The sequence below is a fragment of the Saccostrea cucullata genome, unplaced genomic scaffold, assembly GCF_032062105.1.
Source record: "Saccostrea cucullata isolate Sc308-1 unplaced genomic scaffold, CSIRO_AGI_Scuc_v1 ctg3069, whole genome shotgun sequence".
NCBI lineage: Eukaryota > Metazoa > Mollusca > Bivalvia > Ostreida > Ostreidae > Saccostrea > Saccostrea cuccullata.
Genome location: NW_026933752.1, coordinates 1 through 58,480, shown reverse-complemented (window position 1 = coordinate 58,480; position 58,480 = coordinate 1). Strand labels below are relative to the sequence as shown.

At 32.8% G+C, this 58,480-nt stretch overlaps 3 protein-coding genes and 1 long non-coding RNA gene across 6 annotated transcripts; 3 read left to right on the top strand and 1 right to left on the bottom strand.

Annotated features, from left to right (window-relative positions):
- Positions 1-18,429: 18,429 nt before the first annotated feature.
- LOC134239246 (uncharacterized) lies at positions 18,430-58,455 on the top strand. 2 transcript variants are annotated; one of them, XR_009986188.1, is made up of 2 exons: positions 18,430-18,684; positions 58,370-58,455. XR_009986188.1 is itself a non-coding variant. In XM_062721410.1 (2 exons), exons 1-2 carry the CDS (start codon positions 18,465-18,467, stop codon positions 19,086-19,088), a joined length of 438 nt encoding a protein of 145 aa, XP_062577394.1. In that variant the 5' UTR covers positions 18,430-18,464; the 3' UTR covers positions 19,089-19,107. The 2 variants fall into 2 exon arrangements, 1 of the variants encoding a protein (XP_062577394.1); XM_062721410.1 differs by lacking the exon at positions 58,370-58,455 and adding an exon at positions 18,871-19,107.
- Positions 21,160-24,497, top strand: LOC134239245 (uncharacterized). Of its 2 annotated transcripts, XR_009986187.1 has the most exons (3): positions 21,160-21,221; positions 23,789-24,010; positions 24,210-24,497. XR_009986187.1 is itself a non-coding variant. In XM_062721409.1 (2 exons), the coding sequence occupies exons 1-2, from the start codon at positions 23,791-23,793 to the stop codon at positions 24,419-24,421; spliced, it is 432 nt and encodes a 143-aa protein (XP_062577393.1). In that variant the 5' UTR covers positions 23,672-23,790; the 3' UTR covers positions 24,422-24,497. The 2 variants fall into 2 exon arrangements, 1 of the variants encoding a protein (XP_062577393.1); XM_062721409.1 differs by lacking the exon at positions 21,160-21,221 and having other exon boundaries at positions 23,672-24,010.
- LOC134239244 (uncharacterized) lies at positions 26,535-27,850 on the bottom strand. Its single transcript, XM_062721408.1, has 3 exons — positions 27,787-27,850; positions 27,504-27,567; positions 26,535-27,375 (listed from the first exon to the last, which is right to left on the bottom strand). Exons 2-3 carry the CDS (start codon positions 27,543-27,545, stop codon positions 27,070-27,072), a joined length of 348 nt encoding a protein of 115 aa, XP_062577392.1. The 5' UTR covers positions 27,546-27,567; positions 27,787-27,850; the 3' UTR covers positions 26,535-27,069.
- On the top strand, positions 45,120-46,976 carry LOC134239247 (uncharacterized). Its single transcript, XR_009986189.1, has 3 exons — positions 45,120-45,159; positions 46,579-46,754; positions 46,806-46,976. It is a non-coding gene; the product is annotated as an uncharacterized LOC134239247 (long non-coding RNA).
- Positions 58,456-58,480: the final 25 nt, after the last annotated feature.

Here is a 58,480-nt window from a genome sequence, read left to right as displayed (position 1 = left end):
ATTTGGGTAATTGTTAATTTTAATTTGTTGTAACTGATGCCAAACCATGGTGCAGAAAATTTCTTTAAAAGATAGGTTTATGTATATTTTAAACCTTTGATGTATTTACCACATACTAATTTACGGGATTTGCAAATCATTTTCACGGATAAATTAAAGTATAAGAGTAAGTAAAGTTTTTAATGAAATTATCTGACAGGTAAATGCATGTTTTCTTTATTTTTCTCCTCAACAGAGTTGGAAGGCCCGCAAACAACTTTTACAGTGGTAAAACTGTGAAAACGTAATGCGTTTATTCACAAAACATTTTACATAGCAATTTTTTTCTACAGGCAAGACCCCCCTCCCAGTCCTACATAAGAGTAAAAAAGGACTCAAAGTCACAATTTGGAATTATAATTGGAGTACCTTCCTTTAAATGAAACAAGGAGAGTGGGATTAGTTTTAGTCTTTAGAAAATATTTATTGATTTCCATTCCGATTAACAGCTTAAGGTCACATGCATGAAATAATTTTTTTCTCATATTTAACTTTGATTCACTGCACGTAAGTAGTACTTAAAAAACATTTTGTTTCAAAAAGTGGAATTTCGAGTTCGTCAACTCAATAATATTTGAATATCTCTTCAACTTTAAATAAGCTGTAAAATCCAGTCTTTATATGCACAAATCTTTAAAAATGGAAACATGTCAGTGGTGTAAATAAAACAAATTATAAAAATGAATTAGATCCTACAGGGGAATTTAATTTGATACATATGTAGCCCAACAGTGCAGTTTATCTCTTATTTGAACCAAACCCATTGACTTCGAAGGGTTTATTTTGAGTCCCTCGAAGTTTCCGTATTTGATTCGTATACAGTAGTATGTAAAACAATTCGTGAATATATGTGGCATCTTTGATGTCTGGATATAGTTAATGCTGATTCCAGACATGGTTAAAAATACCATGAAACAGCTGCTACTTGGGTACAACATAAGCTGCCACTTTTCAGTTGCAGTATCACACTTATGCAGTGTTATCCCCTATTTGTTTTTTTGTTCAATAAAGGAAAGGAAAGGAATTGTATATTTTGAAATACATCTCGAGGTTGTATTTAAACATGTACACAAGTCTTTGGACAGATATTTTGGACATTTTCATTCTAGACAGAAATTTCATAATAACCGTAATCACTTCCATGTTAACTTAAATAATGAAAATGGAGGATGTTTGTTTTTAGAAAGAGTTTTATGTGATCAAAGAGTTTGATAGAGTACATGGAAAACATGGAATGGTTCCAGCAGACAAGGCTTGTAACAATATCGTGTTTGCTTATAAGACTTATTATAGTTCTAAACGAGTTGCTGTATAGTGCAAAAACTTGGTTTTGATTTTACGTTTTGATTTTCTTTAATGGATTCTAAAATTTCACAAAAATCTTTTAAAGACGCATTGCTGGGTCAAGTTAATGCTCCACCAAGCCCACATCTTTAATTCTTGAAAAATATGAACTGCTGTGAAGGAGAAACTTCAGACGTATTGTGCTACAGGATATTCTAGAAGTAATGTAAACCAGATGTGGATCGCCTAAAAGAATGTTTAGGCACTTTAAAATCACCAATTTTTACTTAAGTCTATACCATCAAAACGAATTTTCTAGACTTGATACAACAATTCTTCACGATAAATTAAAATATGGACTTTTTAATATCATAGGCAACTGCCTCTTAAAAAAAATGGTACTTTCACATCTTGAGATTAGATATCAGAGAGATAACATCGTTTAAAAACTACTCTGATTGTAGATACAAGTGCTCTGAAGTGGATTTTAAAGATGCCGAAGTTCATCTTCGACAACATTTATATAAAATCTCCGGAGAATAAATTTTCAAAACAAACTGTTGGAATTATAATGAGCACTAATTGTGCTCCTTTGTTAACTGACATTTTTATATTCCTATAAATAAAGCATTCTATATGTAGGTGCTGTTTCTATATACATATTAATAGTTCACCTTTCTATTTTAATGTTTTTTTTAAGTTTCCGTGTCAATATATGGAATAGTCAAGCATTTCTGCAACAACCTTTTTTTACTTTTTCAGTATTTTTTTTTCTTTTATTAATCAGGAAATCTACCTTTTACAAATTATTATTATTTGTCCAGCTTTTTAAATCTTATTCAATTTCAATATTATATTAATTTCTTAATCATATTAAATAGTTTTTGGATAAAGGGGAAATGACACTCTTGAAATTTGTATGGCCTCTCAGATGAAAACTACACTACATGATTCAATATACGCTGGACAGTTCCTTGTTTTCGTGAGTTTTAGCTTCAGACTAATAATGGAGATTGTCATGGGCGTACTTTGCACTTTTCCATCTTGGTGCAGAGAATGCTCTTATGTTGTCCTCGATGATGCCTTTATTGTAACAAAAGTAGACTGGGAACATTGTACTAAAACAGAAAATTATAATATGTCTGTGATAAATAGCAACTCGAAGACTCTTCTGTATGAAAACACGACTTCCTGCTGTGAGGGACACGTAAATATCACATACATGAAAGGTAACATATGTTTCATAAAATTTTGATATCAAATAGATATAAATGGCAAGTTATTTATTTATGCCATATTTTATTTGAAAAAAAGATGTAAACATTTACATACGTCTGTATTTTGACACTTAAATATATATGCCATTGTACAAAATTATTAAACATCCAGTAGAACTAATGTCATAATTTAGTGTACATGTAATACTAATACTGACCCCACTTTTGTTAGGGAACATGACGACAAGAAATGACTTCACAACAAGCATCACTGAAGGAATTGTGATCAATTCGACAAGTACTAACACCAGTTTTCTGACCATATCAAAATCCAGTACGTCTGTTGAAAATGATAGACAAAAAAGGAAATGTAGAAGCAGATCAAAAAGCAAAAACAGCTTCATAATTCCTACTGGTATTGTGTCATGCCTTGCATTTTTCATCATTGTCACTTTTCTTGTATTGTCTTGTGTCAACAGAAGAAAATAAAACATGCAAATTCAAAGAATTATGATCCCGAGTTTTTTGTGTCTTATTTGATGGGATGCCATTAATTATGGCATATTGTGTCCAATATACGCCCTATGATATGTCATGCAAAAATAATCACCAAAGTTAAATGTTTAGAAATAAGGTAAAGTATGTAGGTCAAGGGGCAAGAATTTAAAGCATTTTTTTTGCAGGAAATGCACATGTCAGAAATTTAAACGATTTTTGATGCCTAGAAATACAACAGTTACCTCCAATATGATATGGATTGTAAGCGATTTTCATTTTTAGTTATTTCAACACACATACTGAAATCGCCAAAATAAATCTTGGCAAAAATGGGGGTGCTTGAAAAGTTTCACTGTCTTCATTTTGAATAAGCTCTTGATATATCTACAACGCAATACTTTCAGTTTCATAACACTTTTTATTCTTTGAAAAATCAATGTCATATATCCAGTTGCTGCTATTGCCTACTGTAAGCAAAACTAATTGTGCAGGAAATGTTGAACTTTGAACTCTATATAAACCGAAAACCATTTTTGAGTTTTCCTGCTATCAGAATTTATATATAAATGTTTTGACAATGAGACTTTCCAATCATTTTTACGGAAATATTCTACTGCATATCAGATATCAATAAAAAGACATCTAAGTCATGGAGTCATGGAATTTTTTCTGCATTTGATATGCTGTTTTCCAAATTGGTGTCGAAAATGTTCCCATGTAATTATTGATAAAGCTACCAACGTACGTGATGTCATCTGGGATCAGTTTAATAAAAGACAACAGTATGAGATGACGGTAAATAACTTCTCAGGAGCTCTGCTTCACGAGAGTAGCATTTCTTGTTGTGAAGGAAGCATCAAAATACGGTACTTACAAGATAATTAGGCATAATTATTTACGCAGTTAAACATTTGATGTTATTTATCCCCTACTTCAATTTTGTTTGTTTGTTTTGTTTGTTCATTTTTTTTATTTATTCTTTTTTTTTGTTTGATTTATTCATTTTTTTGTTATTAGTGTAATTTTATGCTTACATTTTTATCATATAGATTTTCTTTATCATAACTAGAGAAAGTTGATATTCCAACATGACCCACAAGACGCGGAAGTGTTTTGCATGATCCGACTGAACCTTTGCACAACATGACAACCTACACAAACCGGAAACATGCCGAGGAACCAATCTGACCACAGTCCACCATAGTTATCGCTTCTGTCGCAATTTCGGCGATCCTAGTCATAAAAGTTCTCGTTTTTGTCATTGTGATTGTAGAAAGAAAAATGAATAAACCAATTAAAATTTCTGATTATGTAAATATCTCTGTGATTTCATTGATTGAAGTAATTGAGTTACAAATTTAGCAATTAAGGACAGATGATACAAACAAACTTTTGTCAAAATTTTTGAGAATAACAACTTGGGTCATATTTTAATGAATAAAATGAATAGGTTTCACCGCGTAGTTTTTAATTTTTTATTCAAAATTGCACAAGAATGGAATTTCAAGTTAAAAATATTTGTATAGAATGTAAAGGATGGTTTTAGAAAGGTAGAACTTTGAACATCACAGAAGGTTTACAATTTCTTAATATTCTAGAAATTTATTATTTGCATCATTTGCATTGAAATAACGTCAAAAAATAAATACCAATCCAGGCATCCGTTTTTTTGTTTGTATCATCTGTCCTTAATTTGTGTTTTGAATCTGATTCCAAGTAATCAAATTTAATAATTTAAACCGAGAAATAGTTGATTTTTAAAGAAATAAAATAAATATATGTACATCCATTTGAAATTGAAAATGTATGAAATGTTTGATAAAGATGTCACTGCTAAATATCCCTGAGTGCTGAGTAAAGGTCAACATTTGTAGCCCTTCACCGGTATAGAGCGATGTCTCTATATGATTAAAAAATTCTCGAATAGGACGTTAAACAACATACAATCAATCAATCAATCAGTCAATCAATATTACAAGCTAAAATTACTGACTTCTTTATAACGATAATCAATACAACATTCAATATATAACGTATGTACTGTATTGAATCAAATTTTTTTGTGTTATATTTTATGTTAAACACAGATTTCCTTTTGGTAGAAATATGAATCATCAATATGGTAAGAAAAATAAAGCAAAAAGGCCAGAGAAAATGACAAACGCATATATCATTCAGTTTAACAGCCTCTTCCTTGTCTATTGATACTCAAATCTGTATTTCCTTATTGATAAACGTACATGATTGTGTTTAAGTGACTCTAGAAAATGTGCTAGGTAGTGACAGTGCCGTGTCAGCAGTGTATAACAATAACCCATATTCAACCAACGTCAAGGAATATGGGATTTTATCTCAGTGATTCATGTGCATTGCCCATTTTAGATTGAGTATGTACTTCGCTGAATAATGCGGGTTGCGCACACCAGTTTTTTTTTGTTAGAAACGCCACAGTGACTATATATACGAGCGTTGTCCGGTAAAATCGTGGACAAGTTGTTTAGTTCGAAAAATAATCACTGCGTTCTGAAATTTTAACTACTCTTTAGTAAATATATTATGAATATACATAGCAAATTTCAAATAGATATAAATTGAGATTTCAAATGATTTAATGATGCCTTACGGCGCACGTGTCGAAAACAGCGTCACATTTCATCTTTGCTAAAATAAAGTTGGACAATTCCCTCTTATCTTTAGGAATTTAATTGATGCACATACTTGAGTCTCCATAAACAGTAGAGGAACCAATCTGGGGCACATATGCGATCTTCTGAAGATTTATTAATAAGTTACGGACAGTATTCTCACCATCATTCAGCTAATAGACAATCATATCGACGGTCGAAAGTGACTTTTTTTTTGTCCGTATGTTTTGTACTACCTGGGTACTCTATCAAATCAAAGTACTGAAAGCACTCATAGGAGTTTAACATGGTGTAAAATGAAATCTTTGATCGGGAGGTTAAGTGAGTGAACAATATTATCATTTCAAATAAAGACAACGGTTTCAGATTTTTTGTGTTGCAACAATCTTGAGAAAGACAATCAGGGACATTGAATAGCAAAAAAAAAAAAAAAAAAAAATGCATGGGCCATAATGCTTGCCTGCCTACATTAGTCCTTTTTTATACCCCTGCTTGGAAACATGGACACTGCCATTATATTCATATTAGAGGCGGTTGATCATTTATATAATTCACTGCTCAGAGTACCTCTAGTTTATCTTCAAATTTGTAATAATATTTTTCCTTGGCACCTTTACCCATGTGTTATAAAAAATTTCAGTTTCACAGGAATAATACCAATGTTGATAAAATGTGGATTTTCACACACATCCTTTTAAGGGCTAACAGATTTGTTATATAAAACTTCTCTGTGAATATAAATTGTATTTCAATTACACGAACATTATACAAGCATAGAGTACATGTACGTCAGAACTTAATTTTAATATTGTGAAGAAAAAAGCAATACCAAGTTAAAAACAAATATTTAATGACAAAACATAAAAACAGTGGTATATGTGAGAGTTTGTGTGCGTACAAATTATCTGGTATGTAAATGAGGTTTTCCTTCTATTAAAAAAGATATACTTCATTTTGTTGTTTTTAATCGCACTTCTACGAAAACATCGGTGCCCGTTTTTGGTTTTAACATTTACAACAGAGTACTAGATTTACCGCTTTTTGGAAGGTGATACTGCTGATTGAGTAATATAATACGCATGTTTCCTAAGGTTTTTATGCATTAATGAGTTCATTTAAACCAAGAAAATGTTCATGAAAAGTTTGAATAAATTCTGTGCACCGGTAAAAAAGAAATTGCTAAAAATCCAAAATCCGGGAACCGTCGGGCGTCGGGAAGACCAGATTTACCGCTTGTCGTCAGTATGTAGAGTTATCGTTCGTTTCTCTTTCAGTGTTTACAGATGACGCTACACTAAAAATGAGTTCCATTACGAAAAACTTTTGAGGTTCTTTATAATTTAGTTTTACTTTGAACGAAATCTAATATTCAAAATAAAATTACTTTATCATTACATTTACTTACATTTCAAATTATAAAATTAAATCAGTTCAGGAGAAAATGACCTGAACTATCTGTGGCGGATGTTTATGCATGTTTTCTGTTGAATGTCATCGGAGTAAATTGGTCGACACAGTAGCCTCGCTTTCGGCTCTATATAATCAACACAAATTACTGCGCATGTTAAATGCGTGATGACCAAGGGAGATAGAACATAGTTCAACTCCCAAAAAAACTGCGCTCAGAAGACTCCCATTTCATTTGTAAACTAAAGATCTGGTGATATTTTTATATTTTTTTTCTTATGTATTCATTTAAAGTATCTTAAGGTGTCATTACAACATCTTAATCAAACTGCTCTCCAGTGCACTGTAACGTCATCAAACATTTTTCGTGTGTTGTGTTTACCACTTTCCCATTTCGAATGTTCGGGAAACTGCCAAGAATTAACCAAATGACTTGAAATTTTTAAAAAGACGACAAAATTGATTGTGGAATCGAATTAAGATAATTTTCATTTCAGTCTTATGTATTTAAAACTTTTATTTTGAATAAATACTTGTGTATTCTTTAATGTAACCTTGGTTTTTGACCATGCGCCGTAGGACCGTACCAACTTCAATATGGTCAACAAACATTTACTAAAAATTTCAGCTTAGTGCCCTCATTTCTTTTCGAGAAAAAGCACTTTGTCAACGATTTTACCGGACAACCCTCGTACATGGTACGTGACGTAATTTCCTCCTTTCTAAGATAACAAACGTGCACATGGGTAGGTTGGTTCAGGCGATAGAAAAATTTCCATTTTGGATTGAGATTTTAAAAAGAAAATACGTTTAAGCCTGGCAGTGTCTTCTCAAATAAAGCATGTTTGATAATTTCCACTTAAATGTTAAATCCGATTGCGCATAATTTCATCGGATTGAAGGTTAACTATTGTCTAAGCCTAGTGGTATAATTTTCAGATGATACCCATTGCATATTTACAATATTGATATGAATTAAAAGCGGCTTTTTACAAATGTATTCTCACAAAAAAAATTATCGTTATGTCGGTGCCCAGAATAACAAACTTAACTTGATTGAATAATGAAGCCAGGGATCTGGGAATGTCGACCATTGACCGGAGGTCATTTCTCTACGTAGAAATTGGACCTCCTGGTCAATATTCTACATAGAAAAATGACCCACTTGTTTGTAGAAATTATGGTCTTGGGGTCGTTTTCCTCCGTGTGCGTTGTAGAAAAATGATCCCGTAGAATTATGACCCCTTGACAATTTTTGATGCAAAAACTTTCGTTTTGCGAGGAATATTCTTGTTAGGCGAATGTATACGGGTAAGCTTATGATATGAAGTGTTCATTTCTGAAAGCTTTTAAGCTTAAGGAATTAAGATCTGGTTTTAATTTTACACACCAATTAAATTCTGATTATTAGTATCACTTTGTCGATTGGTATAAAATAACTTTGGTTGATTGAAAATAATTGAGCAAGTATACATTTGTTTATTATAGTGTCATTGTTTATATAATAAAACTCGTTTAGTACGAACACGGATATTGCGAATTCACGGATATAGCGAAGTCATCTTGGATCCCCAGCTATATATAAATATAATAAATTTCTTTCACAGTTATAACGAGTTACGGATATAATAAAAATTTAAATAGGTCCTACTGACTTCGTTATAATCGAGTTTTGCTGTACAAAGCATTAAATATATACTGAAAGGAAAAAGAAACGCAGGGTAAACTTTACTGGAGAATTAGATTTATTTTTTCCTTTAATTTTTTTTTCAGTATTGCTAACTAACTTTTAAAATCATCTTTTAAAAAGTTATAACTAAAATCCCATTTGATTTCGTCCAAAAATTGATGAGTTATTGAAGCTCATATGACGATACCCCCAAAAAGTGAAAATCGAAAACTCTTATTATCTTTAATGGCTCTCCCGCGCATCTGTCATGAGACTTATTTCTCCTTTGCATGGAATTCATCAGGGTATTTATCTTTCAAACCCTGGCTATATTGGGCACGGGTAACCACGCCAAAAAATTAGTCATATTACGCGCGCATGCGCCAGTGAGAGAAACACAACAATAAGTTGACCGGCTCAAAAAACCAAATTGCGGAATTGTTTTCTTTTATTTTACGTGTGAATGTAATGATTATAATAGTCTACTAAATAAAAGCACAGGTACTTGTGGGCTTATAGTACCTATGTTTTCTGCAGTATATTATTTAATATATACTAATATTAATTATTCCTATGCCACGTTAGATAAATGAAAAGAAGTTAAGCTTCTTTAACAAAGCAGCTAGATATACACAGTCAAGACCAGAAACAAACTCCGAGGCTGTAGTTACTAGTTAGGACAATAAACGAGAGAATGTCAGGATGAAAAGTTCGATTTTCATTTATTTTTAAGAAACGACTCATAAAAACCTGAAATTCTTTGGCAAATGAGAAACATTGTATAAGATTATTAAATTAATGATATCGGAATTATTGTAGAGTGGGGGTGGGGGTTACATATCTTTAAATGTCTACATGCGATTTTTAATACGCTGTATGGTATCAGTGATAAATCCTCTAAAGAGAATACTAATATTGATGCTTTATTTATTTTGAAAATCTGCAGCAAAATTTTAAATTCTAATGAATCAATTTCGACTTCTTGTATCAAAATTTTCCCGAACTTTTTCGTAGTCCTCTGACTTTTCCCTTTATTCTATGACACTCCTAACTCGAAAGTTACCCGCTAGGTGTCGTTTTTGGATCACTTCCGTAATTTCTGGTTTGACATTTCCAAATTTTTCACGTTTGACGCTGAATACTCGGACAATTGGGGAATGTCTGGACAATTAAATGGCACAATTAAAGACAAAAATATCTATGGACACAAGATATCATGACACATTTTGGTGACATGTTGTAGGTATATGATATATAAGGCCCGATATTCAAGAGGGGTCCGAATTAACAAACCGAAGTGACTTACCTTCTCTATTTTATAATGCCAGGGTATGACTTTTTTAGTAAATCGTTAAATCTATGTTATTTTCTGGATATTTCATATGGAATACGTTGTAAATAAGTACTAGAAACATAATTCATGACAAAAAAAAAGAAAAGAAATATTTTGACCAGGGGTGTATATGGGGGGGGGGTGTCCTGTCCACAAGTACCTGTGTTTCGGAACAAAATCTTTGAATGAGAAAAAACACTAAAAATATAGTCACAAATTTATGCTCCTCAATAAGTTATTATTCATTGACATTCTGCAACCCCCCCCCCCCCCCCCCCAAAAAAAATCTCCATACCAGGTGCATTGAATACGATGCTATTTTTAAGTAATGCAATAAAATATGTTGAAAGGAGTAAAGTACATCCCTCCTCCTTACATTTGAAAGTATCAGAAGACACAGATATAAGGTTTTATTTCATAAAAAAGGAGGGGGTCAAATTTCTATGGGGGTCATTTTTCAACATGTGTGTAGTCGTAGAATTACTGGTCTGGAATGGTTTTCTACGGTTGAAAAATGACCCCACTTGTCGTAGAATATTGACCCTGGGTCATGTTTCTACGTAGAAAAATGAACCCCTGGCCAATATTCTACGGGGGTCATTTTTCGTCGTTACACCGGCCATGGGGAAATAATGCTTAAATCACTTCGATGAAAAACCATACATTTACATAATTTATCCAATCACTGCCTCGTGTTGTTAAATATACAAGCCGTTCTTTAAAAGTTATGATAAAATATAAAAATTCATAAATTCCATTAACTTTAAACAAATTGTTATAAATAGGTACAATGTACAAGTTTTTGTAACATAATTTTGAATCAAAATTTTGGACACGTAAAAACAAAGACAACGGACATAATGCAAAAGGCTAACTTTAAGTACGAATAAGTGGCCCTCTTAGGGTTAAATAATAAATGAATGCATTGAAATTTTGTGCATTAAAGGTAACATATAAGAAATAATATATAATAATACATATGATTGATATCAAGTAGATTTTTAAAAAAAAATACTAGAACTTTGTTTATGCTTTTTTTTTATTTTTTTAAATATGTAGTTATCATATAATTATATCTGTATCCAGACCTTTAAATATATACATGTATGTATTAGCCATTGTTCAAAGTCATTTAACGCTCTATATGCCTAATATTATCATTATGTATGTGTGATAATCATAGCTGGCCTCACTTCTGTTAGGGAATGAGACAATAAGAAATAACATTACAAGAAATGTCACTGAAGGAAATTTAAATAATTCGACAAATCCAACCACCAGTTTTCTGACCAGTCAGACGCCATGATGTCCACCCAGATAGCAGGGTGTTATTGGACCTTTGTTGGGCCAACAACGCTCCTTATGTTGGGCCACTGTTTGAATTCAACATTGGGCCATCGGTAATTTGCTCATCGGCCCTTAATCAAACCAACTTGTTGGCTTATTGTTGGGCCAATGTAACAGTTAATATTGGGCCACTGTTGGGCCAATGTATTATTTCAATATTGGGCAAACGTCATTTTTGTACAATTGGGCCATTGTAAGCAACTAATGTTGGGCCAACGGTAATTTGCTCATCGGCCCTTAATCAAACCAACTTGTTGGCTTATTGTTGGGCCAATGTAACAGTTAATATTGGGCCACTGTTGGGCCAATGTATTTTTTCAATGTTGGGTAAACGTCATTTTTGTACAGTTGGACCATTGTAAGCAATTAATGTTGGGCCAACGGTAATTTGCTCATCGGCCCTTAATCAGACCAACTTGTTGGCTTATTGTTGGACCAACGAACGGATATCATTGAGCCATTGTTGGGCCACTTATTCTTTCAATATTAGGAAAACATCATTTTTGGGCCAACGTTGGTTTGTATCTTATTGGCTCTCCATCATGACTACTCATTTGCTCTTCACTGGTTGGCCATTTGTCCTCAAAATTGACAAACATATATACAATAAGGTTATACTAGTTTTGTAGTACAGTTTAATGGTAAAAGCCCTTTAATACTATCTTGTATGCTATATATGCTTGATTAATAGTTTAATACATATTCTCAATATCTCATACAATTGCCATCAACAAGTATTGCATTGTAAGTAGCTCTACATTAATTAAATAACTGAGGAAAAAGAAATCAAAATATAAAATTAAGTTATAACATACTTTAATTTTATTGCTCAGTGCATGAAGAAAACATTAATAAAGAATTAAAAGTCGATGCTCACTTCAAGCGATACATGTAGGGTTACATGACTGTATACTCCCTCTCTGATGTAAATTATGCACAAGTTCAGTAAATTACAGGTATCAATAAGCACGTCTAAGAAATAAACAAAGCCCTCCTGTTCTTAAAATAATACTAAAATGAATCCCGTCATTTTGTTTACTTACACAAAAAATGTTTCTGGCATCTGCATCGTGTTTATAACCGACAAACGGACACAAAAAAGGGTAGAACTACAGGTATGTCACACTATATTACAGAAAAAAAGTTAGGCACTGCCACTTTCCATCTGATCCCTCTCCTAAGTCTCCATTTCCTCTTCCCGAGTCTCCTCCTCCCCCTTCTTTTCTTCTCTGTCCGTTTCTTCCTCCCCCATCCCTGCCCTTGGCATACCTTAGCCATTCTTTGATTGTGTTCTCCATGTCTTTTTAGAATCTCCAGTAACACTAAAATTGTAATATTTGGTTTTAAATACATTTGTTACTTTTCTCAGTAAAGAGTAAACATACGATTAAATTTACAAGTATATCACTATATGTTTAAGCTGTCAATTAAGGAACAACCGTCTTTTTTGTTTCATGATGTGATTAAGTGATTAGCTTGCGTGATGAAGGCATTTATGCATGATATTTATACGCTTGATAATCATCATCACAACAATTTTGATTCAATGTTGCCCCATATAAAATACATGTATTGAAAATTTGTCGTTACAATGAACAAATTTTAAATGAAAGAACCCAATTTATTTTTAGTACTGAATAAATTTTGTTTTAACTTCAGCAAGTTCATCATTTTTAAAATGTTTGATCATGTACTCGACGTTAAGTGTATATAAGTAAATTAAGTTAGACTTCGGAAATGTATTCTACTATAAACACAAATTTCAATTTAAATAAGGAGCAAATTATTTATTGTTTTAACTGTATCAAAACACATTTCTATACTTTCATTTATTTTTCTTGTATAGAAACAAAAAATTTAATCACTGATAATTTATTTTGTTTTGATAAATTATAAGAATTTTAAATTTATTTTAGCTAGCTTGATTTTTCAAGAAGGATTGGTTGTAGATTTATTTCTGATCGTAGAGACGATCAGATTTGTTAATATACAGATTTGTAACAATTAAATGTTTATACACATTGGCCCAATGTTGGTCCAATATATCGGGCTAACATTGGGCAAAGGAGCAAAATGACACTGGGCTAACGTCATTTGCCAACATCGGCCCAATGTTCTTGTTGACGTTTCGCCATCAGTGTCGCATTCATTGGGCCAATGTTGGCCTAATATCTGTAGAAATAACACTCTACATTGGGCCAACGTTGGCCCAACATATTGGGCCAACATTGGGCCGATGAGCAAACTTAAATTGGGTCAATGCCATTTTCCAACATTGGCCCGATGTAACCGATTACATTGGCCCAACGTTGGCCCAATGTTAGCATGCTATCTGTACAGTGTTGACCCAACAGCACCTGGCTTTGCACTTCCCCGTGTCTGATTTACACAGATTTGTACATGATATCGTTTAAAAACTAAACGTTAATTCAGCTATGCCGAGGCAAACATATTATAATACTTACAAAGTGGATGCAGATATGCAAGGTATCAGTCTCATTACGCTCGCTCGTGTCAGATTAAAAATGGCGCGGATATTACAAGTAGCCCGGTTGTTGTCTACCCATGATCCTCAGTCAGATTCATGGTATATTGGACCAACGTAGGGCCGATGCCAATTCCCAAACAAATATTTTCTCTCATGATTATAGTTTTATGATATAATGCCAACAGTTAGCCCAACATTAGCGCACTATTATACATAACCAGCTATCAATATTCCATGTTGGGCCATTGTTGGCCCAATCAAGGTAACCCAACATAGATAATAGAACCATAATGTAAGATTAGGCCAACGGTGTTCCGCTATCTGGGTTATTACAAATAAATAAGCATATACACAATTCAAAAAATAGAATAAAACACTCTTTGGTGCTTGATCACTTAAGTGCAAAGTTAAAACGTTGAAAATATCATATCTAAACAAAAGCAGTCAACCAATGATAAGCATAGACATAGAAAGTCCTTTTAATTATTTCAGAATGTGCCAACCTTGTCTCAACGTAAAGCTCAGCAACTAATTATAAAATTAGCACCATCAATTAGTTGGAAGTATAATAATTGGGCCAACGTTGGCCTAATATAAATATCCCATCTTTGAAAGACCTAAACAAAATAACACTTGTGTGTATTACAAACAATGGGCCAACGTTGGGCCAACATAGTGAACATACTACTACCAACTTGATAAGGCACTTTCTTTAAGGGTGTATTACAAACAACGGGCCAACGTTGGGCCAACATACTACTACCAACTTGATAGGACACGTTCTTTAAGGGTGTATTACAAACAATGGGCCAACGTTGGGCCAACATAATACTACCAACTTGATAGGACACGTTCTTTAAGGGTGTATTACAAACAATTGGCCAACGTTGGGCCTACATACTACTACCAACTTGATAAGGCACTTTCTTTAAGGATGTATTACAAACATTGTGCCAACGTTGGGCCAACATACTACTACCAACTTGATAGGACACGTTCTTTAAGGGTGTATTACAAAAAATGGGCCAAAGTTGGGCCAACATACTACTACCAACTTGTAAATACACTTTCTTTAAGGGTGTATTATAAACATTGGTCCAACATTGGGCCAACGCCATGATCCTTCCTTCTTTGGAAACTAAAGTGAATGGATGTTGCTTACGTTGGACCAAAGTTGGGCCAACATAGGAATTCCGTCATGGTCGAGAAGGTTGGCTTGGTAACATTGGTCCAACGTTGGCCCAACGTTGTTCCCCCAACGCCAACCATACAACCTTTAACAAATGTTGGCCCAACATAGTCATGCTATCTGGGCAGTGAGGATGATCGACAAAATGGAAAGTGTAGAGGCAGATCAAAAAACTAAAAACAACATCATAATTCCTACTGGCAAGTTGTCATGCCTTGCTGTTATCTTTATTGTTATTCTTCTTGTATTGTCTTATGTCGAAAGAAGAAAATGAAAATAAATAATCAAAATTCTTTTAATATATGAGGGATCATAATCATTGGAGTGCAGTTCTCACATGAGCCGTGCAGGAAGTCATGCTACAGGTAGTTTACAATTCATTCACAACAATTCATTGTCAGACACACAAAGTTCTTTCTGTAAATTTGATTTATAAAAATTTTATAAAAATGTCCAAGGAAATTCAGTGACTAATACGCAAATATATAACCCGCCAATGCAGTTTAAAAATCTTAATATGTAAACCAAGTCCATTGACTTCAATTGATTTATTTGGGTCGGTCCCGGGTTCCACCTTCTTTTCTTATTCCAGTAGCATGCATGTAGGACAATTCATGAATATATGTTTTGTATCTTGGATGTTAGAAACGTATGTGAAACTGATTCCAGTCATGGTTTAAATATAATGAAACAAATCCAACGTGGACACAGCACCAGCTCCTAACCTGCATTTGCAGTACAAACCAGAAACAGAGTTATCCCCTGTTTGTTCTTCTTCAACGAAGCAATGGTATTTTTTTTTTTAGATGCATGATGAAATTGACCATCGTGTTCTTAAACACATTAGTTTAGAAAAGTAATTTATAGTAAATATTTGTTAGTGTTCTTCATATCAGAGTTTGCGGCTTTGGCCCTGTCTAAGTCTTAACTGTCTGTTACAGAAGAAGAAATCTGAACGTGAAACATACCAACTTTTGTTTGACATACTCCTCATTTATTTTTTTTCTACTCTTCAAAAAGGTGAACGTTATTCTCGAAATTCATTAAAATTCTTCTTTTTAAGTTTTTACGTCAATTGTTACTCAGAGTTTTATCAGTTTTCTTTCTTTTATTAAACAGAAAATGCCTTTTTTATTTCTCTGGCATTCTGTTTAGTTACTAGTAATATAAACCTCAATTATATTAATTCCATTATCATATCTAAAATCTATGGATAAAAAGGAAACGACACTTTTGAAATCTGTATAGTCTCTCTGAAAAGGAAATAAAATCATTTAATATACATTGTATATTTTCATGTTTCGTGAATTTTAGGCTATAGATCCAAATGGAAGTTGTTCTGACGCTATTTTGTTCTTTTCCTAATTGGTGCAGTCACTGTTCAATGGTTGTCATCGACGATGCCGTTATGGTAGCAAAAGTAGAATGGGAGCAATGTACCACTGCCATGAAGTATGATATGACTGTGAAAAATAGCAACTCGAAGACTCTTCTGTATGAAAACACAACTTCTTGCTGTGAGGGACGCATTGAAATTTTGTACATTAAAGGTAACATATAAAAAATAATATATATGTTGGACAAGAGAAGTTAAGGATCATCAAATTAAATATGTTTTACAGATACTTGTATCATAGAAAATAGAATGCAGTTTCAATTTTAGTATCATATTTTATATTTTAAAAGTGAAAATTAAACATTGGATGTGTTAAATTTGATTGAACACACGCTACAAATTGTTCATTACGGTCACTTTAGAATTGGCATGTTGGGGGTAGACCTGAAAATGAGATTTTTTCCAGGAGAGTCAAATTACGTCACTAAAATGATTGCCAGGATTTTGTATAACCTCCCCGCTAGGCCCTGCAAACGATTGATATGAAGTAGATTTTAAAAATAGACTTTCTTCATGCCATTTTTATTTTTTAAAAATTTAGTTATCATATAATGTATCCAAACATTTAAATACATATGTATTAGCCATTATTCAAATTATTCAACGCTCTATATGCCTAATATGATCATTACATACATTGGATAATCTCAGCTGATCTCACTTTTTTAGGGAACTAGACAACAAGAAATAACATTACAACAAATGTTGCTGAAGAAAATTTGAATAATTCGACAAATCCAACCACCAGTTTTCTGACCCTGTCAGAAGCAATGATGTCCCGTGAAAATGATGGACAAAATGAAAAATGTAGAAACAGATCAGAGGGCAATATAACCATAATAATTCCTACTGGTATAGTTTCATGCCTTGCAGTTATCTTTATTGTTTCTTATCTTGTTTTGTCTTGTGTCAAAAGGAGAAAAAAAAATTATCAAAATTCTTTTAATATATGAGGGATAATAATTATTTGACAGCAGTTCTCACATGAGGCTTGCAGAAAAGTCATGCTACAGATAGTTTACAATACATTCACAACCATTCGTTGTCAGACATAACATAGTTTTTTTCTGTAAAAACTTATGTTGTCAAGGAAATAGAAGAATTCTGTTCTCTTTGCCGCTTGCATGGAATCATGCCATTTCAACTAACACATGTATATAGTTCCAAGTTAATTTTACATATTTTTTTTTCTACATCTACATATCTTAAAATATGTATAGTATATCAATCTAAAAAAATATTTACTTAGACTGTGAGCGATACAGAACTTGCATTTGAAATAAAGGTAAAAAAAGCAAGCATGCATTTCAAATTAAATGTATCTGCATTTTGCTATTAAATGCATCATTGTAGCACTCTGCCCTATATCAAATATACTGAAATTATTATTCTGTATCTGAACTGTTCTATAGTACAAGATTTGAATGTCATTTATCATGGAAACGCGAATTTTTGTCTCTTCTTTAAAAAAATAAATAAAATTAGCGTTTAAAATTTAAGGTGATTTTTTTTGGTCTAAAGAGATAACAGTAACCTTCAAAGCGATGTAAATTTTTAGCGATGTTCAATTTTAGCTATCTCACTACCCTAACTAAAATTGCTTAAATAAACTCTTGCTAAATTTTTTTTGCGAGGGGAATTTAAAATTTTCCACTTATTTTCAAATAAGCTTTGTATATATAAGGTAAGAGCAATATTTTTCAATTAGACAAAACACTTAATCGTAATTTATATCATTTATCCAGTTGCTGCTATGACGTACTTATCTGAACAAAACAAGATATTCAGGAAGTATTAATGATAATGATCTTTGAACAACTACACTCTATAAAAACCGAAAACCTTTTTATTTTTCCTGTTATCAGAATTTATATATATTTTGGACAATGTGTCTTCCCATTTACGGAAATATTCTACTGCATATCAGATACCAATACAAAGGTTAAAGAATCATGGAATTTTTTCTGACTTTGCTTTGCTCTTTTCCAAATTGGTGTCGAAAATGTTCCCATGTAATTATTGAAAAAGCTACCAACGTACGTGATGTCATCTGGGATCAGTGTAATAAAAGACAACAGTATGAGATGACTGTCAAAAACTTCTCAGGAGCTCTGCTCCACGAGAGTAACATTTCTTGTTGTGAAGGAAACATCAAAATACGATACTTTCAAGGTAAGGCATAATTATTGAAGCAATTTAACATTTGATGTGATTTACTCCTACTCCAATTTTTTTTGTTTGTTTTGTTTTATTTTTTTTTTATTTAATAACCTTTTTGTTTGTTTATTATTTTTTTGTCATTGATGTAATGTTATGCTAATATTTTTTTATCATATTGATTTTCTTTATCTTAACTAGAGAAAGTTATTCTTCCAACATTGTCCACAAGAGGCGAAAATGTTTTGCATGGTCTGACTGAACCCTTGCACAACATGACAACTTACACAAATCGGACACACGCCGAGGAACCAATCTCACCACAGTCCACCATAGTCATCGCTTCTGTCGCGATATCGGGGATCCTAGTCATAATTGTTCTCGTTTTTGTCATTGTAATATGTAGAAAGAAAAAATAATTAAACCAATTAAAATTTCTGATTATGTTAACTTTTTTGATTTCATTAATTGAAGTGATTGTTTTTTTTTATTGTTTTCCCCCAATTTTTAGCATAGTTTTAAATCTGATTTCAAAAAATCAATTTAAAAAAATTAAAACAGGTCATAGTTGATTTTTGAAAAATATAATAAATATATGTACATCAATTTTCAATTGAAAATGTATATTTCAAGTGACCATGACAAATCTGGTCGTGATGGTCACAACAAGAGGTGTAGCTCCTTGAGAAAATGTAATTTTTTTCCCTTTATTTTCATCGTTTATTAAACAAAAAAAGCCATTGCATTGACCATGTATTTTTTTGGTTTGTTCTTTATCAAACGTCCCTCTCGAGAATTTTTTTCTCTTTTTTAACTTGTGTGAAGTTAAAATTCATCACAGTAATAAGCCATCAAAATATAACATTAGTACAGTAGTTTTCAAAATATTACCTGTTATTAATGCATTGTTAAAAAGATTTTGATATGAAAGGTCCTCGAAATCAGATGGATCAAAAATATGTTTTTAGTTATTACATTCACTGTGAAAATAAAATATGAAGATTATGAACAGTTGTTAAGCTTTACAGTCCAGTCAAACAATGTACATTTCTATACATTTTCAAAATTGTTACAAAGACCTAAAATGAATAAAAGGACTCTTTGTTAAAATTATGTCAGCTTTCGTCTATGGTATCTCTGCTTCTAAAATATTTAGAGCGCTCGCTCTGTGATCGGAAGGTCGTTAATTTGAATCTCGAAAGCGACTGACCTAAGTCGATAAAAATATATGTAGCAACTGTTCCTTCGCCTTGCGCTCGGCACTTTGAAATGAAAGTTGTGGGTCCTTCGGATAAGACCTTAAAAACCGAGGTCCCGAGTCACGACAGGTGTTGGCCCGATGAAAGATATCACTGCTCAATTGCTCTGAATGTCGAGTAAAGGTCAACTTTTGTAGCCCTTCACCGGTATTTGGCGAGGTGTCTATATGAGTAAAGAATTCTCGACTGGGATGTAAAACAACATACAATCAATCAATCAATACTTCGAGCTCAAATTACTGACTTCTTTATAACGATAATCAATGCAACATTAAATATATAACGTATGAATCATATTTTCATTGTAAGATATTTTATGTCAAACACAGTTTTCCTTTGAAACATTAATATATATATATATATATATATATATATATATATATATATATATATATATATATATATATATATATATATATATATATATATATATATATATATATATATATATATATATATATATATATATATATATATATATATATATATATATATATATATATATATATAAAAGAAAATAAAGCAAAAAGGCCAGAGAAAACGACAAACGCACATATCATTAAGTTTAACAGCCCTTTTCTGTTTATTGATACTCAAATCTGTATTTCCTTTTTGGTAAATATACATGTAATGAGGCAGTCATGTGTTTAAGTGACTCTAGAAAATGCGCTAGGCAGTGCAAGTGACGTATCAGCAGTGTTCAACATACATATTTATTTATTTCCCCTGTACTGTATAAAACATTAGAACCACTAGCAATTACTGGTCATAAAGATGCACCTTGCATTATTCAATTCCCACGGGAAATCAAATAAATGTTAACTTTTGCATTTATTTATTCTGAATTTTACTAATGTAGAAAATATTGGTGATGAAATTCAATAAAAAAAAGTGTCTTGGTACACATCTAAATATTACATTCAGTTTAAAAAGATGCATGCTAAAGAAGCTATCTGAGAACTTATCTTAGTCTTAAGGGAGGTTAAGAAAAGTTTTCCGCCACCATAGAAGACTATCAATCAAGAAGATCTCTCTTACTACATATCTAAATTGATTTTAGAAGTGCGTGTGAAATTAGAAAAAAACTTAAAAGTAAAAGCTAATTTTTGACATTAAATCGTTAGAAAAATCGTTAATAAAATGTTTATAATTGACAATAATAAGGCACTAGATACTGATAGTGTAAATATACTCCAATCTAAGAGTTTCTACTAGAAATCTCAACAAAAATGTGTTTAACTGCAGACCAAAATTTTGGAGGAATAAGAAATTTTTATCTACATTCCAAACAAAGTCTTTAGATAATACTCTGTCACATGCCGATAAAAGCAATATTAGATCATCACAAACCCTGCTGTTTGTTATTAAACAATTCCTTCACAATCGAGTGAAGCACGATATTAGAATAAAGAAATCAATACCATATAAAAAACTCAATGAAATCAAATGTTTCACTCCGAAATGTTTGGTCTATATACCATGGAGTATTTTACATGTAAAACTTATAACATTTTGCTTTCTTTTTAGACTTTGCATATCGACCATAGAGCTTTCGGAATGAAGACTTAAAAAGAGACGGCTGATATTCTTGTTTCATCAACTTGTTTGTCAGTACCTTAAGTCGTTTTTGGAATAGTTCATATATATACATGCTCTTGTATATCGAATCAGCTGAGAAATAAAAACCCTGTAATCAGGTGAAAAAGGTATTTATTGCTGCATAAGTAAGGGGAGATGACAATTGAAAAAAAAATTCACTTGGTTTATCAGAAAGCTTTGTTGTTAGGTTACCATTTACGTCTTATTCTAGCAAATATATCCAAATATAAAAAAAGATGTGTCAGATTCTGTGGTATCTTAAATCATCGTGGTATACATCGAATGCGAATGGAAATAAGATTTAAGATTGAGATTAATTTATTAATTAAAAACCAAAAAAAAAAAATCATCCTGAAAAAAAAAAACAAGATTTGATCTGCAATTGTAAATTATTGACAAGAGCACTACAAATTGCAATTGTGATTGTATTTTTCTAAATCTGAAACATGTTTATAAACTTTAATACAATTAACTGTGTTTAAATACCAAAGTATTGATATAGAAAAATCAAACACACAGAATCAATTGACTAATGTATAGTTAACTCAATCTAAGTGTACTGAGTCTGCAAATGAATGAAACATTCTCCCGTGGGACGTTCAACAACAACTAATCAATCATAATTGTCAGTGTATATGTACTGTAAGCTCCCTGGGAATGGCCAAGCTTAAGTCAGGGATGCTACAAAATAAATACTGGTAGTACTCATGTACTAAATCCTTGTTCCTCTGGTTATAGGGAAAACATAAGATTCTTCTGGGTCTCAACAATATTTATTAATCATCAATCAGCACTCATTTCAAAAAGGTACAAAAATAAATTTTAGTGGCGTCTACCGTACAGGCTACTATTATAAAAAGAGGGGGGTGTACAATGGCTTAACTAGGATGATCTCCACAGTTAATTTCAATTAAATAGGTGTCCAGTGTGTTGGGAGATAATTGTCGATCATTTTCTCACCTGAAATCACAATTATAATGCTGTAAAAGGCTACGGTGAAAATATGGGCGGATCTTGGAATTGTCTCTTTGAAATATACGCGCCTGACAACTCGGCAAATTATCTGTTTACATAATGAAATCGGCCCATATATATAACCTTCGGAAAAGGGTCACATGACTAGATTCAACCAATAAAAATGCTGTACGGCGACGTTCCACCAATCACGACAATGTACGACATCGTACAAAATGAAAATCGTGTCGTACTGTCGGACAAAATTGTCGTACAACTTGGATTATAAACAAACCCTTGAACTAACATGTAAAAAGACAACATAATCAATAAATGTGGATAACAAGAGATGTGTCTGTAATAAGTAAGTAAACAATTTATATCATAAACCTATAAATTTCACATAAATAACTTTGCTGAGTATGCAGACGATATCGCGGATGGATAAAAACATAGTGCAAGTTGTAGACACGTGTAATCAGGAATAATAATGGCTAAAATGAATAACATAACCCACAATAACAATTAACATAATAAATAGCAAGTAATTATGCCCGTAATATAGCACGGATAATAAGTTAGGTAAAATACGAAACAATGTAGATAGCATGCACCGATATAAAGATGGCGGACAGAGTGTAAACAAGTGGCAGCAGATAACTCAAACTATTACAGCTAATCCAGACACGTAGAACTGCTAAAATAATGACGATTAACTCTAGAAATACATGCAGATTTAAGATGAAAGGTAATTAATTCATGACATGTAAAAATAAATACAAAATCTAACATTCTCGGCCAATGTTGTCACAACGTTTTGACACACGTGAAATATCATTACAAGTAAAGTCCACCCACCCAATAACTATAACATAGTATAACAAGTTAAATTATAGACAGCTGACAGATCCTTACAGTACAATAAACTACTTTACCAGGGGTTTCATCCAAACCCCCCAATTTAGAGTCATCATTTTCGTAATATACTAGTATGTTGCTATTTGAGTAAACTGATGGTTTGTATTGCCCAAAGTTATATTCTGAATAAACAATAATACATTACAAAATAACTACAAAATTAAACACATGTTAATTAGGAAGGCAATTCTGTACCCTCAATTTAAAAAAAGGCGGAATGGGAAGTCGGGTTTCTAAAATACATATCTGGACCTTGTACAATTTTCCTGCATTCAAATAAGTCACGTTGCTTATTTTAAGCAAAGGTTTCAAATGCAAAAGCAAATTCCGACAAAGCCTGAAAAACTGAGACAACTTGTAGATAAAATCAAAAATAACACTGTCACCAGGAATGGAACTTCTGATGCCATTGTTTTGCACTTTTCCAAATTGGTGTAGGGCATGTTCACATGTGGTCATCGAGAAAGCCATCAGTTTAATGAAAGTGCAATGGGAACAATGTACAGCAAAAGAAAAGTATAATATGACTGTGAAAAACTCAGCTATGTCTTTGTTGTATGAAGGCGAAGAATCCTGTTGTGATGGAAGCATTGTCATACGATATGTCAAAAGTAGGTACATGTATCATATTACATATATAAAAAGCCTTTTACATTTTACTAGAAATTTTTATTTTGTTGTCGAATTTGAAAAAAAAAACATTCAAAGAGAATTAGTTAAATGGCCATGATTTAAGAGTTGAAGCATTAAAATAAATACATTTAACAATTTAATCGTTATTACTAGAATATTATATTATATATTTCATAGATAAAGACAACACAGATGAATTCATATCTTTGATGACAAACGGAACTGGAACAGAGAACAACATGACTAATTTCAGAACCAAGGAGGAAGACACAACAAAATTAACTTTCATAATTATTTTTGTTACTGTTGCATCTATCTTTGCCCTCATGATTTTGGGTTTCCTGTTGATAAAACCAATAAAGAAAAAGTCAAGTCAAAATCGGAAGTAACTAATTTTTAAATGACGTTAACAGTGCAAACATTTGGATATGATTGTTCCGTGTTATAAATATAGCTAAGAGGAAGTTAGGCTAAATTTTCCTTCATTCTGAAAGGGATCCCGTGGGGATCCGGGTTAGAATAGGTCCTCAGTACCCCCTTGCTTGTCGTAAAAGGCTACTAAATGAGGCGGTCCTTCGGATGAGACTGTATAAACCGAGGCCCCGTGTCACAGCAGGTGTGGCACGATAAAGATCCCTTCCTGCTCAATGGCCCTGAGTGCCGAGCATAGGCCCAAATTTGCAGCCCTTCACCAGCAATGGTGACGTCTCCATATCAGTGAAATATTCTGGAGAGGGACGTTAAACAGTATACAATCAATCAATCATTCTGAAAGGGAAGTTCAAGTTGACTCTATGTATACAATGTAGTTTAAATCGGATTTTTTCCTTTGTAGCTTAATAGAAGTAAATTAATTTAACAATATAAAGACATTGACTGAAATGAGTGTCTACATTTCTTTCCATGATTTTTTGTCAGGACTGTAAAGATGATTATTGTATATTTCTTGTTGTACTTTAGTTTTCAAGTGCTGCGCACTTGTACATACTTTTACTAATTTTAGAAGAAGAGAGCAAAAATTACATTATACATTTTACACATTTACCTTTCAAATTATGTTTTTTTTTTAATTATGTTTTGTGTGAAGAAAAACTGTATGTACATGTCTTTCTACAGTACCTCTGCGGCAAACAGTAAAAAAGTACCTTTTTGGCAAACATAAGTTAAAAAAAAAATTAATGATATGTTCATACGTGAATGTAATAAATATTTTATGTGTCTCAAGAACAATTATTGATATTTGCTGAAGTTCTACATATTGATATTAGCTACAATTTTGTTTATTGATCAAAACCTCTATTTTTTTATATTTAAACACGATTTTAGTTCATCTGCTCCCCTTTCGGCACTTTTAAGTAGATGATGGTCATTTGAGCCAACCATTACCAGTTTTAAAAGATGTGAGCAAAAAGTTGATTGCGATCAATATCTATCTTTTAAATTATTGTTTTGTTTTTGTTCTGTTTGAGGAAGTGTTGCAAAATATTTTAAAATTTCTTTTCTCCTCAAGGATCAGGCTTATACAAAAAACGATACTCTCTTGGCCAATGAAATCAGAGGAAAGTGCAAAAGCCGTATACTGATAAAAAGAAAATGAAATGCGAGGCATACCATTGAAAACGAAACGAAAGTCGTTATTAATTAGTTTACTACATATATGCATTCATGTTCCTCAGTTCCTTGCCAAGAAGAAATTTCAAATAAAAAATATTTAATATTTTCAAAAATGAAGCCATACTTTGCTCGTATGCATATGCTATTACATAACTTCTTTTTTATATTTCTCCGTTGTTTGGAAAAGCAAGAGCATGTACCTATGTATGAAAAATTTCTATTTCGAGGTAAATGATTGAGAAACAAGTTGCTGAAACAAGAATATCAGCAGTCTCGTTTTAAGTCCTTATTTTGTAAATTCTGTGGTGAATACAATGACCCTGTCAGCAAACACAATTCATGATTAAATCATATGCTGACAGGCATTTTTTCATACTAATTGATAGGCCATTGTCGGATATTTCCCGATCATGACAAGGAGGGCACCGAGGGTGTGACGGGCGGCAGGAAATGCTCACTCCTTCATGCTCACTCCTCCATGGCACATGATCCTACCTCTGTTTTGGAGGTCCTTGTTTGCTATGCTCCAATTTTAGAATGTTTAATGAACTTTTGAGCTTGAATACTGGACTTTTGTGAGGAGTGCTGACATTTACAGTTGACAGCTTACTTTTACACTAGGACAATGCACGGAAGCTCTTTAACGATGTTAATATTTAGGTCAGTATCAATTTAATGAATTTAATGAAAATAGCGGGTTATGTCAAAGCACAAATGAGTTGTCCTTGAAGAAAAAGACAACCACCATACCCTCAACTCCTAGTACTATTCGTTATCTTTATATATTTCATTCTTAAATGAACGTGACTTATAGATAAAAAATGTCAGAACAATAATTCCTGAAAGCTTATCACTATGCTTTACAATAGATTCTTAAAGTAAGCACCATTAAAACCTTTTCAATTGAGCGTTTAGCGTTTCACATTTTGGAAAGTCATTGTACATGTACTAAGTATATAAAATATATTTATAAATGGTTCATGTTTTGCATAACAATCGGATTTTATTATAAATCAGCACTAGATATAACAAACTCAGGCAATACTTCATTAAATTATTAAAACAAATGTTTTTTTTTTAAATCTTAATTTTATCACTGAGCACCAGCACGGACTGATAATATTGGTGAGTTGGATTTGCCATCTCACATTTATATACTGGATTATAGTTTTAATATTTTCATCAATACACAACAAAATTTCTAATTTATTTAAGTATTACGAATAAAGTTGTCTTTGTGAAAGTGCAAGAATGTTTCAATTAAACCGAAATTTGTGTTTTCAAAAATTTCTATACAAAATAATTGTTTATCATATTTTCGTGTGAAATGCTTTAAATAGCAACATAAAGTGTCTCAGCACCTTTAGTACTACAACAGAAGATTGTCTTTATTCCTTAACCAGTGCATGCATTCTTCAAATATTCAACGGTGAATTGTGCCGCTGTAAACACTCTCATTACAGTCGCTGAAGTGACTATAAACACTCTCCTCTACTTCCGTAGACTGTCTTTCTTTCTCATGAAGCCTGTTATAAATATCCTCTTCAGTAGGAGAAATATGTTTTGCCTTGTTCGTCTTTTCACAAGTATTTGATGATGCCTCAAGTTTTTCAAGAATGAAATAATTGTTTTGTTCATTTTCCGACCCTCTAGATTTTGTTTTGGTGTTGATCAGGGATTTCACAATAGTTGCTGTCTCTTGCACTGTTGAATATTCCGCAACTCCATCCTGCAATAGATTAAATCAACCATGAAATCGTATTCAAAAAGTGAAGACAATGTTTTGCAACCATTCAAATTTTTATTATCAATAACACTGATATTAGTGAATAAAATTCAGATAAGCGTTTCCCTTACGCTGTATATTTCATTTTCAACAGGGCGTTGCAGGTTGTACATTCCATGGATGGTTTTCGATTTCCTAGAAAAAAGGCAAAATAAACGGTTTGAAAAAGATTTTTCCAGGACTAAATAATGAGAAAGATAAAATATTGATAAAACTTTTTTCACTTAAATGTAGTTTTTATGGATAAAAAAGATAGGGAGAAATCCTTTCGTGTGTTTGACTGCATGGGTCTCAGTTTAGTTCAATTATACTCTAAATGAATAAAGTCTTTAAGTTTAATCTTTGAAAACTCACCTTTTAAATTTTACGACTATGACACACGAAAGTATTATTACAAAGAGAACTACAACTCCAACAATTCCGGTGTAAAGACGAATAATGACCTCCATCGAATAATGACCGGGGGGTCATTTTTCAACGACAACAAATGACCCTCCACCCGTAGAAAAAAAATCATTTTTTGTAGAAAAAGAGTCCTAGGAGTCATTATTTTATATGTAAGTCCTATAAAAAATTGACCCCATTGAAAAATGACCCCCTTTAAAGTGATACAAAATTTATAATAAGTGAAAGGGAATTCACTTGTCTTGATTATTGTGAAGTCTACATTTTGGATGATCTTCTTGTCATCATTTGAACTACCGGTATAAAAGGGCAAATTGCAGAGAGAGAGAGAGAGAGAGAGAGAGAGAGAGAGAGAGAGAGAGAGAGAGAGAGAGAGAGAGAGAGAGAGAGAGAGACCTTTTCCATAATTTTAAATGTATGAATAAACTGTAACCAGAAAAATGCAAAAAGTCGTATGAAATAATTAAGAGATTCACGTAGTCTTTCAATGATAAAATTGTGTTTGAAAAGAGATTCTTTAATTGTCAAGTAAATAAAATTTCTTTTAATATTCTTCCTTATAATGTTTGCTTAAAGAATGATATTCCCCTTGTTTTTAGAAATCAGACCATGCAACAATCAGGTTTAAATACTCTTTAATAGGAAAAATTAATTTTTCCTTCATTTCAACGTTTAGCTTGTATAAATTTGGCAACTCCTATTTGACAATGAAAGAGGAGGAAATTTTAATCCCCCCCCCAAAAAAAACATTACGTTAAATCAAAACAAAAAAAAAAAAATAAAAACTAGGAGACTTATTGTTAAAAAAACAATAAGGGGTGTTTCCGGCTTCTTTGTATTTCAATTTTGTTTTATATCTGACTCCTTGAAATTAAATTCCATGAATAAGAAAACAAAATTGTCTTTAAAGGATAAATAAAAAAAATGAAAATTTAAAAAAAAATGAAATGACCTTGACCTTTCACCTTGAAAAAAATCTTCAAGGTCAAAGGTCAAGGGTCACAATTCATTAACCCCATGCTTCTACAACTTAAAGTTTTCAAGTTATGAGGTTTAATAGTAAGTACAAAGACATTAAAGGGCAATAACTTATTTAAGGGGTCATCAGATCCTTTCAAACTTATATAGTGAAGTTATGACTAAAGATCCTTAAGACATTAGTGAAAGTTTGGAGTCTCTACAGTCAGCAGTTTCTGAGGAGTAGCGATTACAAGGTATTTTGCACAAGGGGCAATAACTTTTGAAAGGGTTAATCCAAGGGGACAAGAATGAAATATTTGAAATAGTTTTAAGACTACATATTAATGGTGCAAAGACATTAAGTATATGTTAAAAGACAAAAGAGATATAAATAAGAGCTTAATTTATCATTTTTGAAATGACCTTGACCTTTGACTTTTGCATAAATTTCATGGCCAAAGGTCAATGAATCTTATGCAGTTGGTCACATATCTCTACAACTTTTCGTTTTTAAAATTTTTAATTATTTGTAAAATTCAGAAAGTTTCAGGGGCAATAACTCATTGAGGGTGTGATCTAATACTTTCGCAATGATAGATTCAAGAGTTCTCTCAATTAGTTGAAGACTTTAGTGAAGGTTTCATGTCTCTGCAATTTACGGTTTCGAAGTAGTAGCAATAACAAGGTTTTTCACACAAAGGGTGATAACTTTTAATAGGTTTAATCTTAAGGAATACAAATTAAATCTTTAAAATAGTTTTAAGAGTACATATTAATGATGCTAAGAAAATTTGTACATGTTAAAGAACAAAAATGATATAAAAAGAGCTTAATTTCTCAAATTTGGAATGACCTTGACCTTTGACCTTTGCATTAATTTCATGGCCAAAGGTCAATGAATCTTATGCAGTTGGTCACATATCTCTACAACTTTTCGTTTTTAAAATTTTTAATTATTTGTAAAATTCAGAAAGTTTCAGGGGCAATAACTCATTGAGGGTGTGATCTAATACTTTCGCAATGATAGATTCAAGAGTTCTCTCAATTAGTTGAAGACTTTAGTGAAGGTTTCATGTCTCTGCAATTTACGGTTTCGAAGTAGTAGCAATAACAAGGTTTTTCACACAAAGGGTGATAACTTTTAATAGGTTTAATCTTAAGGAATACAAATTAAATCTTTAAAATAGTTTTAAGAGTACATATTAATGATGCTAAGAAAATTTGTATATGTTAAAGAACAAAAATGATATAAAAAGAGCTTAATTTCTCAAATTTGGAATGACCTTGACCTTTGACCTTTACATTAATTTCATAATCAAAGGTCAATGAATCTTATGCATTTGGTCCCATGTCTCTATCACTTCTCGTTTTGAAAATTTTTAATTATTTCTTAAATTAAAAAAGTTTCAGGGGCAATAACTCATTGAAGGGGTCACCAAATACTTTCACAATGAATAGATTCCAGAGTCCTCTCAATTAGTCGTAGACTTTAGTGAACGTTTCATATTTCTACGGTTTATGGTTTCGAAGGAGTAGCGATAACAAGCATTTCTTGCGAAAGGGGCAATAACTTCGAAAGAATTCATAGTTCATATACGCAGGGTTTTTTGCAAATATCTCTTACAAAGTACATTTTTATAAACTATAAATCTTTTCAAAAGACCTTGAAACAAAAATTCGTCCGGCGGAAAAATAATAAAAATAACTAGGAGACTTATTGTTCACAGAACAATAAGAGGTCTTTCCACCTTCTCTGAATTTCTGTTTTGTTTTATATCTAACTCCTTAAATGCCATAAAAAAGGGAAAAAATGGCTTAAAAGATACAAAGATGTAGAAAAAATGAAAAATTTTAAAATTTGAAATGACCATAACCTTTGACCTTGAATAAATTTTCAAGGTCAAAGGTCAAGGGTCACATTGCAATTGACCCCATGCCTCTCCGACTTTTAGTTCTGAAGTTATAAGGTTTAATAGTAAGTACAAAGAAGTTAAAGGGCAATAACTCATATAAGGGGTCATCAGATCCTTTTGCACTTATACAGTGAAGTTAGGCCTAAAGACCCTTAAGACATTAGTGAAGGTTTGGTGTCTCTACGGTTTACAGTTTCGGAGGAGTAGCGATAACAAGGTTTTTCGCACAAGGGGCAATAACTTTTAAAAGGGTTAATGTTAGGGGACAAGAATGAAATCTTTGAAACAGTTCTAAAAGTACATATTAATGATGCATAGACATTTAGTATATGTTAAAAGACAAAAGAGATATAAAAAGAGCTCAATTTCTCATTTTTGGAATGACCTTCACCTTTGACCTTTTCATAATTTTAAAGGTCAAAGGTCACTGAATCTTATGCAGTTGGTTCCATGATTCTACGACTTCTCGTTTTGAAAATTTTTAATTATTTATAATATTCAAAAAGTTTCAGGGGCAATAACTCATTGAAGGGGTCATCGAATACTTTCATAATGAATAGACTGAAGAGTCCCCTCAATTAGTTGAAGACATTGGTGAAGGTTTCATACTTCTATGGTTTACGGTTTCTGAGGAGTAGTGATAACAAGCATTTCTTGCGAAAGGGGCAATAACTCCGAAAGGAGTCAAAGATCAAATATGGGGGGTCATTTTTCGGAATAACTTTTAATATCCAATATCATGAACTATAAAGTTTTTCGATAAGTCTTACGGTTTCAAAACATGTCCAGAAATAAAATAATAATAAACAGAAGCATTTCAAGAGGTCTTTCCACAGAAAGGTGGAAAGACCTAATAATAAACAGAAGAATATCAATAGGTCTTTCCACAGAAAGGTGGAAAGACCTAATAAATGAAAAGCAAAAATATAAATAAAACTCTATACCCTTCAATAACACTGAAAGAGGCTCTAGATAAAATATTGAAATGAAGTTAAGCCTTCACACAAGTACTATTATATCATAATTTACTTCGCCATGATGAAAGCATACCTTAAATGTTGGTGTGGGTATACTTGAAATTATTGTTGCAAAGTAACAGTCGAAAATTAGTAGAATATAGTAGCTTATTTTTAGTCCCTCCATATAGAAAAATAAAGGTAGGGTAGTTTTTTTGTTGCTTTTTTTTGATAATCGACTACCTCCTAAATAAGTAAGGGGGTGGGGTGGGTATAACACCTTGACCTTGGAGATTTCCGTACTTATGAAAAAACCTTTAACCTTGGCCATAACTTTTGAACGGTAAGGGCTAGGGTTTTCATACTTCACATGTAATCCTTGTTACATTAAACCTTTCTTAAGAAACCGTCAACTTTGACCCTTTGACCTTTGAGTTTGACCTACCTTTCAAAAACTTATCCTTAGCCATTCCTTTTGAACAAGTGGTGCTAGGGCTTTCCTATTTTGCAATTGTATTTCTTGTGAGATGACCAATATATTAAAATTGCATTGAAGAAAAGTTTAATACTCGCTATGTTGCCACACAGGGGCATAGTTTCACAAATACATCTTTTTATGTATAAGAGGAGTTGCGGATAAGAGATGGATACCCCAAAGCGTAACAGACGGACGGACATCCCGATCACTATATACCCTCCCGCATTTCAAGCGGAGGATATAATAATATATAATACTGCTGATTTTTTCTGTCAGTACGATGATTTCCACCATCGAAAAATAATGTTTACCTAAACCTTTAGACTCGATAAATCTTTTACTCCTTTAGATTCTGAATCATCGCACTGACCTTAAAAAAATATATAGCTATGATTGTATTATGTTATGAGATCAACATATCATCAATTTATTCCCAATTAGCTCAGGTGAACATTTTGGCCAATATGCTTCTTTAACTAATTTTTTTTGCCCCCTCAAAATTCCACCTTTAATCAACAGGGAGTCATTTTTCTACGGGGGTCATTTTTCTTCATGTGGGTTCTGCAAATTTTTAGGGTGGTGACACTTTTTCTACGGGCAAAAGGGTCAATATTCTACGGCGAATAATGACCGGGGGTCATTTTTCGCCGTAGAATATTGACCGGGAGTCAATTTTTGCTGTCGAAAAATGACCCCCGGTCATTATTCGATGGGGGGTCATAATTCGTCTTTACACCGGCTGTAAGTAAGAGAGTCGTGTCAACAGACTGAAATGGTGCTGAACTAGGCAAAATTGTGGTATCATTTGAAGAGGTGTTTTCTTTAACGACGGAAACAGTATCAATGTTTACAGTTGCAGTCTTAAAGAGTAGAGAGGAAGGTTTAGTGATCTCTACTGATGACGTAGTAGGATCAATGGTGGTATCTGGAAATGATTGAGAATGATCAAATAATATATTATACACCTAGGCAAACTTGTTATGAAGTGAATGAATATTTATGCTTTATTATTATGGCATAGACCAGAGATTTTTTAAAAAGATGATTCAAGTTAATCATGGTATGGTTTAACCTTTAGTCACCCTTTTCTGTTGAAAATCATGGAAGTCTTTCAGAAAGGTCTGGAAACAAGTTTTTCACAGGACATATTTTCAAAAGAAACAGACTATAACAATTTCGTGTTTTATCGCCAATTTTATCTATAAAACCGGTTCTACACTATAACCTTTGAATAGGTCAACCTAAGCACGTGTCTTGAATTTAAATCACAACAAAAATAGTAGGGGTGATACAGAAATGAAAAAGCATAAATAAACCTTATTGTGTTTGAAAACTCCTCACTGTACATAGACCGTCAACGGACCTGTTGCAAACAAGTAGATATACCTCTGAAGGCGTAATATCACATCTGGGCACAAAATGGCACCAATAAGGATAAGGAGTAAATCACCATTTCTTTAATAACAATAACAATAAGAGTCAGATCTTACCAAGTTAGACTTCAGTAAAGCTTTTGACAAAGTTTGCCATAGCCTATTACTCCACAAATTAGATCATTATGGAATAAGAGGCAAAACAAACTTATGGATTCAAAACTTCCTCCAAAACAGAAGCCAGTCAGTGGTAGTCGAGGGTGAGACTTCAAGTATAATACCAGTGGAGTCAGGTGTTCTTCAGGGATCAGTACTGGGACCAAGTTTATTTCTTTACTATATCAACGACAAGCCTGAGAAGGTGAGATCAAAGACCAGACTATTTGCAGATGATACAATTGTATATTTGACAATAACATCAGGCATCGATGCAACCCATCTTCAACAAGACCTTGACCAACTTGCAGCATGGGAGGAGACCTGGAAAATGAACTTCCATCCAGAAAAATGCAATGTTCTCACTATATCTAGGAAAAGGCATCCCATCATGAAGAATTACATCCTTCACGGTCACCAACTTGAACATGTAACAACAGCAAAATATCTAGGCGTATCAATTACATCAGATATGAAATGGAAACAACATATATCCACTATCTGCAAGAAAGCTAACAATACCAATTACCATCAGCTTTCTAAAACGTAACCTGAACATAAGAAAACTAAACATCAAAGATAAAGCCTACAAGTCACTCGTAAGACCCACCCTAGAATATGCTTGTACTACCTGGGACCCATATCTGAAAGAGGATATATATAAGATTGAGATGGTCCAACGCAGAGCAGCCAGGTTCGTTACCAACCGATATCATAACACCTCGTCTGTCACGGATATGCTGGACACCCTGCATTGGGAAACACTGGAGGAGCGCAGAAAGAGGGCCAGGTTAATTCTTCTATACAAAATCCAAAATGGACTAGTGGGATTAGAAATATCAGACAAATTAGTACCACCATCAAGACTAAGTCGTAACATGGGAAGGCATTCCTTGCAGATACCATCCAGTAACACACAATTTCGCAAGGAATCCTTCTACCCTAGGACCATCAGGAATTGGTATGTTCTGCCCACTGACACAGCCACATCAGAAAATATGGATGTTTTCAAGGCCAGCCTGCTTGATTAAATTAATCAAGTTACTTTTTTACTTGCACTTTTGAACTGTAAAGTACTATTTTTACTTTTTAAAATTGGCATGCGCACCGAAGTGGCAGCGTCATCAGCGATTGATGGTGGCCGCAGTGTGGTAGAAGTAGAAGTAGAAGAACCAAACATTTGTAATTAAATAAATAGACACAAAGGGTTTAATTTCTTATGTGAAACATGTACTAAGTATGTTGTTCAAGTTTCCCTCGCCACTCGATTTGGTCCCTCCATTGCTCGGCACCAAATACTCAAATCTGAAAAAGGAAAATGACACTCAATATCTGTTTGGTCTCTCTAAAGTGAATATTCTACTCGATATAGTCTTTATATTTTCCTGTTTTTTTTGTGAATGTTAGCTTCAGATCAAGAATGGAAGTTCTTTTGACGCTATTTTGTTCTTTTCCAACTTGGTGCAGTCAATGTTCAAAGGTTGTCATCGATAAAGCCGTTATTGTGACAAAAGTAGACTGGGAGCAATGTACCACTGCCATGAAGTATGATATGACAGTGATGAGTAGTCCCACGAAGATTCTTCTTTATGAAAACACGACTTCTTGTTGTGAGGGACGCATAAAAATTCTGTACATTAAAGGTATTATATATTTGATATTGCATGTAATTGTAAAATATCAGATAAACCTTAACGCACCATTTGTACCATAATTTATTTGTGACTATGCAGTAATTATATCTTATGTCCGTTTTCAAACAAACATTCAGTTTGAAAAAAAGTTTAAGTTTTAGTGATACTGCTTTTATATCTACATTAAAATGTGTGATAATCTGTTATTTGAGTGTTTTCTCCGTATACCACATTATCCTGGATAGTGATGGTGAACTTTCACTTGATAGGGAAGGAGACCACAAGATATGATTATACAACAACAATCAATGCAAGAAATTGGAACATAGTGCAAAATAAAACCACCAATGATCTTACCATGTCAGGCACCATATATTCTTATGACGGACACATATAGAATATCACACTGCTATTTTGATCTCGCTCGGGGTATCAGCACAAGCATTGATATCGGCCCAAGCCCATAGACCATCCGAGAGCTGATACCAGGGACGAGATCAAAACAGCAGTGTGATGTTGATTATATCATATATCTAAAACCATAGGCAAAAAAAGACAAAAAAACATTTTCTTTTAAAATTTTGTCATAAGTTACCTTTATTTTCGATGTTTCCGTAGATGTTGCTATACGGATGTAAAAAATCATATATAATAGAGAAAGATTTGCCTGGTTTGGTGATTAAAAGAATAGTTCTGATGTTTTAAAACTTGAAATTTTACAGTATATAAGATAAAAAATATTTTAAAGGTCCGAAACTTTAACGTGCTCTAATTTAACTTTAGATCTATTCCTAAAAATAAACCAAATTGGTAATTTGGACATTTTTAGGAAATATAAATTCAACCCGAATACTTTTACAGCGCTCCTATTATTACCCCTTGGGGCGTTTTAACTGAGTCTTGCATGGGATCTATAGGCAATATGTCTTTCTAACTCGATCAAATGCACGGATAGAGATACGTGTTAAACGGAATATCCGTAGGAACGTCATACAAAAGAACGTCATTTGTAAAAGTATCCAGCTGATTGCTGCGCTTTGTAAGAAAGAAGATCATGTCTCTTTTAGGTAATTGTTAATTTTAGATTTAAATTCAATTGAGTTAAGACCAGACGTACAGTTGGGATGATTGATATTAACGGAATAAGTTTACTAATATTTATTTATTCATTTTGGTAATAAGTAATAACTCTTGATTTGGAATGGTTACAGGTGTTTGAGAGTTACTCCGACGAATAAACGATCGTCCAGCTATTACCGGTATCTGATTATTAAATTTAAATATCTAGAATAATTTTTTAAATCAGTTTTACTAATCATGTAAGATATGTTTCCCCCTACATTTATACGGTTTGGAGATGGAAAAAAGAGTTAATTCAATAATGATATTATTTGTACTTTTTAAATGTTTTCTTTATTTTTCTTTTAAACTGAGCTGGAGGACGAAGACTCGAATGTTACATTCACAATGGTAAAGCTGTGAAACATCATATTTATTCATTTAAAATTACTTTGGACTGCATAAAATCTTTATTTATGTCTTCTAAAGCTTATGGGCAAGATCACCGCAGCTTGTTTTTGCTAATTTAGTAAAAGTCAAATAAAACACTTTCATGTAGATGGATAATGTCATTTATTAAAATGACGGTATAAATGTGAACAATTTAACAAACAATAAGGGGATCAGATTCGCAAGCTTTGCTTATCAGTTACGTAAAATATGATAATGTCTGATCCCCCAAAAATGACTTGTAGAAAAGTATCTGTAAGACAAGACAATCAAAACATCATATTAAAAAGTTAGCAAAAAGATGGCACATCAAAACAAAATAGGCAAACATCATAAGAAAAAGTTGGCAACAAGATGGTACATCAAAAAGACAAACAAAACCTCAGAAGAAAAGGCTTGCAAAAAGATAGTAATCAAAACAAAGTACATGGGAGCAGTAAAACAGTAAAAACTATAATAAAATATAAATTTTACAAGCCACATTAATCATTATATTAAGGGACAGGAATGCTGGGGTGGAGGTGGGTCTTCAAAATAGACGTGCGTCATGTTAGCGATGGTGAGCGCGCGAGTATGAATGACTCGCTGAGCTGACCGCGTGACCTTACACATTCTATTAAATTAATCCATCAGGAAAGGCGTGGATCTGACAATTTTCACAAATTACCAACCTAAATGTTTCCGGAAACCTCCCAACAAATTATCGCATTAAATACATAAATACAATTATTATTCTAATAATTGTTGTTTTATGTCTTCTAATGCTTATGGGCAAGATCACCGCAGCTTGTTTTTGCTAATTTTGTAAAAGTCAAATAAAACACTTTCATGTAGATGGATAATGTATATTTATTAAAATGACGGTATAAATGTGAACAATTTAACAAACAATAAGGGGATCAGATTCACAAGCTTTGCTTATCAGTTACGTAAAATATGATAATGTCTGATCCCCCAAAAATGACTTGTAGAAAAGTATCTGTAAGACAAGACAATCAAAACATCATATTAAAAAGTTAGCAAAAAGATGGCACATCTGGACTGCATAAAATCTTTATAATTAACAAAAATATATCCTATATCCTATATCTAAGAGTAAATGCTATATACATTCAAGTTTTTAATGAATAATGGAAAACTAAATTAAAAACAACATTTCGATGTGTTTGGCCAAGAAGTATTTTTTGAACTCTCAGTTACGTTGCTTCAAGGAACACTTTATCTTAAATGAAGTCAGGACATATGAGAACGGACGTTTAAGTCTTTCCAATACGTACTGATTTCCATTCCGACTGACTGCTTCAGGCTACATGCTTTAAATTGCATTAAATTACAAATAATTTGTATATCATATATCGTTTTACTTTGATTCGATCATTACACGTAATACTAAAAGATAACATTTTTTCTTTAAAAATCAAATACCAGTCAGTCAAGGTGAGTTTGATTTACCATACCTGTACTAGATTCCTAAACTTCATGAAAAGCACATTGCCGACCCAGATAGCAGGATGTTATTGGACCTTTGTTGGGCCAACAACGCTCCTTATGTTGGGCCACTGTTTGAATTCAACATTGGGCCATCGGTAATTTGCTCATCGGCCCTTAATCAAAGTGGCTTATTGTTGGGCCAATGTAACAGTTAATATTGGGCCACTGTTGGGCCAATGTATTATTTCAATATTGGGCAAACGTCATTTTTGTACAATTGGGCCATTGTAAGCAACTAATGTTGGGCCAACGGTAATTTGCTCATCGGCCCTTAATCAAACCAACTTGTTGGCTTATTGTTGGGCCAATGTAACAGTTAATATTGGGCCACTGTTGGGCCAATGTATTTTTTCAATGTTGGGCAAACGTCATTTTTGTACAGTTGGGCCATTGTAAGCAATTAATGTTGGGCCAACGGTAATTTGCTCATCGGCCCTTAATCAGACCAACTTGTTGGCTTGTTGTTGGACCAACGAACGGATATCATTGAGCCATTGATGGGCCCACATATTCTTTCAATATTAGGAAAACATCATTTTTGGGCCGACGTTGGTTTGTATCTTATTGACTCTCCAGCATGACAATTCATTTGCTCTTCACTGGTTGGCCATTTGTCCTCAAAATTGACAAAGAAATATATACAATAAGGTTATACTAGTTTTGTAGTACAGTTTCATGGTAAAAGCCCTTGAAAACTATCTATATATGCTATATATGCTAGATTAATAGTTTAATACATATTCTCAATATCTCATAGAATTGCCATCAACAAGTATTGCATTGTAAGTAGCTCTACATTAATTAAGAAACTGAGGAAAAAGAAATCAAAATATAAAATTAAATTATAACACACTATAATTTTATTGCTCAGTGCATGAAGAAAACATTAATAAAGAATTAAAAGTTGATGCTCACTTCAAGCGATACATGGAGGTTTACATGACTGTATACTCCCTCTCTGATGTACATTATGCACAAGTTCAGTAAATTAAAGGTATCAATAAGGACGTCTAACAAATAAACAAAGCCCCCCTGTTCTTAAAATAATACTAAAATGAATCCCGTCATTTTGTTTACTTACACAAAAAAAAATGTTTCTGTCATCTGCATCGTGTTTATAACCGACAAACAGACACAAAAAAGGGTAGAACTATGTCAAACTATATTACAGAAAAAAGCTAGGCACTGCCACTTTCCATGTGATCCCTCTCCTAAGTCTCCATTCCCTCTTCCCGAGTCTCCTCCTCCCTTCTTGTCTTCTCTGTCCGTTTCTTCCCTGTCCTTGGCATACCTTAGCCATTCTTTGATTGTGTTCTCTATGTATTTTTAGAATCTCCAGTAGCACTAAAATTGTAATATTTGGTACTTAATATATTTGTTACTTTTCTCAGCAAAGAATAAACATACGATTAAATTTACAAGTATATCATTATATGTTTAAGTTGTCAATTAAGGAATATACCGTCTTTTTTGTTTCATGGTGTGATTAAGTGATTAGCTTGCGTGATGAAGGCATTTATGCATAAAATTTCTACGTTTGATCATCATCATCACAACAATTTTGATTCAATGTTGCCCCATATAAAATACATGTATTGAAAATTTGTCGTTACACTGAACAAATTTTAAATGAAAGAACCCAATTTATTTTTAGTACTGAATAAATTTTGTTTTAACTTCAGCAAGTTCAACATTTTCAAAATGTTTGATCATGTACTCGACGTTAAGTGTATATAAGTAAATTAAGTGGTAGACTTCGGAAATGTATTCTACTAGACACAAATTTCAATTTAAATGAGGAGCAAATTATTCATTGTTTTAACTGCATCAAAACACATTTTTATACTTTCATTTATTTTTCTGGTATAGAAACAAAAGATTTAATCACTGATAATTTATTTTGTTTTGATATATTATAAGAATTTTAAATTTATTTTAGCTAGCTTGATTTTTCAAGTAGGATTGGTTGTAGATTTATTTCTGATTGTAGAGATGATCAGATTTGTTAATATACAGATTTGTAACAATTAAATGTTTATACACATTGGCCCAATGTTGGTCCAATGTATCGGGCTAACATTGGGCAAATGAGAAAAATGACACTCGGCTAACGTAATTTGCCAACATCGGCCCAATGTTCTTGTTGACGTTTTGCCAACAATGTCACATTCATTGGGCCAATGTTGGCGCAACATTGGGCCAATGTCTGTAGAAATAACACTCTACATTAGGCCAACGTTGGCCAAACATATCGGGCCAACATTGGGCCGATGAGTAAACTTAAATTGGGTCAATGCTATTTGCCAACATTGGCCCGATGTAACCGATTACATTGGCCCAACGTTGGCCCAATGTTAGCATGCTATCTGTAAAGTGTTGACCCAACAGCACCTCCCCGTGTCTGATTTACACAGATTTGTACATGATATCGTTTAAAAACTAAACGTTAATTCAGCTAAGCCGAGGCAAACATATTATTAATACTTACAAAGTTGATGCAGATATGCAAGGTATAGTCTCATTACACTCGTGTCAGATTAAAAATGGCGCGGATATTACAAGTAGCCCGGTTGTTGTCTACCCATGATGCTCAGTCAGTTTCATGGTATATTGGGCCAACGTAGGGCCGATGCCAATCACCAAACAAATATTTTCTCTCATGATAATAGTTTTATGATATAATGCCAACAGTTAGCCCAACATTAGTGCACTATTATTCATAACCAGCTATCAATATTCCATGTTGGGCCATTGTTGGCCCATTGCTGGTCCAATCAAGGTAACCCAACATAGATAATAGAACCATAATGTAAGATTGGGCCAACGGTGTTCTGCTATCTGGGGATGGTGGGATGCATATCTTAACTCGGCACTCAGTATCATTGAACAGTGAGGGATCTTTTTCGTGCCACAACTAATTGCGACACGGGACCTCGGTTTATACGGTCACATCCAAAAGACTGGTCTCCATGTTCCGCCGTGGATTCGAATCCGCGATGTAAAAGATCAGCTCCTTACTCCGAGACTCTGAAGCATACATTCTAACCACTGCGCCACGCGGGATAAAGCTTATATTAAGTTTTAAAAAGATTCTGAAATTCGTCATTGACAACATTAATGTAGTTTTCAGAGAAAATTTTATAAAAAAAAACTATTGGGATTCTATTGAGCACTAATTGTGATCCTTTATAAGCTGAACTTTTTTATATTCCTATGAATTTTTACAAAGATTTATAAAAGAGAAAAGAAAAACACTTGCTGTGGCTTCAATACGCAAGTTTCGAGATTATCTCCCTTCAAGTTGGCGCGCTCTTTCGTTGAAGAGGGGAGTTTTGTTGCTGCGTAAACAGACAGGTGGGACAGATATGTATATATTGTATACATTGCTTCATCGATATACTGGTTATCATATCTACATGATATCAGGATGCACTCTTCAACTCGAGAATAACAGAATTAATGTGAAGGCGAAGGAAGAGATATGGACCTCTAATAAATACGGTACACATGCATCTGATCATTGCATGTCGGCAATCTAAATGACACATTGATTCTTTCCCTTAATATAACTTCAAACAGCTCACTAACTTTATAGAAAAGGTTTGTACAATCAAGGAAATCTTTTACTTTTTCATAAAGACTACGACGGCTTTTTTTCTTGTTCAAGTATCTGAATTGAAAATAGATTTGTAAAAATATGCATAATTGAGCTTGATGAAATCATCAAATGCATCACTGCTTAAAATAATTATCTTTGTATAACAGTAAATGAATTTTAAAATCCATAAACATCATTCATTTAGTAATGCACGTTTGTATGCATTAACCTGTCCCACTTCCACGCTGAAATGGATACTTTTTTGCGCCTCTATAGTAGGAGAGTTACAATCTCGAAACGTGTGTATTCAACATTTGGTCGTATTTTGACTTGTTTCAAATCAATTATTAGCGCTTTGTTTTTATATTAAGTTTTACTACAAAATGTTACATCTACATGGTCAATACATAAGGCTCACACAGGATGTGACCGGTCCACAGGGGATGCTTACTTCTCCTAGCAACTGTATCCACCTCTGGAATTTCCAAGGCTCCGAGTTTTATGCCCACTTCATATTTATTGTTTATCGACTATATGAAACCTATCACTGTTTGTTATCTTCACTTTATATTTCAGAGTGTTCAAATTCTGTTGATAAAAGTTGTTAGAAGGAGTTTCCTCCTCCACAGGGATGGGCACAGGTTTCCAGAGAAATCGGAGTGAAAACTTGCTAACTGATATTCTCTTTTCTAATTTAGCCCTAAAACCAAGTATAGCTTGTTTGGCCTCATTTTGATCAATCTCCTTCCAACGTCATAGCATTGCTTTTCGACTACAAAATTCGTTTTGTAAACCATAAAGTGTATTGTTTTAGTTTTTGGAAAAATACCTTAATGGATTTTATTGATAGATGATGTCTCTAAATTATTAGATCAAGTAAAGAAATTTATCCAAAATGGTGAATATTATTTTTCGATATTCATTAAAATTTTCACGTCACAAATAACTCATAGTTTTATCAGTTCATCGTTTCACCCTCTCTTTTATTAAACAGAAAATGTCTTGTTTTTTAGCCGAAGGCTCAAGTGAGCTTTTCTGATCATATTTTGTCCGTTTGTCTGTCCGTCTGGAAACTTTTCACATTTTCGACCTCTTCTCAAGAACCACTGGGCCAAATTTAACCAAACTTGGTACAAACCATCCTTGGGTGAAGGGAAATTTAAATTGTTAAAATGAAGGGACATATCCCCTCGCAAGGGGAGATAATCAAGAAAAGACAAAAATAGGATGGGGTCATTAAAAAATCTTCTCAAGAACCACTGATCGAGAATAGCTGAAACTTATGTGGAAGCATCCTGGGGTAGTGTAGATTCTAAATTGTACAAATCATGACCCCCACGGGTTGGGCGAGACCACAATAGGGAATCAAAGTTTTACATAGAAATATAAAGAAAAATCTTTTAAAAAATCTTCTTCTAAAGAACCACTGGGTCAGAAAAACTGAAACTTTGATGGAAGCATCCTGGGATAGTGTAGATTCTAAATTGTACAAATCTTGACCCCCACGGGTTGGGCGGAACCATAATAGGGAATTAGTTTTACATAGAAATATATAGGGAAAATCTTTAAAAATCTTCTTCTCAAGAACCACTGGGCCAGAAAAGCTGAAACTTAGGTGGAAGCATCCTGGGGTAGTGTAGATTCTAAATTGTTCAAATCATGGCCCCTGGGGGGTGGGCGGGGTCACAATAGGGAATTAAAGTTTTACATAGAAATATATAGGGAAAATCTTTAAAAATCTTCTTCTCAAGAACCACTTGGCCAGAGAAGCTGAAACTTAGGTGGAAGCATCCTGGGGTAGTGTAGATTTCAAATTGTCTAAACTATGACCTGTGGGGTACGATGGCGTCACAATAGATATTACAAGGGGGAAAAAATGGTTAAGAATAGCATGGTCAAAGCTTCTCAGGTGAGCGATGTAGCCCATGGGCCTCTTGTTTTTATTTTTCTGACTATTTTTAGTTAATATAAATCTAATTATATCAATTATTCAATCATATCTAATAGATATTATTAGATAAAAGGGAAATGACACTCTTGTTAGTCCCTCTGAAAGGAAAATAATAAAGTATTCAATATAGAATTTTCCTGTTTTCGTAAATTCCAAAATGGAAGTTCTTCTTACGCTTCTTTGTTATTTTTTAAATTGGTGCAGTCAATGTTCGAATGTTGTCAACGATGAAGCCGTTATTGTAACAAAAGTAGAATGGAGCAATGTACCACTGCCATGAAGTATGATATGACTGTTATGAGAAGTTCCACGAAGACACGATCTGTATAAAAACACGAATTCCTGCTGTGAGGGAAGCATTAAAATTTTATACATAAAAGGTATTACATACTTGATATTGCGTGTAATTTTTCTCAAATATTAAATAAACCTTAACGCATTATTGGTACCATAATTTATTTTGACTGTTCAGTAATTACGATACGAATGTAACTCGTAATGTTAATTATTGACACGTCATTCTGCTTTATCACAAGGAAAGGATCCCTGAAATGTCTATGGAAAAAGATGTGTATGTATATAAAATTGTTTGCATTTTTAACAAATTGTAATGTGTTTTGTGAAATAAGTATGTTCATAACCCAAAATTCGTCGATTAGGATTAATTATATGATTTACATTATCTAATAAACCAAATTGGTAATTTCGACCCTTTTAGGAAACATGAATTCCATCTTGAAACTGTATAGCATTCCAATGATAACCCCTTAGAGGGAGTAGAGAAAATATAAGTTCTGGCCCAATCAGATGCGTGTAAAACAGCATACTCGTATAGGAAAATCATGCAGAAGAACAGTATTTAGCTGGTTCCAGCGCCTTGAGGTAAAGGCGATCATGACTCTTTACGTAATTTTCAATTTTTAAATTTAAATTGAATGGAGCTGTGACCAGATATACAATTGGGATTGTGTCTTAATAGAACAAGTTTGTCTCCTTATTATTTTTTTAAATTTTCATTGTATTTAGTATAAACTCATGAATTAGAATATTTACAGGTGTTCGAGAGTTAGTCCCAAGAATAATTGATATCAAACTAACATCTGATTATTTGGATCATAAGTATATTTTTTTAGTTTAATTGATAATATGGAAAATAAATTCTCCTGATATTTTTGTATGCTAGTAGTTGGGTGATACGGTATCAGAGTGAACAATAATGAAATTATTTGTTCTTTTCTAATGTTTTCCTTCTTTTGCTTTAACAGATTTGGAAGATGGATACTCGTATGTTACATTCATAATGGTAAGGCTGAGGAACATACTCGTAATATATTTATGTACAAACATCTTGTTTGCATAAAATCTTTATAATTAACAAGAGAGCCCTGCCCCGCTCTGTATAAGAGTAAACAATGCTATCTACATTCCAGTCTTCAATTAAGCATTGTATAACTGTTTTTGAAAGATATATAGTCTCATAACTACAACGGTGTGTGCAAGCAAATTGAGTAATGCGTGTTAGGATTAGCGCGGTACTCAATTTGCTTGCACACGTCTTTGAGATATGAGACTACATCTTTCAAAAAATACTGATTCAGTGTTTATATTTACATTTTCAAACTACTTGAGATGACTTCAAATAAGATTTATAATTCAAAAATTCCCGTTTTTATCCTTTGGATAAATAACAATAAATGGAAGAACCTTCTGTTCAGTGTGAGCGTGAATTTGATTTTTCGCTTACGGTGCTGCGCTTTCACGGCGTAAAACGGCTGTGGCGTAAAAATAATATGGGTTATGTTTAGTCCTAATTCCCTACTGCGTATATTCCCGCGCAATGTAATATGTATAGATTATGGAAAATGTCAAAGGAAATCCAGTTACTCATACACACATGCATATCCCATCAATGCAGTTTAAAATTCAAGCCCAAATACTTCAATGGATTTATTTGGAATGGCCCCGGGGTCCCCGGTCTTTCCATATTGCAGTAGAATGCAAGACAGTTCATCAATATATATGTGGTATCTTGGGTGTTTGACCATGTGTGAGGCTGTTTCCAGCTAGGTTTAAATAAAATGAAACAGATCCAGCCTGAATACAGCCCAGCTCCTATCCTGCATTTGTAGTACCAACCAGAAACAGGGTTATCCCATGGTTGGTCTTCTTCAACGAAGCAATGGTATTTTTTTTAGATGCATTCATAATGAGGTTAAACATAGTGCATTTAGACACGTTAGTTTAGAATAGTGATTTATAGTAAATATTTGTTAGTGTTCTTTATATCAAAGTTTGCGACCTTGACCTTGTCTTAGTCTTAACTGTCTGCTACAGAAGAGGAAATCCGATCGTGAAACATACCAATTTTTGTTTGACATATCCCTCATCTATATTTTCCTACTCTACAAAATGGTGAACGTTATTCTTGATATTCATTAAAGGTCTTCATTTTACTTTTTGCGCCAATTTTCATTCTAAGTTTTATTAGTTTTTTTTCTCTTATAAAACCGATTTCTCTGGCTTTCTTTGTTATTATAAATATAAATTCCTTCATCACATCTAAAAGGTATGGATACAAAGGAAATGGCACTTGAAATATGTATGGTCTCTCTGAAATAGAAATAAAATCATTGAATATACATTTTCCTGTTTCGTGAATTTTAAGCTATAGGTCCAAAATGGATGTTCTGACGCTACTTTGTTCTTTTTCAAATTGGTGCAGTCACTGTTCAATGGTTTTCATCGACGATGCCGTTATGGTAACAAAAGTAGACTGGGAACAATGTACCACTGCAATGAAATATACTATGACTGTGAAAAATAGCAACTCGAAGACTCTTCTGTATGAAAACACAACTTCTTGCTGTGAGGGACGTATTGAAATTTTGTACATTAAAGGTAACATATAAGAAATAATATATATACAGTAATATATTATATATTTTTTAGGGAACGAGACGATAAGAAATGACGTTACAACAAATGTTACTGAAGAAAAGAATAATTCGACAAATCCAACCAACAGTTTTCTGACCCTGTCCGACGCTATTTTGTCCAGTGAAAATGATGGGCAAAATGAAAAATCTAGAAGCAGATCAGAAGGTAATATTAGCATAACAATTCATATATATATATATATATATATATATATATATATATATATATATAGAAAGCACAAAGAAATTCACTTTTTACATGGATACCCACTTCCGCCCCAGCCCGGGGTTGAACTCTCGACCTTCGGAATCTGTCTCCTAGCAGTGCAGGAACAGCGCGCTAGACCGCTCGGCTATCTAGGCAAGTCAAAAAACTTGCTTTCGATGCCGATGGAATTCTCGCGGCGCTGCCCTACACTAAACGGTCATTGAGAATAGAAGTGAGATACAGTTATTTGGACATTAGTTTTAACAGAGGATTGTTACCAATACATGTTGTAATGAAATTAATTATTATTTATAAAGCACAATTTACAACAACTCTTAAACTAACATAACTGCCCTAAGTGAAGAAATATTAATATAGAAAGCACAAAGAAATTCACTTTTTACATGGATACCCACTTCCGCCCCAGCCCGGGGTTGAACTCTCGACCTTCGGAATCTGTCTCCTAGCAGTGCAGGAACAGCGCGCTAGACCGCTCGGCTATATAGGCAAGTCAAATAACTTGCTTTCGATGATGATGGAATTCTCGTAGCGCTGCCCTACACGGTCAGTGAGAATAGAAGTGAGATACAGTTATTTGGACATTAGTTTTAACAGAGGATTGTTACCAATACATGTTGTAATGAAATTAATTATTATTTATAAAGCACAATTTACAACAACTCTTAAACTAACATAACTGCCCTAAGTGAAGAAATATTAATATAGAAAGCACAAAGAAATTCACTTTTTACATGGATACCCACTTCCGCCCCAGTCCGGGGTTGAACTCTCGACCTTCGGAATCTGTCTCCTAGCAGTGCAGGAACCGCGCGCTAGCCCGTTTGGCTGGGCTGGGGCGGAAGTGGGTATCCATGTAAAAAGTGAATTTCTTTGTGCTTTCTATATTAATATTTCTTCACTTAGGACAGTTATGTTAGTTTAAGAGTTGTTGTAAATTGTGCTTTATAAATAATAATTAATTTCATTACAACATGTATTGGTAACAATCCTCTGTTAAAACTAATGTCCAAATAACTGTATCTCACTTCTATTCTCAATGACCGTTTAGTGTAGGGCAGCGCCGCGATTAATTCCATCGGCATCGAAAGCAAGTTTTTTGACTTGCCTAGATAGCCGAGCGGTCTAGTGCGCTGTTCCTGCACTGCTAGGAGACAGATTCCGAAGGTCGAGAGTTCAACCCCGGGCTGGGGCGGAAGTGGGTATCCATGTAAAAAGTGAATTTCTTTGTGCTTTCTATATTAATATTTCTTCACTTAGGGCAGTTATGTTAGTTTAAGAGTTGTTGTAAATTGTGCTTTATAAATAATAATTAATTTCATTACAACATGTATTGGTAACAATCCTCTGTTAAAACTAATGTCCAAATAACTGTATCTCACTTCTATTCTCAATGACCGTTTAGTGTAGGGCAGCGCCGCGAGAATTCCATCGGCATCGAAAGCAAGTTTTTTGACTTGCCTAGATAGCCGAGCGGTCTAGCGCGCTGTTCCTTCACTGCTACGAGACAGATTCCGAAGGTCGAGAGTTCAACCCCGGGCTGGGGCGGAAGGGTATCCATGTAAAAAGTGAATTTCTTTGTGCTTTCTATATTAATATTTCTTCACTTAGGGCAGTTATGTTAGTTTAAGAGTTGTTGTAAATTGTGCTTTATATATATATATATATATATATATATATATATATATATATATATATATATATATATATATGATTGATATCAAGTAGATTTTTTTAAATACCAGAACTTTGTTTATGTCATTCTTAATTTTATTAAAACGTAGTCATCATATCTTTATTCAAACCTTTAAATAAATATGTATTTACCACTGTTCAAAATTATTTAACACTCTATATGCCTAATATCATCATTACGTATATGTGATAATCTTATCTGACTTTTTTTAGGGAACGAGACGATAAGAAATGACGTTACAACAAATGTTACTGAAGAAAAGAATAATTCGACAAATCCAACCAACAGTTTTCTGACCCTGTCCGACGCTATTTTGTCCAGTGAAAATGATGGGCAAAATGAAAAATCTAGAAGCAGATCAGAAGGTAATATTAGCATAACAATTCCTACTGGTATAGTTTCATGTCTTGCTGTTATCTTTATTGTTATTTTTCTTGTATTGTCTTGTGTTGAAAGGAGAAAATAACAACAACAAAAAAAATAGTCAAAATTCTTTTAAAATATTAGGGATCATAATTATTTGACTGCAGTTCTCACATGAGCCGTGCAGAGTCATGCTACAAATAGTTTACAATACATTTACAACCATTCATTGTCAGACACATAAAGTTTTGTTTTCTGTTAATTTGATTTATAAATTTTTTATTTAAAATGAACAAGGAAATTCAGTGACTAGTACGCAAATACATAACCCAACAATGCAGTTTAAAAATTTTAAGTAAACCAAATCCATTACTATTGACTTCAGTTAATCTATTTGGGTCAGTCCCCGGTTCCACCTTTTTTTCTTACTGCAGTAGCATGTAGGACAATTCATGAATATCTGTTTTGTATCTTGGATGTTAAAAACGTACCAGGTATGTGAAACTGTTTCCAGCCATGGTTTTAAATCCCATGAAACAGATCCAACGTGGAACCAGCACCAGCTCCTAACCTGCATTTGCAGTACAAACCAGAAACAGAGTTATCCCTGTTCGTTCTTCTTCATCGAAGCAATGGTTTTTTTTAGATGCATGATGAAGTTGAACATAGTGTAAAAAAGTAATTCATAGTAAATATTTGTAAGTGTTTTTTATATCAGAGTATGCGGTCTTGACCTTTCGGCTGCAGACGAGGAAATCCGATCGTGAAACAAACCAACTTTTGTGTGACATATTCCTCATCTACTTTTTTCTACTCTTTAAAAAAGGTGAACGTTATTCTCAAAATTCATTAAAATTCATCTTTTTAAGTTTTAACGTCCACTGTCACTCTGAGTTTTATCAGTTTTCTTTCTTTTATTAAACAGAAAATACCTTTTTTATTTCTCTGGCTTTTTTCTAGTAAATTTAAATCTCAATTATATGAATTCCTTTATCATATCTAAAATCTATGGATAAAAAAGAAACGGTACTCTTGAAATCTGTATGGTCTCACTGAAATAGAATTAAAATCATTCAAAATACATTGTATATTTTCCTGTTTTGTGAATTTTAATCTATAGACCTAAAATGGAAGTTGTTCTACCGCTACTTTGTTCTTTTCCAAATTGGTGCAGTCAATGTTCAAATGGTGTCATCGATAAAGCCGTAATTGTGACAAAAGTAGACTGGGAGCAATGTACCACTGCCATGAAGTATGATATGACAGTGATGAGTAGTCCCAAGAAGACTCTTCTGTATGAAAACACAACTTTTTGCTGCGAGGGACGCATAAAAATCATGTACATTAAAGGTAACATATAAGAAATAATCTATATACATTCATTTAATATCAAGTAGATCTTGAAAATACTAGAACTTTGTTTATGCCTTTTTTATTTTTATAAAATTGTGGTTATCATATAATTATATCTGTATTCGAACCTTTAAACATATATGTATTTGCCATTGTTCAAAATCATTTAACGCTCTATATGCCTAATATTAGTATTATGTATGTGTGATAATCTCAGCTAACCTCACTTTTGTTAGGGAACGAGACAACAAGAAATAACATTACAAGAAATGTCACTGAAGGAAATTTAAATAATTCGACAAATCCAACCACCAGTTTTCTGACCCAGTCAGACGCCATGTTGTCCAGTGAGGATGATCGATCAAATGGAAAGTGTAGAGGCGGATCAAAAAACAAAAACTTCATCATAATTCCTACTGGCATATTGTCATGCCTTGCTGTTATCTTTATTGTTATTCTTCTTGTATTGTCTTATGTCGAAAGAAGAAAATAAAAAAATAATCAAAATTCTTTTAATATATGAGGGATCAAAATCATTGGACTGCAGTTCTCACATGAGCTGTGCGGAAGTTATGCTACAGGTACAGTGTAGTTTACAATGCATTCACAAATATTCATTGTCAAACACATAAAGTTTTTTCTGTAAATTTAATTTATAAAAATTTTATAAAGATGTCCAAGGAAAATCAGTGACTAATACGCAAATATATAAGCCACCAATGCAGTTTAAAAATCTTAATATGTAAACCAAGTCCATTGACTTTAATTGATTTATTTGGGTCGGTCCCGGGTTCCACCTTCTTTTCGTACCGCAGTAGATGTAAGACAATTCATGAATATATGTTTTGTATCTTGGATGTTAGAAACGTATGTGAAACTGTTTCCAGCCATGGTTTAAATATAATGAAGCAGATCCAACGTGGACACAGAACCATCTCCTAACCTGCATTTGCAGTACAAACCAGAACCAGAGTTGTCCCCTGTTTGTTTTTCTTCAACGAAGCAATTGTATTTTTTTTAGATACATGATGAGGTTGAACATTGTATTTTTAGAAAAGTAAATTATAGTAAATATTTGTTAGTTTTCTTTATATCAGAGTTTGCGGCCTTGACCCTGTCCAAGTCTTAACTTTCTGCTACAGAAGAAGAAATCCGATCGTGAAACAAACCAACTTTTGTTTGACATATTCCTCATCTATTTTTTTCTACTCTTCAAAAAGGTGAACGTTATTCTCGAAATTCATTAAAATTCATCTTTTTAATTTTTAACGTCTATTGTCACTCTGAGTTGCATCAGTTTTCTTTCTTTTATTAAACAGAAAATGCCTTTTTCATTTCTCTGGCTTTTTTTTTTTTTTAGTAAATATAAATCTCAATTATATGAATTCCTTTATCATATCTAGAATCTATGGATAAATAAGGAAACGGAACTCTTGAAATCTGCATGGTCTCTCGGAAATAGAATTGAAGTAATTCAAAATACATTGTATATTTTCCTGTTTCGTGAATTTTAAAGCTATAGACCCCAAATGGAAGTTGTTCTGGCGCTACTTTGTTCTTTTCCAAATTGGTGCAGTCAATGTTCAATGGTTGTCATCGACGATGCCGTTATGGTAACAAAAATAGATTGGATGAAGTATGATATGACAGTGATGAGTAGTCCCACGAAGATTCTTCTTTATGAAAACACAACTTTTTGCTGTGAGGGACGCATAAAAATCGTACATTAAAGGTAACATTTAAGAAATAATCTATATACATTGATTTGCTATCAAGTAGATCTTGAAAATACTAGAACTTTGTTTATGCTCTTTTTTATTTTTATAAAAATGTGGTTATCATATAATTATATCTGTTTTCGAACCTTTAAACATATATGTATTTGCCATTGTTCAATATGCCTAATATTATTATTATGTATGTGTGATAAACTTAGCTAACCTCACTTTTGTCAGGGAACGAGACAACAAGAAATAACATTACAACAAATGTTGCTGAAGGAAATTTAAATAATTCGACAAATCCAACCACCAGTTTTCTGACCAGTCAGACGCCATGATGTCTAGTGAGGATGATCGACCAAATGGAAAGTGTAGAGGCGGATCAAAAAACAAAAACATCATAATTCCTACTGGCATATTGTCATGCCTTACTGTTATCTTTATTGTTACTTTTCTTGTATTGTTTTGTGTCAAAAGGAGAAAATAATAAAAAATCATTTTTTTAATAGATGAGGGATCATAATCATTGGACTGCAGTTCTCACATGAGCTGTGCAGGAAGTCATGCTACAGGTAGTTTACAATGCATTCACAACAAAACATTGTCAGACACATAAAGTTTTTTCTGTAAATAAAGTTCTTTCTGTAAATTGCCCCGTGGGGATCCCGGTTAGAATAGGTCCTCAGTACCCCTTGCTTGTCGAAAAAGGCGACTAAATGGGGCGGTCCTTTGGATGAGACCGTATAAACCGAGGCCCCGTGTCACAGCAGGTGTGGCACGCTAAAGATCCCTCCCTGCTCAAAGGCCCTGAGTGCCGAGCATAGGCCTAAATTTGCAGCCCTTCACCGGCAATGGTGACGTCTCCATATAAGTGAATTATTCTGGAGAGGGACGTTAAACAGTATACAATCAATCAATCAATCTTTCTGTAAATTTAATTTATAAAAATGTCCAAGGAAATTCAGTGACTAATACGCAAATATATAACCCACCAATGCAGTTTAAAAATCTTATGTAATCCAAGTTCATTGATTTTAATTGATTTATTTGGGTCGGTCCCGGGTTCCACCTTCTTTTCTTACTGCAGTATCATGTAGGACAATTCATGAATATATGTTTTGTATCTTGGATGTTAGAAACGTACCAGGTATTGAAACTGTTTCCAGCCATGGTTTAAATATAAAGAAACAGATCCAACGTGGACGCAGCACCAGCTCCTAACCTGCATTTGAAGTACAAACCAGAAACAGAGTTGTCCCCTGTTTGTTCTTCTTCAACGAAGCAATGGTATTTTTTTTAGATGCATGATGAAGTTGAACATCGTGTTCTCAAACACATTAGTTTAGAAAAGTAATTTATAGTAAATATTTGTTAGTGTTCTTTATATCAGAGTTTGCGGCCTTGGCCCTGTCTAAGTCGTAACTATCTGCTACAGAAGAGGAAATCTGAACGTGAAACATACCAACTTTTGTTTGACATATCTCATCTATTTTTTTCTACTCTTCAAAAAGGTGAACGTTATTCTCAAAATTCATTAAAATTCTTCTTTTTAAGTTTTTACGCCAATTGTTACTCGCACTTTTATCAGTTTTCTTTCTTTTATTAAACAGAAAATGCCTTTTTTTATTTCTCTGGCATTCTGTTTAGTTACTAGTAATATAAATCTCAATTATATGAATTCCTTTATCATATCTAAAATCTATGGATAAAAAGGAAACGACACTTTTGAAATCTGTATGGTCTCTCTGAAAAGGAAATAAAATCATTTAATATACATTGTATATTTTCCTGTTTCATGAAATTTAAGCTATAGATCCCAAATGGAAGTTGTTCTGACGCTACTTTGTTCTTTTCAAAATTGGTGCAATTACTGTTCAATGGTTGTCATCGACGATGCCGTTATGGTAGCAAAAGTAGACTGGGAACAATGTACCACTGCAATGAAATATACTATGACTGTGAAAAATAGCAACTCGAAACTCTTCTGTATGAAAGCACAACTTCTTGCTGTGAGGGACGCATTGAAATTTTGTACATTAAAGGTAACATATAAAAAAATAATATATATGTTGGACAAGAGAAGTTAAGGATCATCAAAATAAATATGTTTTACAGATACTGTATCATAGAAAATAGAATGCAGTTTTTAATTTTAGTATCATATTTTATATTTAAAAAGTAAAATATACTAGGAAAACGTGTGAAATGCTACTAATTGTTCATTACGTCACTTTAGAATGGCATGTTGGGGGTACCTGAAAATGAGATTTTTTCCAGTCAAATTACGTCACTAAAATGATTGCCAACAATGCTAGGCCCTGCAAACGATTGATATCAAGTAGATTTTAAAAATAGACTTTCTTCATGCCATTTTTAATAAAAATTTAGTAATCATATATTGAAATATGTATTAGCCATTATTCAAATTATTGAACTGTGATCATTAATATATTTTCTCAGCTGATCTCACTTTTTTAGGGAACGAGACAACAAGAAATAACACTACAACAATATGTTGCTGAAGAAAATTTGAATAATTCTCCAACCACCAGTTCTGTAGAAGCAATGAAAAATGCAAAATGAAAAATGTAGAAACAGACTTCCTCGCAGTAATCTTTATTGTTACTGTATTGTCTTGTGAAAGGAGAAAATAAAATATTCAAAATTCTTTTAAAATATGAAGAAGTTATTATTGGACCGTTCTCGAATGAGCTGTGCAGGAAGTCATGCTAAAAATATTTTTTCTGTAAAAATGTACCTCTCTCAAATGTATATATAGAATTCTGTTCTCTCTCCCGCTTGCATGTAATCATGTCAATTAAACTTACATATGTATAGTTCCAAGTTAACATCTACATACATGTATCTTAAAATATGTATAGATCATCTAAAGATATATTTAATTTGCGAAATATGTTTTACAGAAAGGAAAAACGCATGTATTTCTATTATAGAAATCTGCATTTTGCTATTAAATGCAAAACTGTAGCACTCTGCCCTATATTAAATATACTGAAATTATTTTTCTGTACTTGCACTGTTCTATATTACAAATTTTGAATGCTTGATGTCATTTTTGGTTCATATTTTTCTCTAAATTAAAAAATATAAAATTTTATCGATACAATTTAAGATTTTTTTGTGATAAATTAACCTTGTTTGAACACACGCTACTAAAATTGTTCATTACGGTCACTTTAGATTTTGTGTTGGGGGGAATTTAACATTTTCCTGAAAATGAGATTTTATATCCAAGGTAAGAGTCAAATTACGTCACTAAAATTATTTCCAGGATTTTGTATGACCTCCCCGCGAGGCCCTGCAAACGACTGATATCAAGTAGATTTTAAAAATACACTATAAAAACCGAAAATCATTTTTTTTTTCCTGTTAAAATTTATACATATATTGGATCCAAACCTTTAAATACATATGTATATCAGATTACCAATACAAAGGTTAAATGAATCATGGAATTTTTTCTGACTATTGGTTTGCTCTTTTCCAAATTGGTGTAGAATGTTCCCATGTAAGCATTGATAAAGCTACCAACGTAATGTCATCTGGGAAAATTTGTAATAAAACACAAAAGTATGAGATGACCAGTTTTCTGACCCTGTCAGAGAGTAACATTTCCCGTGAAAATGAAGGAAAAATCAAGATGTACGGTACTTTCAAGGTATAGACCATAATAATTCCTACTAGCATAGTTTCATGATTTTTCAGTTTTCTTTATTGTTAGAGGCGCATGGTTGTATCTTTTTATGTGCGAATTAAAAGTAAAATGAACTATATGTACCCCATTATTCAGTTTTAAAATATGATCATTTAATAAAGCTTAATGTTCCTAATCTTACAAATTGTGTGCAAAAGTAAAACAACAACAATAACAAAACATATAGCAACATAACATAGTTTTTTCTGTAAAAATGGTACCTCTCAAATGTTGTTATAGTGACAACATTTGAAGATACGAGGATGTTCAATAAGTAATGTCCTCGGTGCTCAGTAATCATGTCAATTAAACTTACATATGTATATAGTTCCAAGTTAATTTAAATAAATTTTAATTTATCTACATCTACATACATGTATCTTAAAATATGTATAGTATATTAATCTTTTTAGATATATTTAATTTGAGCGATACACAACTCGCATTTGAAATAAAGGTAAAAAACGCGGATGTTTTTCCTTTTAAAAGTATTTGCATTTTGCTATTAAATGCAAAACTGTAGCACTCTGCCCTATATTAAATATACTGAAATTATTTTTCTGTACTTGCACTGTTCTATATTACCAATTTTGAATGCTTGATGTCATTTATCATGGTAACGCGATTTTTTTTCTCTAAATTAAAAAAAAATAATAATAAAATTGGCATTAAATTTTATCGAGGACAATTTAAGGCGATTTTTTTGTCTAAAGAGATAACAGTAACCTTCAAAGTGATGTAATTTTTCAGATTTTAGCGATCTCACTACCCTAACTAAAATTGCTTTTTTATCAAGTGCTTGCTAAGATTTTGTTTGCGAGGGGAATTTAACATTTTCCTCTTATTTTTAAATAAGCTTTGTATATATAAGGTAAGCGACAAAACACTTAATTATAATTTATATCATTTATCCAGTTGCTGCTATGACGTACTAATCTGAACAAAACAAAATATTCAGGAAGTATTATTTATTATGATCTTTGAACAACTACACTATAAAAACCGAAAATCATTTTGATTTTTTCCTGTTATCAGAATTTATACATATTTTGGACAATGTGTCTTCCCATTTAAGGAAATATTCTACTGTATATCAGATACCAATACAAAGGTTAAAGAATCATGGAATTTTTTCTGACTTTGGTTTGCTCTTTTCCAAGGATTGGTGTCGATTTGTTCCCATGTAAGCATTGATAAAGCTACCAACGTACGTGATGTCATCTGGGATCAGTGTAATAAAACACAAAAGTATTGGTTGACTGTAAGAACTTCACATATTTCCACGAGAGTAACATTTCTTGTTGTGAAGGAAACATCAAGTTACAGTACTTTCAAGGTAAGACATAATTGTTCCTGTTTTTCAGAGGAGTTGTTTCGTGATTTTTCATTTATAATGCAGTTTCGAAAGAGGCGCTTGTTTATCTTTTTCTCTGCGATAAAAGTAAAATGAACTATATGGTCACATAAACCGTTTTAAATTCATGAAAGATTCAATAATAAAGCTTAATGTCATATTATACTATAATGTATGTCATAACTAGTTCAACAACAATAATTGAACAGCCCCGTATTATAGAATCATTGAAAATAAAAAAAAATGTACCGATGCGAAAACTGTTTGCAAATTCATATCATTGAAACTCAAGATTGTAAAAACTTATATAAATCAGACTATATATCCAAAAATGAGTGTTTTTACACAATCTTATATGCTGAAATAACATTTTAATGATATAGATATTTGTTTCACATTAATATTGTAAAAAAGTTTCTATCATATAAAAAAAGACAATGTTTGTTAAAAGTTCAATTATATTCAAAATATTCAGTTAACTATTTACAAAGTGCTTTAAATATGCTTGAAACATATTATGCATACCCCAAAATATTAATACATTTGTATTTTGAGCCTTAAACTCAAAAAAGGAATCGGTAAAATATACATTTTAATCATACACAAACATTTTGAATATACATTTTTATGTTTTTTCACATCGGAAACAATGGTTTTAAGGACAGATGATTCAAACAAAAAATGGATTGTTATTTTTTTTAATTAATTTCATTGAAAATGATGCAAATAATAATTTTTTTGAAGATAAAGAAATTGTAAACTTTCTATGTTGTTAAAAACCCTGCCTCTTTGAAACCATCCTTAATAATCTATACAAATAATTTTCACTTCAAATCCAATTTATTTGAAAATTTGAATAAAAAATTAAAAACTACGCGGTGAAACCTTTTCATTTAACTCATTAAAACATGACTCATATTGTTCTTTTCAATTTTTTTGACAAAAGTTTGTTTGTATCATCTGTCCTTAAGGACAATTTAACACACGTTGCAATTAACCCTACGTCTAGTTTCTTCCTTTTGTTTGTTTAGTTTTTTCTTTTTTGTTTGTTTGGTTTTTTTTTTTTGTTATTGATGAACTTTAATGTTAATATATCAATAGTGTTTATGTTAATATTTTTATCATATACATATTTTTTATCTTAACTAGAGAAAGTTGATCTTGCAACATGGCCGACAAGAGGCGGAAGTGTTTTGCATGATCTGACAGAACCTTTGCACAACATGACAACCTACACAAATCGGACACTTTTAAATGCTC

What these genes read in the sequence shown, in the direction of transcription:
- LOC134239246 (XM_062721410.1), top strand. Translation starts at nt 18,465, where the DNA reads ATGGAATTTTTTCTGACTTTGCTTTGCTCTTTTCCAAATTGGTGTCGA. An exon ending in CAAAATACGATACTTTCAAG is followed by an intron (nt 18,685 to 18,870) that starts GTAAGGCATAAT and finishes TATCTTAACTAG; the next exon opens with AGAAAGTTATTCTTCCAACA.
- LOC134239245 (XM_062721409.1), top strand. Translation starts at nt 23,791, where the DNA reads ATGGAACTTCTGATGCCATTGTTTTGCACTTTTCCAAATTGGTGTAGG. An exon ending in TGTCATACGATATGTCAAAA is followed by an intron (nt 24,011 to 24,209) that starts GTAGGTACATGT and finishes TATATTTCATAG; the next exon opens with ATAAAGACAACACAGATGAA.
- LOC134239244 (XM_062721408.1), bottom strand. Translation starts at nt 27,545, where the DNA reads ATGTACAACCTGCAACGCCCTGTTGAAAATGAAATATACAGC. An exon ending in TTGAAAATGAAATATACAGC is followed by an intron (nt 27,376 to 27,503) that starts GTAAGGGAAACG and finishes AATCTATTGCAG; the next exon opens with GATGGAGTTGCGGAATATTC.